Below are 72,089 nucleotides of genomic sequence, written 5' to 3' on the forward strand. Positions count from 1 at the left end.
TAGACCCTCCTTCCCTAGACCTTTGTCTTGATTCTTGTTTCTCACTCAATGGAACCCATCATACACACTTTTTAGTCTGTTCACATGTACTAGTGAACTCTGCTGTCTTGTCAGAAATCACAACACATCCTAGGCCCTTAAGCTATAGGACCCATCTTCATGGTAGAGCTCCCTTGGACTTTGAAAGGAGCTTTGATGTAGCCTTAAGCTTTATTATGCTCATGGAACTGACATAGTTACTACCAGGAAACTTTTTTCCTCAAAATTTTACTGTACTTTAATATGTCTAAATAAACTGCCAGTTGTTAAACTCCAGAAGTTTGAACCAACTTGGCTAATTAAGTCTTTGCTGAATTCAAGTTTCATTCTTGCCCCTTGCTGGACGTTTCGTTTCTCTGCTAGCAATAGAACTTGTAGGGAACCCCATAAACATTCTTTAACCTAAGGTAATCTATTTAAGAACTTGATATAGTAAGAAGCCCCTCAGGGGATATTATAGGTCATTTATTTGGGTTTCTTTTTTTTTTTTTTCATGAATCGCATGCATAATACCAGTTTTTTATCTTAAGGTTGAGAAACTGGGCAAATAGCACTAGATAAGATGACTGTTATTAAGGACAAATACATAACACTTCATGTCTCATAGTCTTATGTAGCAGAAATAAGAAGTTATGTTTTTTTAGATTTAGGTCATATATAATCATATTACACACACATACACACACACACACACACACACACAAAAGTTTACATCAAAACTCACTGATGAGTCAAGGATTAGAAGCCTCCATGTTAGAGGATGTTCTATGTAATGTTTTGCTTGCACTTATGCAAATATCTCACATCCCATCTTGCTGGAAGAAATCTCTAGAATTATTGTAACTGTGCATGATAGCTTCAAAATAATTTTTTCTCTTGTTAAAACTAAAACTGTGCTGAAGTCTAGAGTTTTGGGTCCTTCTCTGCCACCTATCTTTGCTTTCAGGTACAGGGGACAGGGATTCTCTTACTTGTATAGAGCTTGCTTTTGTCCCATGCTACATACAGTGACTCCTCCTCTGATTATACTTGGACCCCACCCTATTGCCCCAGGTGGTAAAAGCTTCAACCCCTACTTGCTGGAGCACAGTAAGACATTTAGAGGTGAGGCCTTTAGTTAATTTCTGAGGTTCTCATTGAGAATTATGGAACATTGGTCTCTATTTTTGCATCCCATTTGATTTCTAGATATGAGATGAGCTGGCTTGTTCCATAATGCATGTCCACCTTAATGTTCTGTAACACATTTTAAGCAACAAATCCAACTGAACACAGGCTGAAATTACTAAAGGTGTGAATCCACTCAAAACTTTTTTGCATACAGGTTGATTATCTTAGTCATTTGTTATAGTAACAGAAAACTGAATAACACAAGCTCAATTTTTCTTTCATTTAATTTCCTGTGAGTTCTTTTTCGCCCACAACTCAATATCCCATTCTTTCTCAGTTTCATATTTCTACATACCACAGTAGCAACAGAAGCATAGAGATAAATATCATTGTACAATTTTTATTGCAAACATGTTTATTCCCCTGAAGTTTTTGTGTTTCCTGTAATGACCACAGATGCTTTTTCTGTTTTAACAAAAGATATCCTCCGAATTATTTTTCTAAAATCTACAAAGCCTTCCAAGTTTTAGAACTCTTAGCAAAGAACATATAACTCTAACTTTCCCCCCAGACCAAAACTTCTCAGTGAAATCTTGCTCTGTTAGATAAATTGTAGATTAGTCCAGGCCAATAAGCTGAGTGTAGCCAGAGCTACGTGAACATTCAGATAAATAAATAGGCAATAATGAAAAGTTTAGGAACATACCTAACAGCAGGGAAAGCCACATAACTCTACGAATAGTAATAGAAACATTTTTAATTAAAAAATTAATGAATACACATACACACACACACATAGACACACATGACCCATCCAGTAGGTCCAGTTATTCGAGGGTCTCGAGGGGATCTTCTCCTAAAAACCAAATGGAGGGATAGAGAGAGAAGAGAACCTTGTGCGAATAACGACAAGGAAACATTCTGAGTGGCATCAAGGTTCCAATGTATAAGCCAGGCCCAAGGTTTAAATGCACAAGCAAAAGGGGAAGTGCCTTTCAGCAGGAAGGATGGGGCAGTAGAATTGCAAAAGCAAAAGGGAGGGGTAGGGCAATAGAATTGCACATTCTTTAGGCAGTTACATGGGGAAGAAGGAACTTGGTGGTATCAGGGTGTGGTCAGGACATCTGGCGCTGACTTAGGGCTGGAACATCCTGTGGTTGTTCTCAGTACAGTATGTTGATGGCCCGCTTTTGACCCCCTTTTCTTCTTGGGGGGAGAGGCCCAATTCAGAGATCAGGACAATTGTATTGTCTTAATGGCTCCCAACACACACACACACACACACACACACATATAAAGATAGATGTGGGTGTACTGACAAGGAAAAGGAACACAACTAGCATCATTGTATACATTTCTTAGAAATATGCTCAAGCTTTGTTACCTACTTTGCATATGACCATCATAATTAGTATTTGGTAGCCCACAGAATGACAGTTCTACTTCTACACTGCTATAAACTTATTCCTCTTATTACCAATATTTAAATCTAAGGTGAACAGTCATTGGATAGAAATTGGATGGTACTGAAATATCTAGGTTTTTTTTTTTTATTTCTTAAATCTATTGAGTGATTATACAGAATTTAGGAAGATACAATTCTTCATCATTTTCATATTCCATATTGGAACATAAAAGGAACAGGCTTTGAGAGTACTTATATTGGAGTGGTATTTAGTGTGATATACTTAAGGATTTTTGTGTTTTAAATCAAGCTGATAGACACCTGCTTAGCCATTGCTACATGCATCATGTACTCAATACTGAAAATAAAGGCATTCAAGAAAAACACCACCTGTAATGTATCATTATATTCCCCGCATTCAGTAGCTTATTTATTATTAGTATTTTGAGACAAGCTTTTTCTGTGTAGCCCTGGCTGTCCTGGAACTTACTCTGTAGACCAGGCTGGCATCAAAACCAGAGAGATGCCTAGCTCTGCCTCCAAAGTGCTGGGATTAAAGGCATTAACCATCACTGCCTGGCTCCAGTATCTAATCTTTACAATTTTGCAGAACTTTCACTTGAGACTGTGATTGCAAACTAAACTTTTGAGGTCCTGGAGAGATGATTTGTTAACAACTAAGAGCTTTTGCTATTCCTGCAGAGGACTTGGGTTCCAATCCCAGAATCCTCATACTGGTGCACAATTTACTGTAATTTCATCTCCATTAGGTCTTAGATCCTCTTCTGGCTTCCTCTAACACAAGATATACATGTCATGTCCTTAAACACATTCAGGTACAGTACTCACCTCATACAAGTAAATGGGGGGGGGGGAGCTTAAAACAAACTCTCAAAGCACTTTCATTTTTTAAAGAAAAATTTCCCACCTTTTTTTGTTTAAACAATTTTTTAAATATTTTTATTATGTATTTTCCTCAATTACATTTCCAATGCTATCCCCAATGTCCCCCATACCCTCCTCCCCATTCCCCTACCCACCCATTCCCACTTTTTGGCCCTGGCGTTCCCCTGTACTGGGGCAAATAAAGTTTGAATGTCCAGTGGGCCTCTCTTTCCAGTGATGGCCGACTAGTCCATCTTCTGCTACATATGCAGCTAGAGACACAAGCTCTGGTGGTACTGGTTAGCTCATAATGTTGTTGCACCTACAGGGTTGCAGATCTCTTTAGCTCCTTGGATACTTTCTCTAGCTCCTCCATTGGGGGCCCTGGGATCCATCCAATAGCTGACTGTGAGCATCCACTTATGTGTTTGCTAGGCCCTAGCATAGTCTCACAAGAGACAGCTATATCAGAGTCCTTTCAGCAAACACTTGCTAAGGTATGCAATGGTGTCATCATTTGGAGGCTAATTATGGGACGGATCCCTGGATATGGCAGTCTCTAGATGGTCCATTCTTTTGTCTCAGCTCCAAACTTTGTCTCTGTAACTCCTTCCATGAGTGATTGTTTCCAATTATAAGAAGGGATAAAGTGTCCACACTTTGGTCTTTGTTATTCTTCAGTTTCATGTGTTTTGCAAATTGTATCTTATATCTCGCTATACTAAGTTTCTGGGCTAATATCCACTTATCAGTAAGTACATATCATTTGAGTTCTTTTGTGATTGTGTTACCTCACTCAGGATGATGCCCTCCAGGTCCAACCATTTGCCTAGGAATTTCATAAATTCATTCTTGAGTAGTACTCTATTGTGTAAGTGTACCACATTTTTTGTATCCATTCCTCTGTTGAGGGGCATCTGGGTTCTTTCCAGCTTCTGGCTATTATAAATGAGGCTGCTATGAACATAGTGGAGCATGTGTCCTTCTTACCGGTTGGGACATCTTTTGGATATATGCCTAAGAGAGGTATTGCGGGATCCTCCAGTAGTACTATGTCCAATTTTCTGAGGAACCGCCAGACTGATTTCCAGAGTGGTTGTACAAGCTTGCAATCCCACCAACAATGGAGGAGTGTTCCTCTTTCTCCACATCCTCACCAGCATCTGCTGTCACCTGAATTTTTGATCTTAGCCATTCTGAGTGGTGTGAGATGGAATCTCAAGGTTGTTTTGATTTGCATTTCTCTGATGATTAAGGATGCTGAACATTTTTTCAGGTGCTTCTCAGCCATTTGGTATTCCTCAGGTGAGAATTCTTTGTTTAGCTCTGAGCCCCATTTTTTAATGGGGTTATTTGATTTTTCTGGAGTCCACCTTCTTGAGTTCTTTATATATATTGGATATTAGTCCCTTATCTGATTTAGGATAGGTAAAGATCCTTTCCCAATCTGTTGGTGGCCTTTTTGTCTTATTGACGGTGTCTTTTGCCTTGCCGAAGCTTTGCAGTTTCATGAGGTCCCATTTGTCAATTCTTGATCTTACAGCACAAGCCATTGCTGTTCTAATTAAACAATTTTTTATTAGATATTTTCTTCCTTTACATTTCAAATGCTATCCCGAAAGTCCCCTATACACTCTCCCTACCCTGCTCCCCAACCCACCCACTTCTGCTTCCTGGCCCTGACATTCCCCTGTACTGGGGCATATGATCTTTGTAAGACCAAGGGCCTCCCAATGATGGCCGACTAGTCCATCTTCTGCTACATATGAAGCTAGAGACACAAGCTCTGGTGGTACTGGTTAGTTCATATTGTTGTTTCTCCTTGGGTACTTTCTCTAGCTCCTCCATTGGGGGCCTTGTGTTCAATCCAATAGTTGGATGTGAGCATGCCAGTGCCTAGCAAATACAGAAGTAGGGCAATCTCTGGATGATCCTTCCTTCCATCTCAGCTCCAAACATTTTCTCTGTAACCCCTTCCATGGGTATTTTGTCCCCCAATCTAAGGAGGAACGAAATAACCACAGTTTGGATCCGTCCCATAATCAGTCACCAAATGCAGACACTATTGCATATGCCAGCAAGATTTTGATAACAGGGCCCTGATATAGCTTTCTCTTGTGAGGCTATGCCAGTGCCTAGCAAATACAGAAGTATCAAATCCTTCCTTTTTTGCCCTACTTCTGTATTTGCTAGGCACTGGCATAGCCTCACAAGAGAAAGCTATATCAGGGCCCTGTTATCAAAATCTTGCTGGCATATGCAATAGTGTCTGCATTTGGTGACTGATTATGGGACGGATCCAAACTGTGGTTATTTCGTTCCTCCTTAGATTGGGGGACAAAATACCCATGGAAGGGGTTACAGAGAAAATGTTTGGAGCTGAGATGGAAGGAAGGATCATCCAGAGATTGCCCTACTCAGGGATCTATCTCAAAGCAATTTCTTAAAATGGATAGATTTATAACTATTCCCCAGATCCTGAAGTTAAACCACCTGTATGTATAGTGCCTCTACAGGTTTTCTGTGGCATGTCATGCTGCTTGTCCCTCCCTCCATGGGAAAATGGGAATGACATTAACACTTTTCAGAGCTGCTGTGATCACTAAATGGGATGATTGATTTTAAGTGCTTTGAAAAGGATCCAGCATTTTCTTAAAGCTGAAACTTATTATCGATTCTTCTCTAACACTTCTATTCAATCAGCACCTGTCTGTTATCTATCACATGGAATGCATTAAACCAGGCCCTTTTCAGAGCTAGCCTTGCTTAGCCAAGTGATCACTGCAGCCAGATATCAAGACTCTAACAATTAAAATTCATTTTGAGTTTTGATTGATAATTTTCTTAAAATTATCACATCAGAATAAACTCATATTGCTACACATGGCACTAATAGATTATTGCTTTCAGATATTATGTGTCAAATAAAAATACGATAGGCATAGTTAACAAATTTATCAATTGCTCATAAAGTTGTAACAGCATGCTTGCTATATCACATTGGCAGTGAGACTGATTTCATGATAATTCAACATATTAAGATCACTGTTTTGACTAACTATAAGTAAGTGATAAGACAATTTGATGTGAAACTCTAGAGAAGGGAGATGTAGCGTTCTATGACCCACTCAGAGTTTTCTTTTTGTTTTCTTTCTTTCTTTTTCTTTTATATTATTAGTGGGTTATGGCATCGGTCAGAGGTCAGATGTAGTCCATATATCTAACAAAGGAAATGACCTAATGGAGGAAGAAATTAATCCCTTGTAAAGCCAAACTGAAAGAAGTACACACATGTGGGCACAAGCTTATGATTGCTGTGTGGTTTGAAAATTAAAAGACACAAACAACAAACAATTGCCTGTAGCTTATGCTATTTATCAGCTTTTTTTTTTTTTTTTTTTGAGTATGTAATTGTCATTCCCAAGAACCGCTATGAGAAATAAATTTGTTTGGAAGGTATTTCCAACATGGTCACTGATGACTGAAATCTTTGTGATATTCAGATTGGCATTTACCACCCACACTGTGAAAAATAAGCCTTGTAATGCAATTATGTCTGAAATGGCCTTATAACAATAGAGATGTTATATGGCTTATAAAATTTTAAATATGACTATCTTAGGCTTAGTACTGGCACATGTGATATGAATTCTCTCTGACAAGTATTTCATCAGAGGGATTTTTGATGAAAATTCTATCTACCCACAAAATAAATGGTCCACCAAAATTTATGACTCATTTCAGAGTCAACACACGAGGCGAGATTATTCACATAGGCAAGATTTTGAAAGTTGCATACTTTGTGGGCACAAGTAGGCAAACTATCTGCTAAACCTACCTTTGTGTTATTTGCCCTGTTGGACTGATGCTAAACTGGAATATTCTGTACGAGATTATTAGTAAAAAATAGTCCTCTAACCTCCAAAGGGGTAAGGAAGGCTTTAATTTTAGAATAAATTCTGAGAACAATGGCCCAAGAACATGGATTATGATTTCCCCAATTTATAGGTTCCAGTGTGTTAGCAGTTGAAAGATTGTTTTATACTAAAAGAACATAGAAAGTTAAAAATCAATGCACTTATAATATCTTTTGGTGGAACTATAAGGTGAGAGGGTTGTGGCAAAGGAGAGAAATCTCAGCTGTAGTTACCATATGTCATCAGATGGCATTCTTAGCCTCTTTGCATATTTTAAACAATTTATTTAAAGGTCACAGTGATGTTAAATCATAAACAAGAGTAGGTAATATGTGGATCCGAAGGAGCTAAAGGTGGTCCAAAATATATTTTAACTAGACTCTGAAGATATTACATGCACACTTCACCACAATAAGTTAATCAGCAAAATGCTCTGTGTAGGATTTTGTTCTCTTCAGGAAATTACCTGCACAATAATTTATGTAAGATCTTCAGCAATGTAGAAACAGTAATTTGCTCATGGACTAAAATAAAAACATATTTCTGGAGCTGACTCCCAATGAATCTATCTTTATGCATCATTCAACAAAACATACGTTAACCTGAAAGAAACTCAGAGAATGTCATATGCATAGGTTTCCATGGTTTGCCACTGACCAACTTTTCAACGATGGTATGTTTCCTCCCTCAAGGAAAACTTGATGTTGTTTCCTCTAGGAATGGAATTTCTGCCTTTAGTCTTAAAGTCTTTTGAAATTATAATGGGAGGTGAAATGTGTTCTCCACACTTAATAATATTATAATTCTAATTATCCCTGAGAATTCAGAGACAGGTCCTTCAGAATCAGTCAAAGTAGTATACAGCCGTTAAGGTAGACATTAAAAACACAAGAAAGGCTTCCTTATTAAAGTGGGCAATTGAAGAAGACATACTCTTTCGTTTTCTTTTTTTATTAGATATTTTATTTATTTATATTTCAAATGTTATCCCCCTTCCTGGTTTCCCCTCTGGAAACCCTGTATTCCATCCTCCCTCCCCCTGTTTCTATGAGGGTGTTCCCCTTTCCACCCACCCACTTCTGTCCCACTGCCCTGGCATTCCCCTACAATGGGGCATCAAGCCTTCCCAGCACCAAGGAACTCTCTTCCAATTGATGTCTGGCAAGGCCATCCTCTGCTACATATGCAGCATATGGTCCCTCCATGCATACTCTTTGGTTGGTGGTTTAGTCCCTCGGAGCTCTGGGGGAGTATGGTTTGGTTGATATTGTTGTTCTTCCTATGGGGTTGCAAACCCCTTCAGCTCCTTCAGTACTTTCTCTTCTCCTCCATTGGGGATCCTGTCTGTGCTCAGTCCAATAGTTGGCTGTGAGAATCTACTTCTGAATTTGTCAGGCACTGGCAGAGCCTCTCATGAGACAGCTATATCAGGTTCCTGTCAGCAAGCCCTTCTTGGCATTTGCAATAGTGTCTGTGTTTGGTTGCTGTATATTGGATGGATATTGGATAGCTCCCCAGGTGGGGCAGTTTCTGCTTCACACTTTGTGTGGGACTGTGTACTGGTGGCTTTCCATTGAGATCTCTGGCCTGCCCGGGGACAAGGGCTCAGGCAAAGGGGAGAGAGAGCACAAGCAGGAAGGAAGAATTGCCTCTGTAGCCTCCCTGCTGCAGCTGGCTCCACGTCTGTCTCCACTGTTGCCTCCACATTGCCCTGTGCTTGAGTCAGGCCAGGGCATGAGAGGCCCATGAGAGGCCAACTAGCCAGCAAAGAGTGTAGGGGAGCTTCAAGTGGCATTTTGGGAGAACAGACCACTTCCCAAGTGGCAGTATTACAGCTCTTATGATGGAAGTTCTCAGTTGACTAAGGAGTTCTCACACACCTTTATTCCTTCTGGATAGGATTCTTATATAAAGTTTTGTGGTGGGTCAGGGTCTGACAACAGGTACTTCTCATTGGCTTGATCTGAGAGCTTGGAGATACCTTATCTGCATGTGGGAGGACTTGGTGCTGCTCCTATGAGACTAATGGCCACACAATTATGGAGAGCTGAGGCCTCGTGTCAGGAGCCTAGTGTCTGGTAGTGTGGCAAATGCCTTCAGTACCTTATAGGAACACCTGCTGGGTTTTGGGGGTTTAATCTTAGCTCAACCAGAAAATGGGCTGCCTTTAAAGGTCCCACAACTTTGTCTCTGTATTTCCTACTGTGAGTTTTTGTTCCCCTTTCTAAGAATGACTGAAGTATCCACACTTTGGTTTTCCTTCTTGAGCTTCATGTGGTCTGTGAGTTGCATCTTGGGTGTTCTGAGCTTTTGGGCTAATATCCACCTATCAGTGAATGCATACCATGTGTGTTCTTTTGTGATTGGGTTACCTCACTCAAAATGATATTTTGTACACATACTCTTAAGGATGATGTCACGTGAAGAGATAGCAGAGATGAGGGTGGCCTATCTATAAAGCATAATGCTACAAAGACTTCCAGCAAACCCATTAGAAACTAAAGGCTAGGGACAGACAATTTCTCACAGTCTTATGGAGAAGCCAAGCCTGCCACAACTTGACCTCACAGCTTGACCTCTGAGGAAAAGTGTCTGTAATGGTTTTAGCCTTTCCAACAAACCAGACACAGAGATATAACAAGGAAATAGACGTGCCCTGTTTTGTTGTTGTTATGGCTTTTACAAAACCACTTTGTTCCCACCACGGATTCTGCTTCTTACTTTTAAGTGATTCCCGTCAAAAAAAAAAAAAAAATCAATTAATGATTTGGGTCACTTCAATTGCCTTTTAAGATTACCTTCCACACTTCTTTGCAGGTGGGGGCTGGGAGCCATGCCTCTCAACCTTGTTGACAAGCTCACTAACTGGAGCTTTTGAAGATTAATCTACTCATCAGGTCGACTCCTTCCTGCACATGTATCTTAAAGGTCCCCTGCGGTTCCCAGCAGTACCACACTAATTCAGTACCCTAGCAAAATTAACAGCAGGAAACAGACCTTTGTAATTTTCTTCCTTTATAAATAGCATTGTTCATGCAGTAAAGGATAGCAGTTCCTGCTGTAATTGTTTCTTCACTAAAGAGATCCTTTCTTTCCACGGGTGTTAAAAAAAAAAAAATCAATCAAAATGAACGTACATACAATTAAGCAGCTTACTGAGAAGGGCTACATTGCCTTTACATTTGGATTTTTCTCTTTTCAGCTATGAGTGTTCTTAGGTGTAATTCGGCTCAGTGCCATGGCATTGTTTAGGAAGTACACAAATAAGTATGTTTAGTACACTCTACTCTTGGGAGATCACCAGCGACAAGGACTCACAGCATGAAAGGAACTCTGCCACCAGGCTTCCATCCTTGGTGACTATACCCAGCCTTGTTTTCTCTCCCCTTCTTGCTTCCCTGCCTTTCTTCCTGTCTTTCTCTCTGTCTGCCATCTTGCCTCCTGTCTTTCCTATTTCGATGCAAACATCTAGTTTGTCTCAGCCAAAATGTAATGTTCAATATTAACTGAAGGCAACATTTTGCAAATTAAAATTTCAAAATGAACTTAAAAATTGCAAACTAATAATAGTGGTAAGTACAGAGAAATGATGTAGATACATATTAGTTGCAATGCCTTAGTGTCCAAGAACTTCATTTTACAGATTCTCTGAAATGGCATAATACTTTTTGTTCAAGAGCAATATACAAAAAGCAACTGGTTATCAATTTAAGTACCAAAATAGATTAAATACTTTAAATTTTTTATGATATCCCAATTGTGGTAAGGGAAATAAAGCCAATAAAATGAAGTTTCTCCTTACTCTGAAGTCCAAGGAGACAATACTGGAAATTTAATATATATTTATTTTTTAAAGTAAATTATTTTATTTGTTTACATCTACAAAGTTGTCCCCTTTCCTGGTCCTCCCTCTCTAAGTTCTTCACACCATCCCTCTCTTACCCCCATGGATCTCTGAGAAGTTGTTCTACCACCTGTCCACCCATCCCCACCTCACCCCCACCAACATCTCTCTTCCTGAGGTCACCAAGTTTCACAGAATTAAGCACAACCTCTCTCACTGAGGCCAGAAAAGGCAGCCCTCTGCTGCACATGTGTCCTAGGCCCTGGGCAAGCCCTTGTATGCTCCTTGGTTGGTGGCTTCATTTCTGGGAGTTCTGATGGAATCTGAGTAGTTGACACTGTTGTTTTTCCTATGGGGAAATCCCATTCAGTTCCTTCAGTTTCTCCCCTAACTTTTCCACAGGGCTCACAGACCTCAATCTAATGGTTGGCTGTAAGTATTTGCATCTGTCTTAGTCAGCTGCTGGTAGAGCCTTTCAGAGGGCAGCCATGCCAGGCTCCTGTCTAGAAGTACAATATGGCATCAGTAATAGTGTCAGAGTTTGGTGTGCTCTCATGAGATGGATCCCAAATTTGGTCTGTCACTACCTGGTCTTTCTTTCAGTCTCTGCTCCATTTTCCTTTCTGCATTTCCTTTAGACAGGGATAATTCTGGTTCAAAAACTTTGAAGGTGGGTGGGTGTTCCCCTGCTTTGACTGGGGGCCATGTCTATCCACTTGAGGTGTCTATCTACTTCAGATTCCCTCTCCCCGTCATTGGCCATTTCAATAGATGTCTTCCTTATTGAGTCCTGGTAGCCTCTCATATCCCAGGAATATGGGACATTCTAGAGTCTCCCCTTGCCTCCCCCTCCACACTGTTGCATATTTTGTTTCATTCTCCTGCCCTTCTAAGTTTCTTTCCTGTCTCCCCCCATACATGTTCATGCCCTCCTTTCCCTTCCTCCTCCTCTCTACTATCCAGTTTCCTCTCTCTATCTGCCTCCCATGATTATTTTGTGCCCCTTTCTAAGTGGGATTGAAGTATCCACACTTGGTATTTCCTACTTGTTAAATTTTCTATATTTTGTAAGTTGTATTGTGAGTAATCTGAACTTTTTGACTAATATCCACTTATCAGTAAGTACATAAAATGCATGCCCTTTAGGGTTTGGGTTACCTCACTCAGGATGATATTTTCTAGCTCTATCCATTTGCCTATAAAGTTAGTGATGTCCTCATTTTTTTGATACGTGAATATTATTCCATTGTGTAAATGAACCACATTTTCTGTATCCATTCTTCGGTTGAGGGGCATCTGGGTTGTTTCCAACTTCTATTTATTACAAATAAGGCTGCTATGAAACTAGTGGAACATGTATGGTGGAGCATCTTTTGGGTATATTCTCAGGAGTGGTATAGTTAGGTCTTCAAGTAGATCTATTTCCAATTTTCTGAGGAACTTCCAGAAGGATTTCCTGACTGACTATACCAGTTTGCAATCCCATTAGCAGTGGCGAAGTGTTGCTCTTTCTCCATGTCCTCATTAGTATATACTGTTGCTTGAGTTTTTGATTGGTTTAGGGTGGAATTTTAGGATAATTTTGATTTGCAGTTACTTCCTGACCAGAGATATCGAAGATTCTTTAAGTACCACTCAGCCATTTGAGATTCCACTGTTGAGAATTGTTTAGCTCTGTACCCCATTTTTAAATTGGGTTATTTGGTGTTTCGGAGTCTAACTTCTTTATATATTTTGGATATTAGCCCTCCATGAGATGTAGGGTTAATGAAGATCTTCTCTAAATCTCTAGGTTGCTGATTCATCTTACTGTGTCCTTTGCCTTACAAAAGCTTTTCAGTTTCATGAAGTCCTGTTTGTCAATTGTTGACCTTAGAGCCGGAGCCATTGATGTTCTGTTCAGAAAATTTTCGTCTGTGCCAATGCATTTGAGGGTATTTCTCACTATCTCTTCTACTAGATTCAGTTTATGTATTTTTATGTGGAAGTCCTTGATCCACTTGAACTTGAGCTTTGTACAAAAAGATAAATATGGATTAATTTGCATTCTTCTACATGCAGACTGCCAGTTAGACCAGCACCATTTGTTAAATATGTTTTGTTTTGTTCTTTTCACTGTATAGTTTTGGCTTCTTTGTTAAAGATCAAGTGTCCATAGGTATGTGAGTTTATTTCTGAGTCTTCAATTTTCTTCTACTGATAGAACTGTCTGTCGCTGTACCAACATGCAGTCTTTATCATGATTGCACTGTAGTACAGCTTGAGGTCAAGGATAGTGATTTCCCAGAAGTTCTTTTATTGTTGAAAAGTCTTTTGCCTATCCTGGGTTTTTTGTTTTTCTATATGATGTAGATAATTGCTCTTTCCATGTCTGTGAAGAATTATGTTGGAATTTTGATGGGGACTGCTTTTGTGTGCAGGGTGGAAGCAGTACTGCTTCCTTAGAAATCTTGCGTTCAGTGATTATCAGTTCACTGAGGAAGAGAGCATTTTACTTCCACATTACGAGCATCTTTGACTCTGGAAATGCATGTGCATCAATGATGCTGGGTATCCAAATAATTGAGTGTTTTACAAAGCAGCTCAGTCGTAAGTTAAGTGACATTCATCTGTAACTATTGGTGAGTAGTTTCTTAGTAACTATGTATAGCTTAAATATGTATGGCCTTATGAAACAAGTCAGATTTCTATGTATATCTAATCTTAAATTACCTTACTGAATTCTATAATTATATGAAAACTTATAGTGTTAATTATTAATAAACACGATGAAATACATCAACATTTTTGAAAGAAAACAATTTTGCTTCTGGCATGCGTTTAAATATAAGCATTATTTCCACAAGACTGGACATTATTCTTCATAAAATGACATCTAAAAATTATTTAAAATCCAGGGCTACTTTCAACAACTAAATTAATAGTAAACAAAATGTGCTCACAATAAATGTCATTAAGGTTCACTGATACTACCTGACACCCTCATATTTCTGAGAGCTTCCAATACAGGCCATTTGTCTTACCTATCAGGTTATTTAGCTACCTACAAAAAAGATGATAAATACTTTCTCATTACAAAGCTGCACAATGCATATTTATAATTATTTCTCAATATGTACTCAATCACAAAAATTGATTTAATCTATCAAGTGAAGAGAAGTGATAAATCCCGAATTTCAAATAGTTAAAGAACGTAATTTTTGTTCAAACTCTACATTCATATTTTAGCTGCAGTTTCTTGTGCATATATGTGTGTGTCCATGTGTATGTATATAGGATTTTATATTTATTTACAGTATAATACTCCCTAAATAGAGACAATCTACTTCATCAAAGCAATAATTATTACTTACATACGAATGTTTCATATCCGTTCATTGTATGTGTGTGTGTGTGTGTGTGTATGTGAGATCAAAAATAAATACTGCATATACTGAGCCAAAATGCCTCGCTATTTATTAATATTGTTCTTATTCCGTCTGGTTGATCCTGTTGATTCAAACAAAATGGCATGAATGAGATCCTAGCTGAGATTATTTATTCAAGTGAAAACAGAATTAGAAAGGGCGGTGACACATACATCATTGCCACTGTAAGAAACCGCTTTGGAAATTTAGTCTCAGTCGAGTGTATTAAAGTCTATGAATGACTGGGCAGGCAAAATTATAGTCCCCTAGGATAATTACAGTTCACAGTCGTGTCTAATGGGATCTGCATAAATCAGGGTATTGTTTGCCTCAAAAGTGTATTTATACTTGTCAAATGATTGTAATTGGACATTTACAAAGGACCATTTCAATTTATAAACACGACTTTCTAAATGAATATTTATAAAGCACTTGTTAAAGAAAATAAATTTACTCAGGTAATTTTGAACTGTGTTTTACAACATGTAATATAAAACCATCTCTTACTAAGAAAAACCTCTCCTAAATGTCTGTTGGTGATAAAGCTTAAAATTAAATAGAGATAGATAGGATGATCTCAGCTGTTCCATGCAAAACTCTTTTGTAGTATCTAACTATGGTAAGAAAGAAAACGATAGCTTGACTTCTTACGTGTTGCTGTCATTTTTGTGCACTGAATTGACCTCAATCACACCCCTTTGCATGCAGATGCACACATGAGAACCGTACAATCTATATAGTTGTCCACATCATTCAATTTATACTGTAGATATTTCTACAATAGAAAAAATATTAAGTTAATATAAACACGATCAAGATTTTTTTAACTTGAACAAAACATGTAGATTCTACTTGTCATACCTGGAAAATCTCATTTTCAATTATTTTAACACCTCTACAACTCACTCTGTACCACGACTTCATTGCTAAGTTAATATTAGACCTCTGACTTAAATACACATTAACAGTTAGGGTGCATAAATGGCCTATATAAAGATGTAATCCTTCAAAATTTGACAAGGCACAGTCCATGGGAACAGAGTTTGTCTGGTGATGTTATATTATATATTGAAGAATTTTCTGAAAACTAAAATTGTACTTTATTGCTAGGCCAGGATCCATTAACACTCGTGAGTATTCCTCTTTCACTGAGTTGGGCTAGACCATTCCGGCAAAAGTCTCCCATGGGAACCTGCACGTGACGAATACTCTTTTGTGACATGTTTCTGCCTTGTGTGGTTTACTCCAGCTATCCAAAGCATTTCCTTTAAATTACTCATGACTTTGCAAACCCTTTTAGTTGGTTGAGATGTTATAGAATCACCACAAATGATGGAGTCAAAATAATACATACCACTTTAATTTCTCTGTTGCTACATTTTAGTCTAAATTACAAAATCTATCCTATCACCCAGGGCTAAAGTGATAGAGTTGTGTGTAACTTTGTTGGTTAAAAATTCACATTTTTTTTCCTAGTAAAAATGCTGTTTAACCTCCTTAGTAAAGGCAGTGTTGAGTTTTTTTTTCTGGAGAATGGAATGCACCCCACCTCATCATCACCTTTGGAGCTTATTATCAGTTACTGGCTGTTCACTGAGGGAAGCAGGTGCTCTCACAGATATAATTAACATCTACTTTCTCCTTACTCTATCTCTTCCATTGTCTTTGATTGTCTAATTTATTCTAATCAAGATTCATGCAAACCAACATGTTGTATGTAAATCTTTTTCTCTCATTGCCTACATCAGAAACTTTCCTATAAAACCTTCTATCTTATTGACTATTTTGGGGGGTATTATTAAAAAATTTCCCAGATAATGAAGAGTCTGGTTTCAATGCTCATCATGTCTCCAATCATCAGTATGAGACATAAAATATTCTTTTGTGAAGCATCAATGTCTAAGAACAGTGTTCTACTTTTCTATTGGATATTTTATTTATTTACATTTCAAATGTTATCCCATTTTCTTCTTTCCCCTTCTAAAACCCCCTATCCTATCCCACCCCCCCCACCCTGCTTCTATTAGGCTGCTCCCTTTCCCAGCTACCCACTCCTGCTCCACTGTCCTAGCATTCCCCTACAATGGGGCATCAAGCCTTCACATGAGCAAGTGCTTCTCTTCCCATTGATGCTAGAAAATGCCATCCCGCTGCTACATATACAGCTGAAATCATGGGTCCCTCCATGTGTACTGTTTGGTTGGCGGTTTAGTCCCTGGGAACTCTGGGGTGTCCGGTTGTTTGATATTGCTGTTTTTCCTACGGGGTTGCAAACCCCTTCAGCTCCTACAGTCCTTCCCCTATCTCTTCCACTGGGGTCTCCATGATCAGTGTTCTACTTTAAAAAACCTCACACAGTTCAATCATCAACCAATCAAACCAATTTATATAAATATATAGATGATGTAAGAGAAGCCCTTCACTGAGATAATGAATTTAGATTCAAAGGAATTAGGTCAGGCCATCTTTCTCAAAAAAACCTTCTAGAGCCTTCTTATATTTTATGTGTCAGTTACCTGTATATCTTCCAAGATTTCTTCAGTATTGTGATGGGTAAGAGCACTGATAGTTTATTTTTTGAATTTGTATTTATGCTTATTTATGTATACATACACATATTGATGTTTATTTGCAGTATTTTCATTATCCTTACATTGCTAACACAATAACACTTTATTATGGAGAAAGAAAATGGATAAAACCATTGGCTCTATTTACACTAGTAACACTCAAACACAAACACTGTACAACATCACTGTACAAAGGTTGACAATAACTGCTTGATTTTCCCTATGTGAATTAGGATACCATTATGACCCATGGTGTATTTAGAAAATCAAATGATACTGGCCGTCATAGGAATATTGCAAGCATTTAGATGATAAATAACCTGTGAGAATAAGTCTCTAGGTTCGTCATTACATAAAAGACTTCCTTGTTTCTTTTTTAAAATTTTTTATTGGATTTTTTTATTTACATTTCAAATGTTATCCCCTTTCCTGGTTTCCCCTACGAAAAACACCCTCCCTTTAGCCCCTCCCTTCTTCCCCTGCTCACCAACTCACCTACTCCTGCTTCCTGGCCCTGGCATTCCCCCACACTGGGGCATAGAGCCTTCATAGGACAAAGGACCTCTACCCCCATTGATGTCTGACTAGGCCATCCTCTGCTGCATATGCAGCTGGAGCCATGAGTCCCACAATATGTGCTCTTTGGTTGGTGGGTTAGGCTCTGGGAGCTCTAGGGGGTACTGGCTAGTTCATATTGTTGCTCCTCCTATGGGGCTGTAAACCCCTTCAGCTCCTTGGGTTCTTTTTCTAGCTCCTTCATTAGGGACCCTATGATCAGTCCAATGGATGGCTGTGAATATCCACTTCTGTATTTGTCAGGCACTGGAAGAGCCTCTCAGGAGACAGCTGTATCAGTCTCCTGTCAGAATGCATTTCTTGGCATCTTCAATAGTGTCTGGGTTTGGTTACTGTATATGGGATGGATCCCCAGGTGAGTCAATCTATGGATAGTCATTTCTTCAGTCTCTACACCACATTTTGTCTCAGTAACTCCTTCCATGGGTATTTTGTTCTCCCTTCTAAGATGGATTGAAGTATCTACCCTATGGTCTTCTTTCTTATTGAGATTCATGTGGATTGTGAATTGTATTTTGGGTATTCCGAGCTTCTGGGCTTCTGGGATAATATCTGCTTATCAGTGAGTGTATATCATGTGTATTCTTTTGGGACTGGGTCACCTCACACAGGATGATGCCCTCCAGGTCCATCCATTTGCCTAGGAATTTCATAAATTCATTCTTTTTAATAGCTGAGTAGTACTCCATTGTATAAATGTACCACATTTTCTGTATCCATTCCTCTGTTGATGGACATCTGGGCTCTTTCCAGCTTCTTGCTATTATAAATAAGGCTGCTATGAACATAGTGGAGCTTGTGTCCTTATTGCATGTTGGAGCATCTCCTGGGAATATGACCAGGAGTGGTATTAGTGGGTCCTCAGTACTATATCCAATTTTCTGAGGAACCATCAAACTAATTTTCAGAGTGTCTGTTCCGGCTTGCAATCGACTACTGCTTCCAAGCAGAAGCTCATCTTTAAAAGCCTTTGTAGAAGCCCCATATGTAATAGCTTAACACAGCCTAATGTGGAATTTTAGGACGGAAAAGAAATTATACATAGACTTAGGACAAATCTAGTCTCTCACATTTCCATTCAAGTTTAGTTTAGTTTTGTTTTTCTTTACTTCCTTATTTAATCTCTGTGAGTCTTTTGTCTACACGTATGTCTATCCACTATGTGTGTATTCTGGCCCACGGGGAACCAGTAAATGATATCAGAGCATATGATACTAGAGTTAGAGATGGTTGTGAGCTGCCAATTTTATAGTAATTGAATCCAGGTCACCTGAAAAGAATTACCTGTTCTCTTAACTGTTGAGACATCTCCTCAGTCCCCTCAGAGCTGCTTTTGAATGACTTAGAAAAAATGGTCAGCACAACTAATGCTCAGCACTGAGGAAAAGAGACCCATATTTGAAGCCCAAGACTCCTTAAGGAAACATTTAACTTTTAACACACCTTGACGAACTACAACTCACTGAAGATATGACCAGTAGACTTCTACCTTTCATAATTGTAAGCTAAAATCAAAGTGGCTAAATATAGCCTAAGGTCAAAGTATCCTGAAGTTTAAGTGGAAGCAGAAATAAATAACAAAGGCTCCCATTTGATTATCCATTGGGGAAAAAACTGATAAATATCTAGGCATATTTTAATCCCTTTCTTACATCATTATGTATCTCTCTTCATTTCTTGGCCACCAACATATTTCACTCCATTTTTCATGTTTACAAAGTATTAATGGCTCATATGAATTATTTGTCATTCAAAGATATTTTTAAGTACCTGGATATCTCTGAATTTAATGAAGAATGAACATGACTTAGGGTCAGATGAACAGATCTTAAACTTTGAATATAATATTTAGGTATGAAGGAGAGAAAAATCTTCATATGAGTAAAGATGTGTGTGTGTGTTTGTGTGAGTGTTTGCTTGTCATGTAAGTGTGTGTATATGTGTTCATGTATGTGTGTGTGGCATGGTATATATTCACAAATGCATGTGTATATTTACTTCTGAATGTGAGCACATGCTAAACAGAAACTTAAGAAACAGTAGTTCTTTTCTATAAATCTCTGTCAATTTATACATCTGCGACTGTGCCTTTCAGTGAACTTGAAACTAGTCAGTTATAGAGAACCTGATTCCCTTCTGTTTGTGGGCAGAGAACCAGGTTAAGATACAGCTGTATCTTAATGTAAGTTAGGTGCTGGAGACTTAAACTCAGATCTCACACTGCAATCAGAATTCTCTACCACTTTGGTTGAATTTCTACTCTCTGTATGTCATGTATTTTCAGTACTGCTTTTGTTATAAAATGTTCTGTGCTCTTCCTATCTTGTGTGCAGGAAGCCAATGTACTTTAGGATTTTTAGGACTCTAGAAGGCAGGGGTCAGTTCTGGAGTCATCCTTAGAGAAAGGATTCTTGACTTTTATTTGTATATTTAATCCATAGCAATTGATATTATTATTTATCATAAAATGCATTTTTCCTTCTTTGTTTTTAGTCTTTGAAACTAAAATAGTACTTGTAAGTGCTGTTGTCACTTCATTTTTTTTGTTTTGTTCGTTTGTTTTTTAAGACTGCCAAAGTTTTACCCACCATGCCTAGAACAGTCACTGAAACACTAGGTGTGCAATATTTTTGAATGAATAGCATGTGAATGAAAGAAGACCTAACCTAAAGGAAATATAGAAAAATAATCTGACCTTGCATGTTTCACAGAGAGATTTTTAAAATGAAACATCATCATTTCAATGCTTAGGATGCTAACTTACATTAAATATTGGTGGGGCTAAATTTTCCACTGCACAATTTTATAAGACTTCAAATTATGTCAGAAAACTATGGTACAGAAGTCCAAAAATGGGAAAAATTACATTTTATATAGATTTCTAATTTGAGCAAAATATTTAAGGAAATGTAACATATAAATATATATGTCTGTGATGAAAACATTGACCACCAAAATGGCATGCTGGTATTTTGTGCATTTCGTAAAAGAAATTTTCATTTCCCTGAAAGCCAGATTCATAAGTTAGTTATTTTTGTATCTCTCAGGAAAGAACGTAACTCCTATTACATAATAGAAAAATTATTTTATATCTTAAATTATATTTTAATATAAAATATAAAATTGAAAATAAATAAAATATAAAAATCATATTTACTAAATCAATTTGATGGAAAATAATTGATGTATCTGAATACCTGCTAGAAACCTCCTACAAACATGAAATTTAACTTTGTAAGGGTTAAAGCACATAGAATAAAACCATGGAAAAATAGAAAAAGAAAAAAATGAAACTAAGGAAAAGAGTATGTTTTCTAAATAGCATCTTGAATTACGAGTCACAGAGTGCTCCTCCTAACACTAAGCACTTAAATCTTGTTTTCTGTATTCTTTATTGTCTAATCACAGCTTTGCTTAGGGTCACAATGTCTTTCAAATGAGTTAAATAAGCCAAGTCACTCTTTGAAACATTATACTACAATGGCACTGTCTATTACTTGAAAATTCTAATAATTCAAATGGATAAATGTAGGGTGAAATATTAAAAAATCAATACATACTACCCTGGCAGTGCATGGGCTGACAGGTGGGTCAGACACTGGTGGGCAGGCCTACCTGTTCTAATCTCAGCAGACTCTCTGACCCAGAGCTCCAAAATCTCTCCACCTGGCTTGCTAAGTTCCCATGGTGAATCATTGCTATGCTTTCGAATTCCCATGGCCTTTTTGGGTGTACTTCTTGCAAACCCATGTTTTCCCTCCTTACCTTTCTCTCTGGAAAACAGTTGAGTCACCACATGAAGGAAAATACCACACAAACTTAGTTTAGAATCAGCAGGTAACACAATTGTTGGGTGAAGCAACTAGCATCCTAATTTGTAAACCATTCTAAATTAAATCCTCCAGTAGTGGATCCAAATGGATCTGCCACCTCAACCAGGGACCTCCACTACCTACATTTTGGGCTCCATGCTCACCTCCTGTCTCCAAGACAAGCTCCTCTCCTCTTATACCATCCCTTTTTCAGACTCAGAAGTCCCACCTACTTGCCCAGTGATTGGTTCCTTGAAATCTTTATTCATTAGGGCAAGGTTCACAAGAAGTCACCTGAGTATGTGTTTACTCACAGGCAACCCCTCCTTCTGGGAAAGCAGAATTAGCATCAAAATACAAACAGCACCAAGTGCGATCCAGGACACTTCCCCCTTGTCTTAGTCAGGGTTTCTATTCCTGCACAAACATCATGACCAAGAAGCAAGTTGGGGAGGAAAGGATTTATTCGGCTTACACTTCCATACTGCTGTTCATCACTAAAGGAAGTCAGGACTGGAACTCAAGCAGATCAGAAAGCAGGAGCTGATGCAGAGGCCATGGAGGGATGTTCTTTACTGGCTTGCCTCCCCTGGCTTGCTCAGCCTGCTCTCTTATAGAACCAAGACTATCAGCCCAGAGATGGCACCACCCACAAAGGGCCTTTCCCCCTTGATCACTAATTGAGAAAATGCCTTACAGTTGGATCTCATGAAGGCATCTCCTCAACTGAAGCTCCTTTCTCTGTGATAACCCCAGCTGTGTCAAGTTGACACAAAACTAGCCAGTACTCCCCTTTTTGTCCAATTAAAAGGCTCTTTTCTCAGATATAAATTGAGCACAACTACTACCGTTTTGTAATTTATAAAGTATAAAATCGACGTAACACTCAGTCCATCATTTTTGTCAATTAAATAAAATACTGTTATCTATCCTAACTTAAAAGGCTTATAATATATGTTATGTCCTTGTTTTCGCTTGTATATTATCTGAACACTATCTACTTATATATATTGTCTCAATGCTAAATAGCCAGGGTTGTCTTTCAACACCATCAAAAATCCATCTGAGAATAACCAACATTTTCTGAAAATAAGAAGCCTAACACAGCTTCCAGAACTGAGACAACTTGTAGAGACAGCTGCCTACATATATTGACCCTGTATGTCAGGAAGTTAGAGCACCAATCTTCTACCTTCTGGCTCAGGAATCATCTGACAGACATTAGTAAAACAGGAATTATTAAGGACTAGCTTATTTTGTCTCAGCAGAACTAAGCTGTCCTAACCTGTAACTTGTGTCCTCTGAAGAATGGTACAGGTCTGCAGGAGAAATAGGCAATTTCTACCCAGTGGTCACCTAGCCACAATACCTCACCTGGATGGAGGTAGAGATGCTCAGTTGTCTCTTTGAATCCACAAATGGGGAGCTGTTAGGAGCAGATAAGTCTCAACTACAAGTGAATAAATAACACTACATGTCACATTCTGTGGATTTCTGATGTTTTTAAAAACTATCTATGTAAAGTAATATGGACTGTTATCCATTAGCTACCCTCAGCTGTTTCTAAATAAAATATCTTGTAAGCACCCTAGCAATTAACTCAGAGCCATGAATTTGCTATCTAACTCTTAACTCATAGGCTTAATTCTCTCAGATCAGTTTGTAATGGCATTTATAGAAGGACCCTGTAGCTCTAAACCTTGTGTTGTATAGGCACAATGCCTATGTGAGAGTAAGATATTAATTTCAATTTTATATCAATAAGAAATGTATGCCAATGAAGACCTTAAATTTATATCAAAACAATTCTGTACCAAAGTAAGAAATTACGACTTCAACTTAGTAACTATTAAAAAGATTTCTATCAAATGAGATTATGGCTATACAGTCAATGCTAGGTATTTCTTCCCTGTTCAAACATGTGGGTTTGCAAGAAGTGAACCCCAAGAAGCCATCGGAATTTGAAAGTGTGGGGCTGGCATGGCAACGACTTGCCACGGGAACTTAGTGAGCCAGTTTGGACCAATTTTGGAGTTCCGAATAAGTGTCTCCTAAGATGAGAGCAGGCTGGCTTGCCTGCCAGTGCAGTGCCAGTGTAGTGTGGGTTGCTATTTTAATATTTCACACTACAAATATGTCCCAGTTTAATGAAACTAAGCCATAACACTTTTGGTAAAACTTAATATTCTCCATCTGAAAATTGAAAAGCTAAAAACTTTATTCCATTCATGTATTATTATTTGGCTATTGATATGGTTAGAAATATTTTTAAATTTTTATCAGTCATTTTACTTTTTTAGTATTTGGTTTTTTATTTATTTACATTTCAAATGTTATCCCTATTTCCAGTTTCCCCTCAGCAAGCACTTTATCCCCTCCCCTATATCCCTGCTTCTATTAGAGTGTTCTTCCATCCACCATATATTTAATGTTTGTTGTTATGAACATCTTAACACAGATGATTTTCTTTCTATTTGTAGCATCTCATTGAACTGATAAATTTGATAATTTAAGAAGCATAAAATATCACCAGAAAGTTTAATTTACAAGTGCCTTCACTAAAATACAATTGGTTCTTTTCAAGTCTGCTTAGCTATATAACTTGTTGAAAGTAGTCTCATTTCATATGTAAAATTTCTGTTCATGAAATGGAGCCTATAAGAGACTCAATATTCAAAGTGTTACTTTGAAAATTAAAAATTAACAGTTTCTTTTTCTTTTAAAAATGTTTTAATTAGTGTTTGAGATTTTCCTACACTGTATTTTGTTCTCATTTTCTTCCTTTTTAATACACGATGTCTTTTTTCTTTTAAAAACCTTTCAAGTAGAATTTGTTCTGCCCCTATATTCTTGGGTGAATGGACACCCACTGGCACATGACTTATCAGAGGCCACATTATTAAAGGACACTGAATTCTCTTTTTCCATTAGCTATCAGTCGCTAATAGTTCCTTATAAAATGGAATGACTTTGTGGTTACATATGTGTTACATAAAGGGATTCTTTTTAACAGTTCCCTTATGGCATTTCAACTGCCATGAATTCACATGTGCAACTGCCCTGTCAGTTAAATGGTCTTCCTTTTTGTAGTCATCTGAATCTCATAGACTTTTAGTTCTCTCTTCTATTTTTTTCCCTGTGTGTTGGGAGTGTCTTGGGAGATTTTTTTGTGTGTGTGTGTGTGTGTTATAGATATTCAGTGTAGGACTAAAGACATGGCAGTATCTTGTTCTCTCTTTCTGGCCCATTCTCCATGCTAATTGCTAGCGAATGAAAACAGAAGCCATTCTGATGAGAATTGAGTGCTACTCTAATCTATGGGCACAACTCTAAGCCATGGGAATTCAGTTTAATACTATGTTCACTTAGTAGAAAATTAATAATAGAAGGTTCTCACCTAGGACTTATGACATTTATAGCCACAAATCCTTGGCCCAGAAACAGAGTTGCATATGGCTTTCATCTTGTTGATCAGACTGCAAACCCAATCACAAAGTGTGGATTCCTCTTATTTCTCTTGATGCCCCTCTTATACCAGAGGATGGCCTGCAATGCTTACTCTAGATGTCAATACATTATTGATTATTTTGTCCATAAAATCATTGTTTATTTTATCTATAAATTATAAAATATAACACTTAACTACATGATAGCAATGCTAAACATATAGTATGTATTTATTTATTGTGTGTATGTGTGTATGTGGATGCCTGTTTCTGACATGTAAGCAATGTATTTGTTGGTGCAAATTTCTACAGCTTTTTAGAACATAGATTATTTAGTATTGCCTTCAGCTTGATGAACTGGTGTGTTTATGTATATTTATATATGTAGTTTCTGAAGTCTTGTGAGATTCGACCGTTATTAAATAAGAAATCAAGAAACATTTTGCAATTACATTTAGCTAGATTTGGTGATGGGAGAGTAATTTTTTTTTTTTTTTTTTTTTTTTTTTTTTTGGTTTTTTCGAGACAGGGTTTCTCTGTATAGCTCTGGCTGTCCTGGAACTCACTTTGTAGACCAGGCTGGCCTCGAACTCAGAAATCCACCTGCCTCTGCCTCCCGAGTGCTGGGATTAAAGGCGTGCGCCACCACCGCCCGGCGGGAGAGTAATTTTATTTACTGTACAAAGGTTGTCTTTTTATGATTAAAATGCTGTTTTGTGTACCAGCAGAGAGATAAGTACTATCTGGACTTATGTATTGTTATTCCAATTGCTCAGCATCTCTCCTCCATCACCTTGTGACTGGTTTTATAAAGATCTGGAAGCCAGGCCAGGAGATGAGAGGCAGGATTTCCTGGCAGATATCAGCAGTCTGGTAAGAGTCAGACGCACATGAAATTTGCCTGCTAGTCATGCAGGAAGTTGGATGAACCTGAACATATTGACAGGTAAGGGGCCATGTGGCAAATGTGGACTACTATAGACAGGCTTAGTTAAGTTATTCGAAATAGTTGGGAAAGTACCTAAGCTAAGGTCTGAGCTATATTAATTAATAATTTTCTCTATGTCATTATTGAGAGCTGATAGGTTGAGACAGTTTAATAATAATTTGGTACATGACATTTAATTTAGAAGGTAACTATAGCATAGATATACTAATAGATATTTGCAAGCAAATTCCAAAAGACCATTACATAAATGAAAAAAAAATGATTATTTTAGTACAACTTTATTTTCACAGGATTAGAACAAATACATGCATAATTAACATTGTGATGAATTTCAATTAAGTATTTCTATCTCAAAGGTATTAGCCTAAACTTAGCGGGAAATATCCTCTCTATTGTAAATGTTTGATTCTTCGGGAACATTACATAGAAAGGTTGTTAGTGCCACAGGGTGCATCTTCTGCAGCTGACTGAAGAGTGTGTGGATTTAATCCTATAAGCATTCAAGTGTGCTGTAGGCTATGATGAGAAGGACCAATTCAGATGCCTGTAAAAATAACTGCTTTATGGATTAATAATCATAGGTCATATTAATGTCTATTTTTCTCTTATAATTTAAGAAAATATTGTGATGTATTTACTACATATTTTAATTACAGGTTTTGGTAACTTGGCTTCTGAGATCAGCAATAGGCATCCCCGTGCTCTCTGTAAATCCCTCTCCTGTGCTGCCAAGTCCAAGCACTCTAATTAGAGGGCGATTCCTTTCTTGTTCTACACGATTTTACCTCTGGAGTGTGGCTCTTTCTGCTTTGTAGTTTTTTTTTGTTCCCTGTTTAATCTGTATCCACTTGCTTCTCAATTTTGCTGTATATACCCTTCAAAGTCACGCCTCTCCAAGGGACCTTTCTTCCTCTGCTACTTTGTTATTAGAACCTCAATCTTTTTTTGTCATTCTTTTTCACAAAATCTCTTAAGTTTTTCTTTCAATCTTAACTTGAAAAATATGCAAACATTTGTTCTCACATGCATGATTTTATGCCTGTGTGTGCATAATTTTTTACCAATGATTCCCTGGCTTTGTACACACACACACACAGAGAGAGAGTCAGACTGTGAAATAAAAGAGAAAGACAAAAATATGCAGAGAGAGAATGGAAAGAAACACACCAAGATAGATAAAAAGATGGAGAGAAGGAAAAAAGACAGAAGAGAGAGAAACTGAACTAGAGACCCTGAGAGACAAGACAGAGAAAGGGAAAGTGATACAAAGAGAGTGAAGAGAAAGGCAGAGACAGAGAGATACAGGGTATCCAGGCTTAAGCCACATCATCTAAACTGATATCCCCTCTCCTCATTAAATATATAATACTGGGGACTTCCTAAAGAAACAGGACTCTCATCGTTACTATACTTTTGCTGCTGGGACCGTAATAAAGAAATACGTTTCTTTTTTCTCCTTTTTCCCCTTTGCCTATCCCTGTGTGTTCCATACCTAGAAAGAGTGAGTAAAGTATGTGTGGGTGGGGGGCGGGGGAGGGCGCGGTGCATGGGGTCATCACAGAATCTCTCCTGTGTCTTTAGCAGGTATTAACTGGAACCGCCTCTTTGTTTGCTGTTGGCCCTCACAGTATTCCTTTCAATTTGAATCAGTTCCCCCATTGAGCACGGTTTCCTGCACTTGCACATGCACCTTTGTCACTAGCAAGCCCATCATCTACATTTTCCTCCTCCTCTTCCTCCTCAAGCTTTTCCTGGAATATAATATCAGTAAGTATCTTGGAAGGAAATAATGGAAAGGAGAACAATGTCTCTTGATTTTCTACTGTGTTGTATTTCCTTCTTGACTTCATAACTCACTCTGTAATTCTAATGATTTATAAAATTCTCTCTGTATATACATGTTTTTCAGTAATATAGTTATGAAAAAACATATTCTTATCCTATACATATTCTTTGCTCCTTTGAAGTTTACCGTTGTATGGAATTGGCCCAGCCAAACTGATTCTGCTTGCCATAAGTATATCCGAAGTTCTTAATTGCGCTCTGTCCTCTCATCCCTTTCATGCTAAGCTTAAATAAATATGTCATCTTTATCTGCCTAGCCATTTAATCCAAAGGTAAGTTTTACCTGAAAGAAAAGAGAAAAATTGCTTTGATTTTCCACATGATTTCTTTTTTGTTTGTTTGTTTGTTTGTTGTTTTTTTGTTTTTTGAGACAGGGTTTCTCTGTGTAGCCCTGGCTGTCCTGGAACTCACTATGTAGACCAGGCTGGCCTCGAACTCAAAAATCCAACTGCCTCTGCCTCCCAAGTGCTGGGATTAAAGGCATATGCCACTACTGCCCGGCATGAATATTTATTATATAGTGTGGACCCAAGCAAACATTTACCTAGAATTTTTTATTGTTATTCATATATAATCTTTATAAATTGGTGCTATATGGTGCCTACCGGTAGCTCTTGAATTATTTTCTTAAATACTTATGATTTTGAAGTATAGGATATGTTAAAAATTTTGATATTCAGCAAAATATACAACAATTAGAACAAATGGGTAAATAATTTCATAAAGGCTTATTGCTGTATAAAATTTAGCTAACCACTGAAATTTTATGCAAGAGATATAAATGTTTTAAATAATTCACTTATGGTCTTAACTCATTTGGTGGCATTATCATAGAACCAATTAATTTTTTAAAGTCTCTTTGTTAAAAATTATGTCTTATGAAATATGATAGCTATTTCCTTTCTTATCCAATCTTAAGAATCCCATTTAATGTGGCAAAAGTCAATAGTGACCTCAATTACTGAGATCCCAACAATAATTTCATTAATTGGGGAACTGCTGGCAGGAACTGCTTATAGGCCTCATAATCTCTGGAAATAGTTCTTTTTCTTATATTGCCAAAACTAATTATATGTTCAGTAGGTTCTTATCAAATTTTTTCAGTTAAAAAGTAGTCTTGCCACGTGATATTACTGAGCAGAAATTTCTATCAGAGTATTAAATAACCACTCTACGAATGTGACAAATAGCAAACAAGAGGCAGCTGGGGTTGAGCAAAATAAGAGTGGTGTTTCAGAGTTATGCAGGGCAGTTATTGGTAAACATGAGTAATGGCTGGCCAAGTAGTCTTTAGCCTTTGTGATCCAGCAATCGGGAAGTGTAAACTAGAAATCTATGCTTCTGGTAATTGTTGCATTGCTCAAAGACTTAGATATTGTGGTGAATATCAGAATCACTGTTGAGTGCTTTCTACTTTTAGAAATTTTGTGTATGAGTTCAATTATTTCCAGAGATTTTTTTTCATGACTTAACTATTGCTATGGTTTTTAATTTCTTCCTTTTGTGTGTGGGGGTATGATTTACAACAGTTTTTTCCATTCTATGAAGTCTTCTAAATTTATGAATATAAGCTTATAAATATGGTTTATATAGATGCATACTGTGTTTGTGTATATGCATGTATGCAAATATAATCACTTTAGTGAGAGTCCACCATTTCTTTGCCATCTTATACCTTCATATACAGCTCATCTGATCCAAGCCCATTTTTTCCCTTTGAGGCACATTTCCCTTTGCATTGTAAATAATATTCATAACCTCAGAAGACTGAACATAAAGGATTTGACGAATGTGAACACAATTCAGAGCAAACACATCTATGTAAACAACAGTGGGACATTATCACTGGCATTGAATGTGGACCAGCCTAACTTCAGTTTGATCATGGGACACAGATAATGTACATGTCAATAAATTATTGTGTGAATTTTTATCTTTCTCTTTGAATTTTGAGCTAAAAGTAATGGCAAGTTTTCTTTCTTTCTTTTTTTCAGGGATATGATTCTCCATTTTTTGTTTTCTTTCTTTTTTAATTTATTTTTTTATTAGATATTTTCTTTATTGGTGTGTTTCTTATCATGTATTGTAACATTTAAAATGAAAATCCTGTGTACTCTATGATAGACATACACAAGAAAAAACTCTTTATGAGTTTAGATATTTCCTTCTAATAATGAAGTCAGAATTGTTGAGGAATTTAGTTTTCCTTTTCTTTCAGTTCATCAGGCTCTTGCAGCTTTGTCCTGCTTCCAAATAATGGAAATTACTGAAAAGGGGGGACGACGTTGGTAAATACAAGTTCAGAAGTAGAACTTAAGTAAGTTTTTTTACTTAAGTTACTTGGTTTTCTTGTTCCTCTGTGCTCAGTCCTGTGGATATACTTAGGATAGGCCCCCATCCTGCATCCTTAACGATGTGAAGACCTAGGCTATGTGATACTTTAGAATCTTTCTATGTACCATGTGATTTTCCCACAGAGCATCTAAGAATGATCATGCAAATCAGCTTTTTGCTCAGGAGACTCTTTTTGCTGGTTTATTTTTAATTTGAATATGTTTGTTGCATGACAATTTTCTACCTGTTTCTAATGAAGTCTAATCAGTCTTGCCCATAAACTCCTTCCTTTCTCACAAGCAAGTCTTTTTGTTTTGTTCTGTTATTCACTGATTTTTAGCCAGGTTTGCTTTGTGGTCACCAGTTGACAACTATCTGCTGAAACCTGCTGGGCTAATCTTTACATGTACAATTTAACACACCAACTGTCTCCCCCTAAGAATACATTATAAGGAGATTCTGGGTCCCATGAGCTGCTCTCTGAATGACTGATTAGCTATAGACCACTGTTCTGTGCATGCTGATTACTGGTACTCTCTTACTGTGTTGTCTTCAAGACAGCTCTTCATATACTTTCTTCCCCACTTCTGGTACTTACATCCTATGTTCTCCTGAACCTCAATGGTAGGTGTATGAATGTCCCCTTCATAGATGAATATTCGATCATCACTATTGACCTTTTCACTAGAAAGATAATGATTTGTGATTTAAATTCTGGGTATCATTTTTCTATGAGTACAAATGCCATTATTTAGAAGGGAGTTTGGCACTATATCAATTTATCTAATCAACAGGATTAAGTTCCCCCACTAGGACCTATACTGTCCCCAGCTGTGGGGTTTTGCCTGGATTCACTGAGACAGCATGCCATCCCTCTTGTTGAACAGGTCTCAAATCCAATCCAGAAACAGTTGCTTATCCCATGGCAACCATTCCAATATTGCACGAGTGAATATGTCAGTCAGGAAAAAAAAAAAAAGAACAAATGCCAGGAGATGAAATTCTTATTCATTGTTAGTGAAGGTGTAGAATAATGTAGCCACTGTGGAAATCAATATGTACATTACCTAAAAATCTAGAAAGAGAACCACGATATGGTCTGGCCAAAGCACTTATTGAAAAACACCAAAGTCTACATATTCTACTTCAGAGAAATAAGTCCATCCATGTTCAGTGCTCCTCCATTTACAGTAGTTAGGAAATGGATGTAGCCAAATAGTCATCAACAGATGAATTGATGATGTAAATGTGACAAATACACATGAATGAATTTTATTCTGTTATAAAAAAAATGTAATTTGCATGTAAATGGATGGAACTGAAACTTAGTACAGATAGGCAAACACCACATGTTGTATTTCATATATAGAGCCTTACTTTGGCTCTTTAAATTTGCATATCTAGCTTGGAGGACATGTGGAAGCCTTGGGACTAGAACGTAGCCATGCAGAGGACATAGGGGGTTGCATCACATAGACAAAAGTACCAAAGTACTGAGGGGAAAAACACTATGGGGAAAGGTTTAAACAAAAGTTAGGAATGAGAATGGGAGACAAAAAAGGAGGGACAGAGAGATAACCAAAATAATGAGAGTATAAAAAGACATTATGGGAACTTACTACCTTTTAACCCAATTAGAAAATATAGGTACGTAAATTAGAATGCTAGAGAGATGGTTCTAAGTTGAGAGGCTAGAAGTACATATTATTCTTACAGAAGACCCTATTTCAGATTCGGACACCTACCTGGAGCAGCTAGTAAAAGCCTATAAATATAGATGCAAGGGATCCAATACTCTCTTCTGGTTTTCTCAGCCACCAGTGTACATAAGCACATACCCAGAGACAGAAACATATGCGTGTACATACTTAATACAGAATTTATGAATGAGTAAGTAGGGGGATATGCTTGCATGACTGGAAAATGCTGTTCCTAGAAGCCATTATATAATGATCAGATTCCAATAAGATGTGAAGTTCTTGTTTATGAGTTGTTGATTGACCTGGAAGTACTACAAACTCCCATAACAATGCAGTCTTTTGTTATGCTCTTTGGATACCCAGAAAAACCAAATTGTAAGACCCTATTTCACAGGCTTGGGATATGTAAGGATTTGAAGGAGCAGCCTTATGTAAGGACCATTAATACTTCTATTTACATCCAAATTCCTACTTCCTGCTGTGGTCTTTCTTGACTCTGATTCATCATTTCTCTGAATGTTTGAAAAAAATTGCCTACATTATTTTATAGAGCTGTACCAGCACAAATCTGTTGGCTTTAGAAAGGTTTTCATGAAGTGGTGATAATAATAGAGTCATGATTACACATACCATACAGTATAAAGTTTGGTATTGAAAACTAGATATTGCTCTTTCTATACCCTTTCTCTCACAGTCTAACTCATATTAGAAATCCATTCTGGTTTTTATTTGTTGCTATTGTTTCTTGTTCCTCTGTGTTTAACCCTCATCTTTAGCAACTCTGCTATCATCTGTAATATTCTATTTCCTTCTTCTCTATTTCCCACTTTCTTTTTAACATTTTCTCCACAGTACCAAATGAAATACAAATTGGTGAATTTCCTTAACATCTAAAAGTAATGTTTCCATAACTAATACCTTTATCTTCCCCTGATATGTTACCTTTCTCTTCAGTATGGAAGTGTTGTGACCATTTGTTTTTCTTCATTTTTCTTCCTGTGAAGTTGATATATTATTACCACAGAGGATTCTTAAGACAGTACACTGTAATAACAACAGCAACATGCTTGGAATGGGTTTGTACATTTTCAAGTGTATTTTGAAGATGAACTAGAAATATAGATTAAACAGGAGACAGTATTTACTCTGTGTCTCTAAAACCTATCTTCTGTCTGTCTTCATCAGTGAAAAATTGAATATGAGCAAACTATCCTTGCACCAGATAAAATTAGAGGGAGGGAGTGGAAGGGTGGAGGAGGAAGAGGATGGGAGAAGGAGGGGGGAAGGGGGATAGGGAGAGGGAGATGGGGAGAGGGAGGAGAAGAGGGAGAGTGGGAGGGGGAGGGGCGGGGAAGTGGGAAGGGGGTGAACTCAATAGTGGTTGAATCTACAGTCACTTTCTTGAAACTTGTTCCTGTCTCAAATCATTTCCTCCAGCCTTTCAACCTTAGAATTCTGTTTTGTACATTTGGACTCTTGTCAATGATTCCATGAAGTAATATTTTAGCATGGAATTATTCTGAGTTTTAGTCATTTCAGTTGCAAGATTACAATAAAAATTATAAAATGGGAGCAATTGTCATTAACATATTATAGACTAAATGAACTTCTTGCTCAAATATCCACTCTTTACTACTTACTCTAGCACATATATGAACTGTTAATGTACACTAAAACAGATTCATGATCACAAATTCTTTAGTTTTAGATGCCATAAACATCTCGTATTAAACATACACACCAAGAGAAAATCATTGCAAGGTGAACTGGTATACATTTTAGGAAGGTATTGTAGACTTCAATGAAGTCAGCAATTGAAACAGGAAACTTTGAAAACTGTGTATTTGGAAGAGAAAACCAGATTAAAATTAAAAGTATCACTACCAAAGACAATGACAAAGAGCTTGAGAAGTTGAATGATTTAAATATCGTTAGGAAGAGAAGCCTAGAAAATAACTGATAAAGTATTCAATTACCTTTACTTAAACAACATGTATTTATGATGCCATTTTTACAGCTAGACATGAATCAAAGACAATCATATGAATGCACATTAAAACATTGAAATGACAGTTATGCAAGTAAAATATTAGCATTTGAATAATTTTTAATCAATCTTACATTTAGTATACTGTAGAAAACAAGCAAACAAAAGTGTTGGAAAATAGTATTTAGCTGCCAAAAAATGCTTACCATTTTAATAAAGAAAAGAGCTGGTATCTCAGGCACAAGCCAAGCCAATATCCTGAATTGCAAACAGGTAAGATTTCCCCCCTTGTCCCCCTTACACCTGCATCATCCCAACACAATCACAACCACCTCTCTTTTCATTACTATATCTCAGTCCATATTTCCCAAGGAAGCCTTCTCGTCTACCAGAGGCCAGAACACCAGAAACCAGGGTAGATTTTTGAAAACAAGGCAGAAGCTGACTACCCCACCAGAAGCCATGCCAGTATCCTAAACCCTAGAAGATCCAGGCCAGATTAGAGGCTACACAGCTTGAAACTAGGCGGGAATCATACTGCTGGGCCATAGGCCATGTAGGTTAGTAGAAGTTCAGCACCCAACATGAGTGTAGACCTTCTACTTAATCAGAGGTCACTCCAGTCTAAAGAACTGAGAGGAAACAGAAACCAAGGAAGAAAACAACCCAACAAAGATGAATTCAGTTATCACTCCAAATTCTGATGCCTAAACTTCAGTGTAAGAACACAGTCAACAACAGCTAAGACAGTGTTAATTCTTGTTATTTTCTTATACCTAGGGGTGGTGTTCCTATATATGTGTAGTGGGGCAGACATCTACTTCTCCAAAACCTGAATATTCTAACACAGCTGAAGCACATAAAGATGACCTTAAAACAAACTTTATGAATTTTATAGAGTGCCTTAAAGAAGAAATGAACACATCCCTTAATGCAACAAAGGATATGGAACACAGAATCAATTGATCAGAGCTCATATGGGCTCACAGAGATCGGAGAGCTGAAATGGGTCTTACCTAATTCCTCTGCTTATATAGTATAGTTGTGTAGCTTGGTGTTCTTGTTAGAATCTAACAGAGAGAGCTGGGATTGTCTCTGACTCTTTTGCATGCCTTGGAACCATTTTGTTACTACTGGTTTGCTTTGTCTAACCTTGATGTGAGACTATGTGCCTTGTCTTACTGCAGCTTGTCTATCATAGTTGGTTGATGTCTTTGGGAGGCTTGGTTTATTCTGAGGGGAGGTGAATGGGGGATGGATTTGAGGGAAAGATGAGGTGGGAGACAAGAGTTTCCCTTGGGGAAGGGAAACTGCAGTAAGGAATGTGATGTATGAGAGAAGACTTAATAAAAAAGGAAAAAAAAGTTATAAAAGAAAGGTAAAATGCATAATGAGGAATGAAGAATGTGTAATGGAAAGAAGGTTAGGTGGGAATTATACTCACCTGACTTTGAATTAAGGATTTAAAAACCCTACATGCCATTTACAGATTCTGAATCATCTCCTTCTTTGGGGTACCATTTTTTTTATAAAGAGATAATTCTACTTCTCTATATATTTATGAGAATCACAAGTATATTAACAATGATGGCCCATATTTTGTTTCCATTTGCATAAGATATGTATAATTTTAGCAAGACTGCCACCTCTATAACCCAAACCTGTAATGATATCAAGTTTGTTAAGAGATATGTTATATGGAAATTTCTAGACCCAATGCCCAAATCATAGTAAGAAGTTAAAAATTGAGTTAATTGTTCTTAAATTACACAATACTTGGTATCAGTTGATTTATTCTAAGAAATAGATTGAGAGCATGGCAAACTAATGTTCTTAGACATTTAAGGAGAGGAAGGGCAGGTAGTGCTCTCTTTTCCTCATTTCCCTCATTCTCTCTTTCAATCTACAATAAGAGAAATCTTAATGTGTAAATTGAGTATTATACCATCTTGATCTTTGATCATTACTGTTTAACATTGGCATTAAATTTCTTTTATATGTGTGCTTTTATGAATCACAACCAGTGATAATAATTTCTATGTACCCTCTTGTTTTGTGTTCATTTTATATAGCAGTTTCATTAAATACAATGTTTATTTTAAACCATCACTTTGGCAAAAAATATCTAATTGTGAACTGAAGCATTTACAGAAAAGTAATACGATAAGGTTTTCTTGAGAAACATATTCACATGCCAAAGAATAGAATTGAAAGAAGAGAATTAAGAAACACAGAAAAGCTATTCACAGCACCAACAAGCATCGTGGCATCATATATCAATCTCTCTACAAAAACAGGAACATACTTGCCCAGTTCAAGTTAGCTGCTGTTACATACCAGCATGACTGGAAGAGTGCTGAATTTGTTAAAAAAAAATCTCAAAGTGTTTCTTTAAGGCATATCCTAATACACAATATTACACAAGTAATACACTTAGCAAAACTGACTGCCTGGTCAGAAATGACCTTCTGCAGGAAGTTGCTGTATTTGATATGACCTCCTAGCTGTTAACATGTTTGGGCTGCATTGAGCTAAATTGTAAATACCTGACATCATTTTGGATGGAATTGATTGTGTTCAAGAAAGGCATTTCTATAGAATTCATACTTCCCAAAACTGCTGACAAAATCAACATCTCACATCATTGAAAAACTTATGAGATTGCTCTGTGACAAGCTGTGATTGTTGAACCCATTTATTTAATATATGTTACCCGGTCAATGGGTTCCTTTTGAAATTATGGAGCTAAATCTGCTCCTAGTTATTCTTAATGCTGTTATGTTGGAGTCGTTTTTTCACTTAGATGAGGAAAAAGTAGTTTTATGAAACCGTTCACTCAAATTATTTCAGTGAGATATATAAACTCCCATGTCTTTTTAAGGCCTAAGATGATTAAACCCCCCACTTCTGTTTATTCTGATCAAACTGGAAGTGCTGATGCCTTTCTTCTGCCTGTGCAGTATGTACGCACAACTGAACTGTTTCATCTTCCCTTGATGTGCACTCATCTTGAACTTTTGGATAAACAATATTCTAAAAACCGAACTAATCCTTGAAACGTCATTCCTAGAAGGGTGTCGTAGTCTCCTTACTGAGCCCTAATGCTGCTAAAGACAGAACTCACATCTGGGGCCTCATGGTCTTTGTCTTTGGGTCTCCTTCCTACGCCCCAGGCATAGGAACCGTATCTGCTGAGCTCATGCAGTGAACAGATAAAACAAAGTCTTCCTCTTTCCTTTTTACTTCAAGCCCTTTTCCTTAAAGTCTGATGGAGTGGGAATATGAGGGGTGAGTTTTAGAGCATTCAGCAACTGTTAGACCTTCCAGAATTCCATCAGTAGATGCACTTTGCATGAGGTTGGTTGTGACCCACCAACCCTCCTGCGTGTCACTGAATCTCTACAGGATTTCCAACACTGGGTCCTAATGGTAGATGCTGATTTACTAAGTCATTCCTTTTCCTGGTGGTTTGGTTGCAGTTATAATGTGTCAATGTTTTATGATAGCAGTGGAGACAGTATTACCTTTATTGTTTAACACAGCACATATGAGTAGGTATATTAAAATAATTCATATTTTTATATTATTTAAAATATTTTCATTTTCTTTATAATTTTTATACAGTTTTTGAAAAAATGCCTCACTCTAACTTGTAAAATTGCTAGAATATGTCACATGGATAAAGCTGTATTTACAAATGTTAGTGTATCAACACTTATTAAAGTTTTATTATTGTTCTTTATTATACTCTGACACATAGAAAATAATTTGATTTAAATTATTAGATGTAGTCCTATGAAGTATTATAATAAATATCACCCCTCTTCTGCAAACTTTTAAAATAATTGACAAAATATTTTTAAAAGATAATGATTTTATGGAAGTCAATATCGTAAAGAACAGGCATAAATTGGATAAACTGTGCCCAGTTCCAGTAATTATCAACACAATTTGCTTGAAGGCATGCCTCAAACTTCTAAAAGTAGCTTAGCAAATAACCAGTGTTAGCTGTGTGAGCTGCTAAATAGATCAGAAAGAACAGAAAAATTAAGATAATCAAAACCAGCCACTTAGAATTTCTTTTTTCTTTTTGACTTTTGGTTGCTTTGTTTTATTTTCTCCTGTTTTTATTTATTTATTTTTTTATTCACTATACATTCCTATCACAGCTCCCTCCCACCTCTCTTCCTAGTCCCACAGTTAAAAATCCATCCCTAATTGTCCCTTCTCTTTCATCTTGAAGAAGGGGAGCCCAAGTTGAGCACCACCTTAGGACATCTAGTCCCAGGAGGACTAGATACACCCTCTCCCAATGAAGATCAGCCAGGCAGTACAGGGAGGGATGGAGAGCCAATGGTAGGGAACAGATACAAAGAAAGACCCTGATCCACTTGTTAGGGAACCCACATGAACACCAAGTTGGGCATTTGCTACAAATGCGTAGGGGTTTAGGTCCTGCTCCAGTATGTTCCCTCATTGATGGATCAGTGACTGTGAACCTCAATGGCCCCAGGTTAGTTAATTCTGCAGTCTTTTTGTGGTGTCCTTGACCACTCCAACTCTCTCACTTCTATCCCTGCTTACTTCAACAAGACTATCTGGGCTCTGCCTAATGTTTGGCTTTGGGTCTCTGCATCTACCTCCATCCAATGCTGGATGAAACCTTTCAGGAGACAGTTATGCTAAGTTCTTCTCTGCAAGCCATAGCAGAGTATCATTAATAGTGTCAGGGGTTGGCTTTCTCACATTGGATGGGTCTCAAATCGGGGCAGTTAATGGTTGGCTGTTCCTCTAATACTCCATATTTTTCCCCTGTCCCTCTTGGAGGTAAGACAAATTTTGGTTTGAAGGTTTTGTGGGTGGATTGATTCTCCCTTCCCTCCTCTGGAAGACCTTCCTGTTTACATGGCCACTTCAGTCTCTATATTACCTTCTCGTAGGAATTTCTTTCCCTCCCTCCCTCCCTCCCTCCCTCCCTCCCTCCCTCCCTCCCTCCCTCCCTCCCTCCCTCCCTCCCTCCCTCCCTCCCTCCCTTCCTTCATTCCTCTCTTTCTTTCTCTCTTTCTTTCTCTCTTTCTTCTTCTTCTTCTTCTTCTTCTTCTTCTTCTTCTTCTTCTTCTTCTTCTTCTTCTTCTTCTTCTTCTTCTTCTTCTTCTTCTTCTTCTCCTTCTCCTTCTCCTTCTCCTCCTCCTCCTCCTCCTCCTCCTCCTCCTCCTCCTCCTCCTCCTCCTCCTCCTCCTCCTCCTTCTTCTTCTTCTTCTTCTTCTTCTTCTTCTTCTAGAAAACCTTTTTTAGATATTTAAATTTTATTTTATTTTATTTTTATTAGATATTTTCTTTATTTACATTTCAAATGTTATCACCTTGCCTGGTTTTCCCTCCAAAAACTCCCTATGCCATCCCGCCTCCCCCTGTTCAACCACCCATCCACTCCCACTTCCTGGCCCAGGCATTCCCCTATACTGGGGCATAGAGCCTTTACAGGACCAAGGGCCTTTTCTCCCATTGATGACAGACTAGGCCATCCTCTGCTACATATGTGACTGGAGCCATGAGTCTCACCATGTGTACTCTTTTGTTGGTGGTTTAGTCCCTGGGAGCTCTGGGGATACTGGATAGTTCATATTGTTGTTCCTCCTATGAGACTGCAAACCCCTTCAGTTCCTTGGGTCCTTTCTCTAGCTCCTTCATTGGGAACCCTTTGCTCAGTCCAATGGATGGATGTGAGCATTCACTTTTGTATTTGTCAGGCACTTGTAGAGCCTCTCAGGAGACAGCTATATCAGGCTCACGTCAAAAAGCTCTTGTTGGCATCTACAATAGTGTCTGGGTTTGGTGATTGTTTATGAGATGGATCCCCAGGTGAGGCAGTCTCTGGATGGCCGGGTTACCTCCATATACTCCCTGTATCCTCCTCTCCCAGGCTTCCAGCTAGTCACCAGTAATGATTCTGACAATTTCCATTCTCACTTCCAACCCTCTCAACCCCCCTCTTCTCCTCACAACAGATGACCATCCCTAGTCCCCTCTTTATCCTGTCTCTTACCTAGTTCCCTCTCCATCCACCTTGGATGACTAATTAATTTCTCCTTCTGAATGAGATTCCCATATCCTCCCTTGGGAAATTCTTATTAGTCAGTTTCTTTGGGTCTGTAGATTGTAGCATGGTTGTCTTGCATTTTATGGCTAATATCTTCATTATAAATGAGTACAGATCATATGTATCTTTCTGGTTCTAGGCCACCTCATTCACAATGATCATCTCAAGTTCCATTCATTTGTCTGCAAAATTCACGATGTCTTTTTTTAAATAGCTGAATTTAATCCATTGTGTAGATATATCACATTTTCTGTATCCATTCTTCAGATGTGGCATATCTAGGTTGTTTCCAGTATTTGACTATCACGAATAAAGCTGCTATGGATATGTGAGCATGTTTCCCTGTAGTATAGTGGGGCATCTTTTGGGTATATGCCCACTAGTGATATAGGTGGGTCTTGTGGCAGAACTATTCCCAGTTTTCTGAGAAACCACCAAATTGATTTTTTAAGGAAATTTCATCATTAGGTTTTATTTTTATTGGTTATTTCATTTATTTACATTTCAAAAGTTTTCTCCCTTATCAGTTTCCCTTCCACAAACACCTATCCCATCCCCACTGCCCTTTGCCTCTATGAGGATGCTCCCCACCTCAACTGGCTGGTTTTGTGTGTCAACTTGACACAAGCTGGAGTTATCACAGAGAAAGGAATTTCAGTTGGGGAAGTGCTTCCATGAGATCCAGCTGTAAGGCATTTTTTCAATTAGTGATCAAGGGGGAAAGGCCCCTCCCTTGTGGTTGGGACCAGCTCTGGGCTGGTAGTCTTGGGTTCTGTAAGAGAGCAGGCTGAGCAAGCCAGGGGAAACAAGCCAGTAAGGAACATCCCTCCATGGCCTCTGCATCAGCTCCTGCATTTTACCTGCTTGAGTTCCAGTCCTGACTTCCTTTAGTGATGAACAGCAATATGGAAATGTAAGCTGAATAAATCCTTTCCTCCCCAACTTGCTTATTGGTCATGATGTTTGTGCAGGAATAGAAGCCTTGACTAAGACACCACCCATCTACTAATCCCACCTCATCACTCTAGCATCCCCTTTTGTTAGGGTATCAAGCCTCCACTGAATCTGTATTGGCCAGGTGCTGGCAGAACCTCTCAGAGGACAGATATACCAGGTTGCTGTCCGCAAGAGTTCCTCAACATCAGCAATAGTGTTGGGGTTAGGTGGGATGGTCTGGTCTATGGATGGACTTTCCTTCAGCCTCTGTTCCATTTTTGTACCTGCATTTCCTTTAAATAGGAAAAATTCTGGGTTAAAATTTTTGAGATGGGTGAGTGGCCCCATCCCTCAACTGGGACAGTGCCTCTCTACTGGAGGTGGTCTATATAGGCTCTATGTCCCCTTTGTTGGGTATTTTAGCTATTGTCATCTGCTTTGGGTCCTGGAAGCTTCTTTCTTCCCTGGCATCTGGGACTTTCTAGTGGCTACCCCTAGTTTCCCATCCCTTCACTGGTATATATTTCTGTTCATTCTCTGATCCTCTGTACTTCTCTCCTGTCTCTTTCCATACCAAACCCTACTCCCTTTTCCCTCCTCCTTCTTTCTCCCTCCCAGGTCCTTCCCTCCCTCTACCTCCTATAATTATTTTGTTCTCCCTTATAAGTAGGATTGAAGCATCCACACTTTGGTCTTTAGGTTGTCACAATTATGTTTCTTGTCACTAAAACCATGTCTTTGAGTATAGTATATAGAGCTCTTCACTCTGCTCACAGTATCCAGTTCACTATTATTTTTTTTGTATATTTTCTTTTTTTTAATTAGATACTTTCTTCATTTACATTTCAAATGCTATCCCCTTTCCTAGTTTCCTCTCCAAAAGTCTCCTATATCCTCCCCTTGTCCTGCTTCCCCAACCCACCCACTCTGGGTTCCTGGCGCTGGCATTCCCCTGTAGTGGGGCATATAATCTTCATAAGATCAAGAGCCTCTCCTCCCATTAATGGCCAACTAGACCATCTTCTGCTGCATATGCAGCTAGAGACCCAAGCTCTGGGGGTACTGGTCAGTTCATATTGTTGTTCCTCCTATAGGGTTGCAGACCCCTTCAGCTTCTTGAGTACTTTCTCTAGATTCTTCATTGGGGGCCCTGTGTTCCATCTAATACCTGACTGTGAGCATCAACTTCTGTATTTGCAAGGCACTGGCGGTTGTTTATGGGATGGATCCCTGGGTGGGGCAGTCTCTGGATGGTCCTTCCTTCTGTCTCAGCTCCAAACTTTGTCTCTGTAACTCCTTCCATGGGTATTTTGTTCCCCAACCTAAGAAGAAATGAAGTATAGACACTTTTGTCTTTCTTTTTCCTGAATTTCATATGTTTTACAAATTGTATTTTGGGTATTCCAAGTTTCTGGGCTAATATCCACTTATCAGTGAATGCATATTCTTACAATGATCATGTTAGAAGAAAATATCATTTGATTGATAGATATTTCTGACCCAGACTATGACAAAGCTCATGAGTGCAGGGCAATAGCTCTTCCTGCTTCTTTGTAGAAAGCATTTGGTTTATGCTGCTTTTTCTTTTTCTTTGTCTCTTTCTTTCTCTTATGGGAAATGTGGCTGTTAGTCTTGATTTTTGTTTAGATGTCACAGAGAAGTAGCTTCTAATTTGCCTTTCTATGCAAAAATAGCTGCTATTGGCTATTTTTTGAAAAACAGTGTAACAATTTTGGAGCAAATTAGTAACTCATATTGGTTAATTTCAAAATAGACCCATAATAGGGCTGAAGAGATGGCCCAGCAGTTAAGAACACTGACTGCTCGTCCAGAGGTCCTGGGTTCAAGTCCAATAAACCACATGGGAGGTCACAACCATCTCTAATGGTGTCTGATGCCCTGTTTTGGAGTGTGTGAAGACAGCCACAGTGTACTCACATACAATAAAATAAATAAATAAATAAATAAATAAATAAATAAATAAATAAATAAATAAAATAGACCCATAACATTTTCTATAAATATTGGAAAGTTTCCTTTGTGGAAATGAACTTCAGATCTGATCATGGTTGCTTTTCATACCACTTGAGTATTTTAAGATTTATGAAAGATTTTCTGGAAAGAGTAGATGCTGAGAAAACACAAACCTTGTATTACATGACAGCATTAAGATAAAGAATTGATAATTCTTCTGATGAAGATGCTAATTGTCAGCTTCCTATCTAGGAATGGTTTCTCTTTGTGCAAATGATTTTTATTAGCAAGCATCATGAAGCATCATTTATTTATAATAAAACTCTTGATATTAGCTAAAACGTTAATCCACTAATATAGTATACTCTATGCTAATTTCAGAATCCATTGCAAATTCTAAAACACAAAGCTCAACTATCTTCAAAATTAAGAAATTTTATTAAAATTTCTAGACATGGCTGACTGTGGTGGCCCATGTCTTTAATCATAAGGAGGGATTATATAGGCTGATCTCTATGGTTTTGAGGCAAGTGTGGTCTATACAGGAAGTTCTAAACAAGCCAGAGCTACTTTTATAGCAAAAAGAAAATGTCTAGAAATGAAATTGTGTAAATCATTATCAATATGGCTTTTAAGAAAATCACTAGGTTTTAAAATCACCAGGTTTTCATGTTGTGTCACTTTTTTTCTCAGTGTGTTGGTTCTTTTTCATTCCGCTGCATCATCTCAGCTAAAATGTCAGGTATCCCATCCTTAAGTAACTATGTAAAAGGAACTGAAGCCATTTTGAACAATAAAAAAATTCTTTAAGTTATAGAATATATCCATGAAAATCAACATAAAAGGAATTCTTTATATGTTTGATAATTATAAATTATAATATTATAATATCACACTTTTACAGACCTTAGTGTATAATTACTAAAACAAAATCTACTGTTAGCATTTTCATGTAGTTGATTCTTTCAGGAATGTAAGATCTGCTAAGCATTTTATAATAGTTTCCTCTTTCAAGACAGCCATTATTTTTCTCTATTTTTCTCCTTTGAAATGTAAATATTTTTCTTATAATTCTCTGAACATATATTAATATATTACATTTAATTTTTTGATATGTAAATGTATGTATCTTAGAAAATTCATGAACATTAATTACAATTTTGGCTAAGGAAAGAGCAAATGCCATCTGCTACATTTCATTGACAATACATCTATTAATAATTCATCAACCTGAAAGTGAAACATAGATGATCAAGAGAGGATCACGGCCCAATTTAATACTACATAACTTTTGGGCATGCCCTTCACTTTGGTTGATCCAACTAAAATTGATTTTGTGCCTTGGATATAACAGGTTAGGTAACACATATGCAACTGTATTTAACATGTTCTTTATGATAATAAAACATAATTGTTTATGAGGGCATATGGTCTTTGTATCCTGCCTAGTTGTAATATATATGTGTATATGTATATACTAATCAGAATAAATCATCTATTTAAGAAAACACCAGTTTCATAATCCTTCTTCATATCTATGATAGGATGTTCAGTGATTACTCTTGAATGTGGTTGTTACTCTCATAGGACGTGGTGATAATTTTAGAGATACTTACGAATATCACCTACGTACCCATGCCCTTGATACTGATAAATGCAGTCTCACAGCGGGTTTAGTTGAAGAGCATAAGCTATCACTGTTTCTATGGCATCACTTTCCTAAGGGAGGTGCGTTTGGCAATGTGAAGTGTTAATGATCATGACTCCTCTTAAAAGGGAATGAGAAAGTTCTCTTCCCTGAAAGCACTTACAAGACATTATCTCATTATCTCTATAGCATCTTCTCGTAGAGTTAGCTAATGGTACAAAATTCCCATCTTATTGGTAGATAGAGTCATGTACATTATTGTTTTACACTTTAGCAAAGTCGTGGGACTGCCTGACTGAAGAGGGTTCAACTTTACTTCCATCATCTTGGTAATGAGTGTCATTTATGTCTCCACATTTTCAGGGCAGACCCAATCACAGTATTCCCAGAAACCAAGTATTTAAGTGGCCAATTGATCAAAAGTCACTATTATTATTATTATTATTATTATTATTATTACATTTTTTACTGAGAAAGTATTGCCAGATTATACATTATTTCATTTTTATGTGAAGGAGAGTAATATCTTAGATAACAGAAACTGATTTGGGTAATTGTCCAGAATCAAAGGAATTATAGAAGTTTTAAGAATTGTTTTCTGTTCTAAATAGATTTGAACACTTTTACATAGTTACTTGCAAAATGTCTAATACACAATCATGAAAAAATCAATTTCATGTAGTTTTCTATCAGACATGTATGAATTAAGTTAGGTGCACTTCTTGTGTGGGATTTCCCTAAGAGACAATGGAAACTAGATACCCATGATCTAAACCAGATAATTTTGATAACTGAAGAGTTTTAGGTGGTGGAAATGTGTTTTATTAGTTGTTTGATTTTTGAGTCAGGACTTTGCTATATAGCACTGATGAGTATCGAATTTACAATATTTTTATCCATCAGAAAAAAATATGATCACAAATATGGACCACCACATAGAGTATGCTATTTTAATGGATGACATTTATTAAGCAAAAACAGACTGTTTTAAAATGTTTTCTCTGGCTACAGAGATAGTTCAATAGTTAAGAGCTCTTACTGCTCTTCTAGACAGTAAGAGCTCTTCTTCTTAACAACCACCCACATGCTGACTACAACTATTTACAAATTCAGTTCTAGTGGTATCTGGTCTCCTTTAATGGCCTCTGCAAGGAATGCATGCACGCTATACACAGACAAACAATCAGGGAAAACAAATATGACTTTAAAATCAAAATGAAAAATTTTCAAGTGTCCGAACATGGTCCAAGAATAAAACTGTGTGAATTAAATTTTGATTGTTTCAGAGAAAACTCCAAGAGAGCAGGACCAGAGCCTTGGGACCTCAGACCTCCAAATCACAGGAAGGATCTTGGAATGCGCTTCAGTGCTCCTAGCAGATGAGGAAATTGGAGTAGAGTTGCTTCAGATAACCTACCCATTGTCGATGACTATAGTTATTCATTTACTCCTGGCTTGTCCATTGGATCATATATAGAGTGGTAACATCTGAACTTTGTTCATACGAGCTTGTTTGATGATCTAAAAAATTGGCCTTTTTATGATACTTTAGTGGGCCTCATTCATAGGTTCCATTCTACCAGGTTCCTCTGCCTCTGGATCACTTACACATAACTTATCAGGGTTTGTTTGTTGTTGTTTGTTTGTGTTTGTTTTGTTTTGTTTTGTTTTTTTACAATAAAAATTTAGAGTTATTCAATTGAAAAAAGTTCTTCACAAAACCAAGGGTCTCTCCTCCCATTGATGGCAGACTAGGCCATCCTCTGCTACGTATGCAACTAGAGACACATCTCTGGGGGCCAGGAAGTGGGAGTGGGTGGGTTGGGGAGCAGGACAGGGGGAGGGTATAGGGGGCTTTGGGGATAGCATTTGAAATGTAAATGAAGAAAATATCCAATTAAAAATAAGAAAAAAGTTCTGTAATCATAAGGGTTTCACAGATTTAAAACATAAGACATCCTAGAGAGAAATCTTGAATAATCTAGAAGAGTTCCAAGAAACTTGACCGATTATATTGAATTGGGAATATTAACAGATACAAGTTGTGAGGACTTTATAAGAGTCATTAGGAATAGAGAATCAATTGAGCTAAACCTGCATTCCACACATATATAGTTAGTTTGGCTCCTGTAAATCAAGCTGGTTTCCCATAGATATTAGAAAATTTCAAGCTCACTCCTTCTAAAACCTAAAATTCTTACTGAAAAGCACAGGAATATACTATGAACAATGTAATTTCTCAACAGCAGCATCTGTATCTTTCTTCTCTTCCTTTCAAGTGCATGCAATACAATATGAGACATACATCACCAGCCAGGTTTACACAAGCTTACATCATATTTGAGGTGATGGGACTGGGTAGATAGTTCAATGGGTAAAATACATTTTGCACAAGCATAATGCCCACAATTCAGATTCCAGCACCCACAAAAAGCTGGCAGGCATGGGGGTCCTTCTGTATTCCCAGTGCTAAGGACTTGGAAATGGGCCAGCTAGACTAACAAATGAGGGAACTGTGGGTTCAAGTGCAAGACTCTGTTTTAATATATTGCAAGTGAGTAGCTGAGCAAAATGCACAGTATCAAACTTTGCCATTCTCATACCTGTATACTTACAAATGTATGCAGCATGTACATATACATGTGAAACATGCACTAACACACAAAACTCAATGTGAATCTATTCTTACACACACACACACATGTATATGTATATATATGTATATAAATAAATTACTAATCTTGAATCACAAACTGTGTAAAAAGATAATACAAATATGCATATAATTTTTTTCTTCACTTTCCTTTCTGGCTCATTAGAGATCCTACAACCTCTTTGGAATCAATAGGAGCTATTGCATGTTTATGTATAATAGAAAAATGTAGAGTGGAAACATGTAGAAAATGGTGCCCTCCCTAAAAGTAACTTTGGAGTCCCTTCTTCACAATGAAATCATTTTATGCTTTTAACGATAGCTCTGGGCTTCACTAATGTATTATCAAATGCTGAATGTATTTTAAAAGATATTTAATTTTGATAGATAAATTGTGATTGAGTTCTAAAAACTTTGGAACTTTGATCTATTATTAGAAAAATGTATTCATATTTTTATTTCATGATGCTCAAATTATAATGGATTCTTTTTCTACTTTAGAGAGCCATCCAATTACTGTTTAAATATCAAAGACAGTATGTAATATTTTGATTTAGGTTCAAAGCCGGTGCATGCAATCGAGTTATTTTAAAAGTCATTTAGCAATAACCATTTAGTATATTTCCCCATTCTCTTACTGAAAAGATAAGTATGAATTGTGGATTTCTTGGAAGTATACCAAAATAAAGTTTTAATGCTATAATTCAATCTCAATTAACAGAAAAACATGTAATCTCTTTTACAATATTTTAAATGGCAACCAACATTATTCATAGAGACAAATCATGTTATTGTTTATGGAATAATTTTCTTTGAATAAAAGAAACAGCAAATACATTCTATATATTACTACACCTTTTCTATTTAAACATTGTCTTCCTTACATTATGCATAGAATAATATATATTCATGAAAATGTTGAAATAATAATAGTTACTATCTTCACTTGAAGAAAATATTCAAAGCTCCTCAATGTTCAGTGTGTTTTAAGCTAAGCTAGCTTAAAAGTAACATTTGTTTAGTGCCTGGAAAGTCAAGACTGTTCAAATCCCTTTTTATACAAGGACAGACAAGGGATTCCAAAGATGTCTCAAGCTTCCAAAGTGTAAATCTGGGAGCATTTTGACAGAAGAACTGCAGCTTTGACCTTAGCCCCTGCTGGATGCCTTTTTTCCTGTGAGAGAATACCTCTTTTCTGTTGAACTGTTCAAAATTCATTTCCAGGGTACATTTGCTATGCTCTACTCTCTCTGAAAATATATGAAGACAAAGTTGGTTGACAGTCTTCTGGTTATCATACTATGAAAGCGGAAACCATAAAGGTGACAACTCTAATTCACTGACAGCCAAAATCTACAAAACTTAATTTCATAATATTCATTCTTAAAATCTCAACTCATAGTCCCAAGAAGAATACACGAAATGTAGGTGTGGTGGTTTAGATGTAATTGCTCTTCATAGGTTCCTGTATTTGAATGTTTGGTCTCTAGTAGGTGGAAAAGTTTGGGAAAGATTAGGAGGTGTGCCTTGGAGGTAAATTATTGGGAGCAAGCTTGAAGGTTTCAATAGCCATTCCCATTCTCTCTCTCTCTCTCTCTCTCTCTCTCTCTCTCTCTCTCTCTCTCTCTCTCTCTCTCTCTCTCTCTCCCATGCTTGTGGATCAGATATAAGTTCACGACTACCATTCCAACACCATACATTCCTGCTTCCTGTAATGCTCCCCACTACTATATTCATGGATTCGCTCTCTGGAACTGTACACCACTTAATAAATTCATTCTTCTGCACATGACCTTGGTCATGCTGTCCCTTCATCGTAATAGAAAAATAAGCAAGACAGGGAGACTATATAAGAATAATGGACACAATGGAGTACTACTCAGCTATTAAAAACAATGAATTTATGAAACTCTTAGGCAAATGGATGGATCTGGAGGATATCATCCTGAGTGAGGGAATGCAATCACAAAAGAACACACATGATATGTACTCACTGATAAATGGATATTAGCCCAGAAACTTAGAACACCCAAAATATAATTTGCAAAACATGTGAAACTCAAGAAGGAAGACCAAAGTGTGGATACTTCATTTCTTCTTAGATTGGGGAACAAAATACCCATGTAAGGAGTTACAGAGACAAAGTTCAGAGCTGAGACAGAAGGTAGGACCATCCAGAGACTGCCCCACCCAGGGATCCATACTATAAGCAACCACCAAACACAGACACTATTGCATATGCCAGTAAGATTTTGCTGATAGGACCCTAATATAGCTATCTCTTGTGAGGGTATGCCAGTGCCTGGAAAATACAGAAATGGATGCTCACAGTCATCTATTGGATAGAACACAGGACCCCCAATGATGGAGCTAGAGAAAATACCCAAGGAGCAAAAGGGATCTGCAACCCTATAGGAAGAACAGCAATATGAACTAATCAGTATCCCCCAGAGCTGGTGTTTTTAGTTGCATATGTAGAAGAGGATGGCCTAGTCGGCCATCAATGGGAGGAGAGGCCCTTGGTCTTGTGAAGATTATATGCCCCAGTACAGGGGAATGGCAGGGCCAGGAAGCAGGAGTGGGTTGATTGGGGAGCAGGGTAGGGAGAGGGTATAGGGGACTTTTGAAGAGGAAACTAGGAAAGGGGATAGCATTTGAAATGTAATTGAAGAAAATAATAAGAAATGAAAAACGAAAGCACTAGATATTCCTTATCAAAAGAATGAATAAATCAAATATATAATATATAATAATAATTTATATATAATATGTAATATAATATAATATATTAATATAGTATACAATATATAATAATTTTAGGTTATATTTTCATACAAGTCCAAAAATTTTAAGTCTAATGTCACTTTTTTTTTCAGTCTAAAATTCTGACTAGGAGAAGTATATATATATATATATATATATATATATATATATATACACACACATACATATATATAGTCATAGTAAATTAGTTCCAAAAGGATGACTGGTGAACTAGTTTCATTTGTCAAAATATTACTTGTTCTGGTAGAAAAGCTTACTAGAAATAGTTTCCTATGAATTAGAAATTAGTATGGTAATCTTTCTCTAAGGTTAGGGCATCCCCCAGACCTCAAAAAAAAAAAAAAAAAAGAAAAAGAAAAAGAGATGTGGGTTTTGTACAGCTTAGAGGGGTTAACATGGAAAGTCACAGTGTGTCAAATCATAGAGATGTATCAATGGCATGCTTGGCCAAAGATGCTATTTATGCCATTCCACTGTCAAAGCTCAGGGAATATTTTGAAATAGGAAAGAAAAGGATTATAAAGGGTAGAAGTCAGGAAAGACAAGAGATAAATGGTGTCTTCTGTACGTGATAGAACCGCTGTACTCATAAACTCACAGCTGAAACACAAGCTCAAGCACAAGCCAGTCAACATCCTAGCATGGAGAGGCAGAGAGAATCACAAGGATGCACATCTATCTAGTCGAGGAGATAGTGACAGTTGATGGCTTTTTGTGGAGGTCAATTTTCTTTGGGACTTTAAGCTGACCCTACTATAAAGAATGACATCCATACTTAGTATTATACTGGCAGGAGTACTGTGAGTTGCAGGAAGAAGAAATAAATTTGGGGGTGTAGGCAGGGAACGGGGATGAATACAATCATGGTACACTTTATGTATGTTTGAAATCCTCAAATAATTTATAACTATATTCCCTCTAAGATATTGAAATTTTAGGTTATATTTTCATACAAGTCCAAAAATTTTAAGTCTAATGTCACTTTTATTTTTTTCAGTCTAAAATTCTGACTAAGAGAGGTAAATATTTCATTTTTCTATCCTTGTATCTAGAGAGAAGTTATATAGAAAAATATTTTTCAAAAATATGTTTGGGCTTAAAAAAAAAGTATTGTGTGTACTCACTGTGTATCTATGCCTGTATGTTGAGAGAAACGGGGAATATGGAAATAAGAAAACAATGGTGAGGTGTTCTCCCAACCATGTGGGTCTACTGGATCAAATTCAAGTTACCTGAATTAGCATTCGTGTCTTTGTTTACTGAGATGTGATACCAGCCATGTTGTTATTTTTCATAATGCTTTTATTTCCACCTTTTTCCCTCCTCAGCAAAGACATTCTGTGTTTGTGAGATATATACAAATTAGAGACAGAGAGATGGAGATACTTAAAGCATTATTGATTTCTTAACTATGTACTGATTTCCTCTTTCCAGAAAAGAATGTGTTTCCAGGTAAGCTACTGTGTTAGGTTCAATAATGTCTCCCTAGAAGGCTGCACTTCAAAATCTTCAGAACCTCTCATAATGATATCTTAAATAGTAGAGTTTTCAGACTTGACTAAATTAAGCATTTAGGAATGGGAGCCATGGAGGAACACATTGCCATAGAGTACATACTACTCTTTCAGAGGATGTGAGTTTTAGTGCCAAAACCCAAGTCAGCTGAGAGATGAGTCTAGCGTCCAGCTTAGGGAGATTTGACATCCTCTCTTGGACTTAGTGGGTATCTCCAAGCATATGTGCACATATTCCTACAGAGAGAGAGGAGAGAGAGAGAGAGAGAGAGAGAGAGAGAGAGAGAGAGAGAGAGAGAGAGAGAGAGAGAGAGAGAGAGACAGAGACAGAGACAGAGAGACAGAGAGAGACAGAGACAGAGACAGACAGAGAGAGACAGAGAGAAACACAGAGAGATACAGAAAGAGACAGAGAGGAGACAGAGACAGAGAAACAGAGGAGAGAGAGAAATTTAAAATAAATAAATCACATCTTCAGTCTTTTCAAGAATATTGCTCACCCTGTGTCCAGTGTCTTTCCTTTTAATTTATCAGAAACAAATGAAAAGCTGGATAAGCCATGATAAGTTGAGTTTCTTGTCCTATGCATTTCTATAGCACTCTCCAGCTGTCTACAGATAGGATCCCTCTGCTCCACTGCTCCATGGCAATTTGAAGAATATCAGACATCTTTATCTCTATGTGTTTCAGAAAACTCTGACTAGCACCTGTGAGCTACGGTTTCACAAACATATTATCTATATGAATTATTTACTCTACAAATTAAAATGAGCTTAATATACAGTTTTCTATAAAACATGAAAGAATTAATATTTTATGTTTTCCTGTTTATCTGTAAAATTTAGATGATTTTAATTTCAGAAAAAACTATTTAAATAAATAATTTATGATTCACAGGTAAGAAAACCTTGGGAAATATTGACCATAAATTATATAAAGAACTAACATAAATTTATAATTTTACAACTAATAAAAAGAAATAAGTAATCTACACATAATGATTTTTTCTCAGTGAAGCAGATGGTAAGTTTGAATATTGATATGATAGTTAATGTTGCATAATCCTAGTAACTTAATTATTGAATTAAATAACATACTTGGACATGTAAAATATTTAAGTATTTCTAAAGATCTTGATTAACTTGAGTTTTATGATATTTTTAAGTAATTTATTGATGTCAAGTGTTTCAAAATATTTACACATTTAGGCAAATACATTCATAATTGTTCTAAAAGGTCAATATATGTACTATACTGATACATAATGTCTATTAAAGCTTAATTTGATTGTATGAAAATTCAAAGAGAAGCCAATGATGAGAGCATCCATAGGTTTTCCTATATTATCTTATTTTAATAAATCATGGGTTATAGATGTAGTTATATATTCTAGTTGTGGTAAACATTCACGCATATGTATTTTGTTTAAATGAAAATCAAAGTTGGCAGCATGGTAAGCCCTGAATGAACATAGGTGATGTGCCTATCATAGTAGAAATCACAATGAGCAGTGTCTCAAGCCCTTTAGGGTTGCATATCAGATATCCTGCATATTAGATATTAACAATTCATAACAGTATTAAAATTATACTTATGAAGCATCACAACAACACGAGGAAGTGTATTAAAGACTCACAGCACGAGGAAGGTTAAGAAACCACTGACATTGAAGCTTAAAAGGAAATTCTAATTTAAATGGGAAATATTATTATAATACGGTAGTTTTCAATATGTTGATCCAACCATATCCAATTTTTGTTCAATTTTTAAAATAAACATGTTCATTTTATAGCTATCCTTTAAAAGTCACAATATTGTTATTAAATTTTACTTCTAAAAATTCATTAAAAATATTCATTGATCAAATATTCACTTGTAACTTGAAACCAGTGGCCAATGCTTTTGTATAGTAAACCTGTTTCACATCTTGTCACGGAGTGCAAATGTTTACAATACATGTATAGCACCTCATGAAATGCAGCTTGATTTAATCTGATGGCCTATGGCAGGCTTTCCTTTTGTGAGTCTAGGTCTGAGCTGAATCATAAGATAATGGTACACCTCTAATACCAACTCCCACATGTATGTATCTGGCTCTGTGTGATGACTTACCAGATGTTAGCACTGAACATTGGGATTCAGCCATAAACACACGGAAGAATCTAGTGAACTCATTGGTAAAGGCACAACCTACAGGGGAAGGATTTCAAGACAGGGCAATGCTCTACGTTTTCAAAAGCCTACGTGCAATGTATGGTTCTAGACAGCTGTGACCTAGAAGAAGGAAACATTGCTTATAAACCTGAGAGAGTTGTAGCTTTTAATTTCACATTATTTGAACCTCCTGCAATATTAACTAATGGTCTTTTGTCTACACTGATATAGGCACATCATTAAATGTGTTTGGTTTGGTTTTTCATTGACTGCCTTTGTACATGCTACACAAGTAATATTTACCTTTCAGCAATATTTCCATCTTCAAATAAGTTTTATTTGTAGAAAACACATCAAAAGCAAGGTTATATTAATTTTGCAAAAACAAGTCTATTATTGGGTAAGTCTCACTTACCAGAGGCATATATGAGAGTCTGCTAGGAGCCAACACCTTTATGGCGGTTCACTGAGTTATAGATCTCCGTACCTGAGTCAAGTAAGTCCTACCTGAAGGTATTCAGACTCTTTTATGAGGGTGACATGCTCACACATTGACTTGTTCTCAGGCATTTTTAACGTTGTCCTCCCCTTCTTCCCCTCTATGTGAGAAAATGATGATAAGAGGCATTTTTCTCTATCAACAAAGAAATCCCAGGAAATCCGCATTGCCTTTAAATTATGCTTGAAAACTGAACAATTACATTTCCATATTTCCATATTTCATGCTGCTTATGAAATACTCATGAACATGTTCCACACACAGGGAAATACCTCATACTCTTATTAACCCAGATTTGGGGGACATCCTTTCACCCTGTAAGAGAAGTGATTTTTAGAAACAAGCTCCCCCCCCCCCCCCATTTCCCAAAACACCAAGAGCTCCTCGCCACTTCTTTAGCTTCTCTATAAAATTCCAAATCAAATATAAAGCTGTGGGCTTTAGTTCACAGCGCTGGCTGACACCACTTAGCTTCCGGTGCCTTATTTCTGTTACTGGATGATGTGAACGAACTTATGGATTCAGTCAGGTTAAAACCTGATGTTTTAGTGCACTTTCATCTTTCTCCGTGTGTATTCCTAGCTGATTAAGTGAATATCATCCCGAGGAATCACCAAAGTAGCTGAAGAGAGGTGATGTTTACCAGGAGGGAAGTTTTACCATGCTCATCTGGAGCCCTCAAGAACAGATCCCTCTCAGTGTGTCCTGTCATCTTAATCTTTGAAATCTGTTCCTGCTACCACTGTTTGAAGGGGAAAACATCAATGTATGTGTCTATTAATTTTGAAGTACAAAGATATTTAACACTAAAAAAATCAATGATTGTAACTTTGAACCATTATTTGATCTCATGTCCTCATTTAAGTGAGAATAGGAAACCTCATACTTTCCTTTAATAAAGAATCAAGGATATAATTTTTCTTTCTTTGGGAAACAAGAACAAGGCAGAGATCTAGTACAGCTAAAATTACACTAGGAAGAAATATACAGTCACAAAAACAATTTAAATGGAGTAAATCTGAAAAAAGAAGTGTTCCAGATTAACTTGTGACACCAAGAAAGAACAGTAGATTGGAAAGTGAAAAGAGATTTGGATGGCTTTGAATTATAGCTACTTCCTCCTTCCTCAGTCTCTGCCGGCTTAACTTCATGGTGGAAAATAATCCTCCCAAACATGTGCATTATGTTTCATGTTTTGTCTTGTTTGTGAGTCTCCTGTTCATCTCTTTTACTGCATTCTAGCAGGGCCATACCTATGCTCTACTCTCTGTCTAGATTCTACCAACTGGAAGCTTATAGGCTTGCTAAACAACTCTTTTTTTTTTAATTAGATATTTTCTTCATTTACATTTCAAATGCTATCCTGAAAGTCCCCTATACCCTTCCCCCGCCCTGCTCCCCAACCCACCTACTCCTGCTCCCTGGCTCTGGCATTCCCATGTACTGGGACATATGATCTTGGCAGGAATCCCAGTCCCTGTAAGCTTCATGTAAGCTTGCAAAGCCTACGCCATCAGGCCACCTTGCAGAAGTTTCTGCCAGCCCTGGTTCTACAACCCAAGACCTCAACATGAAGTCTAAAGGTAAAGAATTGAAGACTGCTAATTTTCTTTGTAAAGGACTTCAGCGTAAACTAACTAGTCCTCCCTTAATTATTGGGAATGCAAAGGGGCTACAGCAATAGCTGGGTGCAATCAAGAAACACATTGAAAATTAAGTATCTAGGGAATGAAATAGAAAATACCTTTACCCTTAAAATGGTTAGTATTCTGTGGAATCCATTAGGAAGAGAATAATTCGGGACAGTTCTGGAATCAATTGATTTTTACTGAAAATATAGATTACTGGGAGATTTTTAAGTGTTAAAGCAGACAAAAACAAGAATAGCAATTATTTATTGAATATCTATGAACTAACATAGACTGAGATGAGATATTTCTATGGATTATCCCATTGAACCCCTTCAAATCCATATTATTTGTGTATGATCAGCCTCTCAACTAGCAAAACTTCTTACAGCTAGCAAGTAGCAGAGAAAACACAGGAACCCGAGGAATTGGATTTTAGAAATTTAGATCTTAACAATCATTTACTAATATCTTCAAAATACCTGAGAAAATACTGAGTTACATGGTTTTATTTTTTAAAATTAAGCAAGAAAGAGTATGTGTTATCCAGTCAGATGACACAGTGCTTATTACCTTCAAAGTCTCACAAAACTGTGCTACATATCTCAGAAATATGCTTTTAAATCCCTATGCCTGGTGAACAGAGAATTATAGAAATCTACTTTGGTTTAAAAAATAGCTAGACAATATTAAATTGTATTATATTTAAATAATTTCAATATTGTTACTAATATGGACATGTTAATCTTTGAGAGATTGTAAGGATGTGTGAAGTCAAACTTTATAATCATAATTGGATATATATGTTGTTTTAGGTTATTTATTGTCATTTTCCTGCCAATTTAAGAAGCAGTCAGTAATTAAATTTTATTGGGAGTTGATTTAACCTAAATCATTTCTACATCAATACCATAAAATATTTCTTTTCAATATAAGGTTAAAGAATATAACAATTTATTCACATTATATTTCCATTGCCCTGGTTAAAAACTAGTACTGAGCCTGGGAAATATCTCAATGTGTAAAGCTCGTGCTGTGTGACACAGAAAACCCAAGTTTCAATTCCCGTTGTCCACATTGATAGTCATGTCTGTAATCTCAGAATGGTAGTCAGGGGCAGAGATAGGCAAATCCTCCTTGTAACTTCTTGTTCAGCCCAACCAAAGCACTGAACTTCCCATTCAATGCAAGGACCCATCTTGAGGTTATAAGCTGAGTACTGTAGAGGAAGACTTCTGATATCGTTGGGTCTCTAAGTGTATGCACATGGGTGGGTATGTATATCTATACCACTATACCTACGTGTCACAAAGCAATCAGGGTCACATAAACAAACAATTAACATTTTGTGAATGGACTAAATATGTCATGCAGTTGTTATATATTTTTAAAAACTAAGTTATGACAATATTTTAAGGGGAAGAGAACTTGGGGAGTGGAAAGAAATATGATAAAAATTAATCCATTTTTGATACCTAAACAAGTGCCACTAAACTTTACTTTATATATATACATATATGTCTTTTAATCCTTTCCATAGTTCTTCCATTTACATAATATACAAACATAAAAAGGAAAGTAAATACTGTACAGCAATATATTAATTTATTACCAGGTAGCAAATATACATTACTTATATAATTACTATATAATGTACATGAGTAGTTACAAAGATATCTTTTAGACAGTAAAGCACCTGAACAATAAAGTGTTTTTCTGCAAGTAGAAAACTCATTTCTTTTTCTTATTGGCAGGAGTTTGGATTGCATAAGTTAGTATTTCCTGCTGAGTGAAACATTAATTCAAAACGGAAGACTGACAGCCACTTAGGTATTCCAAAGTCAAGTTGCACAGATTGGTCTAGATTGACTTCTTCACAGCCCAATATTCAAATAGAATATTTGCCTGATACCCTCCAGAGGTTTCTAAAGACTGCAGAGCATTGCTGCAACTACTAAGTTCTCATAATATTTCTCAACTTGTTAAAAAAAATATTTTTTCAGAATTTCTCTACAGCAATTTTTTTTTTTAGAAATCAATCAAAGCAGTATAGCTTTGAAATTTGATATGTACCCCAAATTCACTTCCAGGGGCTCTTCTAAAATCTTATTTAGGATATCATAGGGCAGGAGCATATTAGGTAGTTTTGAGCTTTCTTCATTTTATTATTGGTTATTTTATTTATTTATGTTTCAAATGTTATTCCTCTTCCAAGTTTCCCATCCACAAGTTCCCTCCCCCTCCCCCTCCCCCTCTCTCCCTGCATTTATGAGGGTGCCCCCCTCCTTATCTGCCCACTCACACCTTCTTCAACACCCTAGCATTCCCCTACCATGGATCATGGAGATTCCACAGGACCAAGTGCCTCCCCTCCCACTGATGCCTGATAATGCCACCCTTTGCTATATATCCAACTAGAGCCATGGGTCTCCTGCCCCCCTCCCAAAGTGTACTCTTTGGTTGGTAGTTTTGTCCCTGGAAGCTTTGGTGATTCTGGTTGGTTGATATTGTTCTTACTCTAAACTCGTTCTTAATTTATACTTCTGGATAGCATCCATTTATTTGCCCAAGTAAAAACTGTAGTCAAGAGTTAACCCACTGCCTTTCCATGAGTATATAAAGCCTGCACGTGCCAAGAAAGGTTTAGACTTAACAATATTCTTGGATATAATATCTAGGCTCTTAAAATATTATGTATAATTATAACATTTCTTTTTTTTTTTCTAGTGCCTTGCTCCACATTAGAGAGCCCATGCTAAAAGAATATTTTGTTCTGGAGACCTTGACTTACCTGCATCAGTTTGACCTCTGAAGAGGCTGAAGGCTGAGTGTGAGGCTCCTTGGGTTACTACATGGCCTTAAGACACTTTCCAATAATGTCCTGCCTGTGACTGTGAGTTTGTTGAGCTTCTATAGTTGTTGATAATCTGTATGATTTTTCATGTACTCGTTCCATAAGGATTAAGACTCCATAGGAAGTGCACATTTAGATCTTTGTGCTTTTGTACATTGGGCCTTTATGATTTAAATTTGGTTCTTTTCATGGTAATTAAAAATCCTGTAAGAACAACAGCTTTTCTTAGTTCTGAGTCACTAGAAAACACTAAAGTAGAAATGGTGTAGGTGACCAGCTGAGCACTGTACAGTGAGGTGCATGTGTTTTAAAGCACTTTCGATCCCTCCGCATTCATCCACAGGACCACAGAATCATTGAGTTGTCTGAAATCAAGATGCACACTGCTGACTAGTTCACCTAGATGAAGAACAAAGTCCCACAGGATGAGTCTATTTCTTTGAACACTTTGAGTTGATTATTTAGACAAACCACAGGAGTCTCCAGATAAGAATGAGCTGTTAGTAATGTTTTTGTGTGTAAAAAATTCTGTACATTGGAAAATAGCAAATCAGCCACAGGTCTCTTTACCTAAGAGTCCCTTCCTTGTCTGCTGAGTACTTTTTCCTATGGAAAAAGAGATTTGGAGGGTAGCACCTTATACACAAAGCTATCATGGATCTTTCTGATGACTGTTGCCAAAATTTACCAGATAGTAAGAAAGTTTTAACTTAGGTACAGGTTCTCTCTATAACTTGCATAACCATGTGACTCCTAAAGCCCCCATACCATATTTTTAGCATTTTTTAGAAGGTGGCTCAAATTTCTAATTTGTGTGGGGGTTTTGTTGTTTGTTTGTTTGTGTTTTATGTGCTAAGTCCATCTGCCATGTCTACACATTTGAATACTATAGCAGGGTTTTCCCTATTAATTCAGATATTATCAGATTATTTCATAGAGAAAAATTATCAAAATTTCAAGAGGAAATCAGACAATTTTAGCATGCCTGCTAAAATGTATCAAATAACTTTAGTACAATTTCATTGATGCCTATTTTACCTTGATCTTATTTTCTTGATCAAGAATCGCCTTTATTTCAGGCTGGTCTAAGCCCATTGCATAGTCAGTGTTCTCAAACTTCTGCTAGCCCTTCTTCCACCTGCCCTGTGCAGGGACTGCAGATGTGCAACACTGTTCTCATCCTATGTAGTTTTAGGAATGGAATCAAGGGCTGTGTGCATGCTAGGAAAATATTCTACTAAATAATTATATCCATGTAGACTGCTAATAGTCAACATGAACAAAGTCTATTCTAAGTTAGGTGAATGTTTCTTACTCAGAGTTGGAACTTAGATGCATGTTAGATATATTGGTGTGCTTTGCTAATTATGGGTTTAACAAGAAGATGCATTGCATGTATCATTTGTCTAACAAACTATCTTTTATTCTGGCTTCATAGATGCTAACTTTCGATGATCTATACTCCAATCATTGTTAGATTATTTTATCTAATAATATTGGAATGTAATACAAATCACACTGTATTACAATTGTTTTCTCTTTTTCTTCCATATTCAGGTGGGAGTCTATTGAATAACAAAGACCAGAATTCAATCTGTGTGAAAGGCATGAGCTGGGAATGAGAAATGAAATTGATTTGGTCCAGTCCTCGCTATATTTCAAATGCTGTCCATCAAACATGCCTGAGAGGAGCTGTAAGGTAGGAGCCTTCATTATTTTCTTTTTCGACACTTCAGAAGAATCAGCTATGAGACATCCAGTGGCTTTCCTAACTAAAGTAAGAGTGCAAGTAATGACCAAGCCCAGATGAGAACTCAAGTCACTGGTGGTGGAAAAACTTCTGCACAACTTGCTTTGTGCCAGGACCACTCTGCTTTGTGGAGGGTCGAAGTCTCTTGAACACCGTGTTTTCTATTTTTAGTCAAGTTTTATAACTTAGAAGTAGGTGCTTCCTACAATGAGCAACACAGAGGAGTTTTAAAAACTCACATACTTTTTGAATTTGGTTCTGTTCATGTTTTCAATCTTCCTTGCTAGTGGGAAGGCCATAAAAAGGTAGGTCCTAGGTCTTACTTTCTATTGAATCTCAATCTTTTGGGCTCAGAATTGGGTTTCATTCAAAACTGGTACTTTATAAAGACTTTTCTTGATAAGATACAATTGAATAGGTAAGAAAAAGATTACATAATTTTTTTTTATATCAGAACTAGTACATGATATACCTTAACCCATTAAAATAAAGTATATGTCTTAAGAGTAGATGATAATTTCATAAAAATGTCACTTGTTCCAGTATTTGACCAATCATCCTTGGACAAGTAATGTAGGTTGGTGGAAAAGCATTGTCTAGCATACAGAAGACCCCCTGATTCTTGGGAGCTTTAAAATAATATAAATAAAATATAAAATAAAACTATTGAAAAATGAGGTCAATATATTATCAGAAGGTTATTTTTTCATTTGTGCTGTGTATGTTTGTGTTTCTTAATATAAGATGAGTTTTATCGGTCCTCTATGTAATTGCATCTCTTCACAGAATATCATATTAGGAGAACTTAGGCAAAATTTCCACCTGAATTTAAATGTGGATATCTCCTTTAGGTATTGTAAGTGAGGTTAATGAAACGTTAACTTCCAATCCTATTTGGGACTATTTGTATGCTAATTATTAAACAGAGATGGTCTAAGAAACAATGTGCATCTATACTCAAGACACTTTTAGAATACACTGTCCTATGGTCGCTGTTATTACTTGAGAATCCTAGGATGACTTTGTTTATCTAGTAGTTTCCACTTAGACAACACAATGTTGGTTGTCTAACCATAGCCCCTAGTTTCACACTTTTCATTTTAAAACACTTTACATTATGGATGACAGGGAAGAACAGAGAAAAACATCTGCTACATAGTGTGTCCAGTGTCCAAAGTGTTTCTAGTACCTAAATGATACTGATACTGAATAAACAAATAATGTGATTTGGTCCAATCTTGTTCATAATCATGATTATCTGATCTTCTATCAATGATCCTGATTTTATTTAGTAATTTTATATTTCCATTAATAACATAATAGTAAAGATAAAGCAATATTTCTTAGAAAAGATCTGATATTGAGTTTATGTGGTAGTATACACTCTATAAACTGAGCACTAATTTGAGGCAGGAGAATTTGAGTTCAAGACTAATCCAGATTCTAGGGTCCATACCCTGTCTTCAAACAGTAAGCTAATAAAAAGATAAACTTTTGAATTATTGTTATTGTATTTTTATCAACAAAACTATTGCCACCAATACGGAATATCTACTCATACTTCAAAGGAATCCCCTGTAATAGCAGAAAGAAAACATAAACCGGAAAGAAAAGTTGCCATTAAATGCCAATTAAAGAAATTGAGCGTGAAAGAAATCATTGATTACAGGAACAAACTCAAGTGGCTCCTGCATTTTCTCATCTTTACTTAGATAACAGAACAGTAAGGGAACTAGGCTCCTATTCTCTGTCACAAAATTAAAAGGACGGAGTTCAGGGCAAAGAAAAAGGTTAGCATATTTGAAAGAAGTACATTCTCCTTCAACAGAGGAGGGACTCAAGAGCTGGGAGAGGAAATAAGTAGGTTTGTGTGTGTCTGTGTGTGTGTGTGTGTGTGTGTGTCTTAATTAGATATTTTATTTATTTACATTTCAAATGATATCCCCTTTCCTAGTTTCCTCTAAGAAAACCTCCTCTCCCCACTCTCCTCCTCCTGCTCACCAACCCATCCATTCCTGTTACTGGCCCTGGCATTCCCCTATACAGGGGCATAGAACCTTCCAAAACTAAGAGCCTCTCCTCCCATTGATGACCAACTAGGCCATCCTCTGCTACATATGCTGCTAGAGCCATGAGTCCCACAATGTGTTTACTTTGATTGGTGGTTTAGTTCCAGGGAGCTCTGGGAGGTACTGCTTAGTTACTTATGGATCATAAGCACATCTGCTCAGTTTACTAGATCCCTGAGCCTGTGTCTATGAGCACAGCAATTGGTTTCTATTGGATCCCGTACCCATGTTTATAAGCAAAAAGCTAACTGGATTCTGTTCTTATTCTACAAATCCTTCTATAATTGAGCCTCCCCTGAGATGATATGTTCTGAGGAAGAAAGAAACTTAATCTGTAAGAAAATAGAAGTTAGTGATCCATTTGTCATCTTAGGTCTTAGATACCATAAGACAGCCTTCCATAGAGAAACATTGGCATTTCTTGTCTACCTTGCTTAGTACGGACTTTTTCTATTAAGATAATAAAGTCCTTGATAAAGGTATGCATTTCCCTTATCCCTTCCCCTTGTTCAGCCATCTTTTTAAAGCCCAGCCAAGGGGGCTTCTTCTACAGCAGATGCCTTACTTCTTTACGGAAAATAGTCCCGCCACATAAAAGGAATCATTTTATGAAAGTAGTCACAGTAGTAGTTTTCTTACTAAAGTATAATTGTTTTTCAACCTGTAGATAAATTCCCACTTGTGAATCTGTATACATATTGTACAGTGATATATTCGGCACACTAGACTCTTTGTCACTCTAATAAAAATCAGTGACATATTTACTGAAAAAATATATGTGTATTATTAAGTGAATATCAGTTCTAAATCTAAATGGATTAATATCTTATGACTTTTTATTAAAAATTGGGTCAATATTTAAAGTTATTTTATTCATCTTGAGAGCTATTATTACAGTGTTAACTGTGCATGTATTGTGGGGTGTTTATTTCCAATATAATATTTTTATTGATTCTTTGGCACTTTCACATTCTATATCTCTATCACATTTGCTTCCTTTCCTGGTCCTATCCTGTCCTTCCCACCACCCTTGTTACTTTTCCACTACAGCCAAAAACCAAACCAAACCAAACCAAACCAAACCAAACCAAACCAAACCAAACCAAACCAAACCAAACCAACAAACTAAACAAACAAACAAAAAAAAAACCCAAAGTCTTATTTTATTTATTTTGTTATCCATGTATTCACTGGGGTGTTATCAAACTCTCGGTGGCTTGTCCCCATATGGAGCTAAGTCATTCCCCTCCAACATCCCTTTTAGGTGTCATCTACAGTAGAGCATGACACCCTAGCATCCAATCACAGTTTTTAAGAGTTCTTTCCATCCAATAGATGACTGTGAGCATCTACTTCTTGTATTTGCCAGGCACTGGCATAGCCTCACAAGAAACAGCTATATCAAGGTCATGTCAGCAAAATCTTGCTGGCATATGCAATAGTGTCTGCATTTGGTGGTTGATTATGGTATGGATCCCCAGATAAGGCAGTCTCTGCATAGTCCTTCCAGGGCTCCCAATGGAGGAGCTAGAGAAAGTACCCAAGGAGCTGAAGTGGTCTGTAATTGTATAGGAGGAACAACAATGTGAACTAACCAGTACCCCCTGAGCTCATGTCTCTAGCTGCATATGTAGCAGAAGATGGCCTAATCGGCCATCATTGGTAGGAGAGGCCCTTGGTCTTGAGGATTATATGCCCCAATATAGGGGAATTCCAGGGCTATGAGGTAGGAGTGGGTGGGTTGGGGAGCAAGGCGGGGGCAGGGTATAGGGGACTTTCAGGATAGCATTTGAATTGTAAATGAAGAAAATATCTAATAAAAATTGTTAAAAAAGAGTTCTTTCCAATGGCTTTCTGTCTAGGCTGCTACTATATTTTCTGTGGGTGCAGAGAAAGTTGGGGTTGAGGTAGGGATTGTCACAGAAGTCTTCCATATCCCTCTTCTCAACTGTCTGTCTGTAATCATCAATAGCCTATTTGCTCTTTATGAACTAGAGAAGCATGGATTATGGGCTTTCAAATGGGTTATGGTGTCACAGAGAGCTAAACGGGGCTTCAGGTTGCAGTAGGGCCACTGACCTGAATAAGATCCTCAAATGCACCTGGGATCAAGGACATCAACATGGATTCTTGGTTTATTTTAGCTTATGTCTCACTTTGCACTTTAGTTCATATTCTTCCATTGTTTACCCTTCAGTTCCCAAACTGCATTAATAACCAGGGAGTTTCAATTCATCCTTCTATGGTGAATTGGGTTGATAATTTCTCCAAATGACTTGTAAGATTGTAATTTCAAGTTTCAATATAGGGCTAGTTGGCTGCAAAAACACACACTCTTAAATATTTCATTTTGTCTTGCAGATCTTGTTAATTTTTTTTTTTTTATGTAGAGAGATAGCATAGCTAAGTAAAGCAAAGTGGCAGCTAGGTACTCCACCTTTCAAGATATTTAATAAATTGAAGTTAAATAATCGACTTAGGATAATGTAATATATGCATGAGAAAATAAAACACAGTGTTAGAAACATTAAAGTACATCCCATGAAAACTTTAAAGAAAATACGAGGTTAATTTTGTTATATATTACTGAAAGTCCTAAAAAATTAAAGCATGATATATTGTATTTTCTTAGTTTTGCTTATCATTTGACATTTGGTTTGGAGTATGCTAGCTTGATAATTTTTTTGATCACTGAAACTTTATATCCTTTAGGCTTTGCTTCTTATCTTGTGAAATTTGTTGTAATTATTAAGACTGCTATTCATTTCTTTTGAGAGCAGCAATAGTGTTGGAGTGTTTTGGTGACTTCACTTAACATTAGTTACCTCGCACTAATTGAAAAATATATTTAAAGGAATTAAAAAGAGGATTTTAAAATGTTAGATTGAGTTTTGCCTAATTTTTATCATACAGATAAATCAACATAATGACACAATAAGTTGATTGCTAATAATAATCATTTAATATTCTACACTTCTGCATATTTATCAGCTCTAAGTGCAGCCTAGCAATCAGCTATCCCCATGATAACTCTCCTGTGGTGCCTGGCAAGATAGCAAAAGCCTGATGAGCAGGATGGTACTCTAGACCAAGAGGCAGTTGGTTTGCAATTCCCTAAAATGGAGATGAACTCTTTCTGTTGCCTCTAGTAATAGATAAAGTCAGCAAAGAGCTGAGTAGGTACCCCTGCAGCAAAGCAAACCTAAGAAAATCTGATCATTTAAAAGTCTGCAAGTCTCTCCCCCACAAAAAGAAAGAATTTAATGATTTAGCATGTTATGGGTCATTAATAATTGTATTTAGTATTAAAAATACTTTCTCAGTGAAATAAGGTTGAAATTTATAAATTAGTACACCTCATATGAGTTTCTTGCACAATAAAGCACTATAATGACTAGACAGTCCCAAACAAGTGTGGTGTACAATGCCTTCTGGATATATGTTGATGTTCCAAAGAGGATAGATCTTGTTTGCACCCATCATCAGAAATGGAGCTGCACTTGTGTACATATTTTAGTATTTGTAAGACCATGTTATATTTGAATTTTTATTACTTAGCTAAGAACTTAAAATCAAAGTGAGCACTTTGAAGAATGTTGAGAGGACAGAGTGATTTTGTCATAGCCCTACTTGTGTGTTGTCATACTTACCTGTGTAATCACACTGCCTGGGGATATAGAACAAGCTCAATTTGCTAACCTATCCTGAGCCTAGGTGTGTAGAAATATATGGTACTTGCATAAATAGTGGTATATTCTAAATGGTGGTTTAATTTAGAATTACAGATAAATTAGCCATCCATTTACCATATAGATTTCACTGACAAATGAACCCTAAACTAAACAAATAAGAATTAAAGTAAAGTAACATCTCTCGTGAATATTTCCTTTGCATTTACTTACTCTATTCATAGTACCAAATGATGCTTGTTTCCTGGTATTTGAACTATTGCAGAAACAAAAATCCAACAAACATCTTTGTTTTAAGACTCCTATATTCTAGTGAGGAAGGACAGATGGCTTATAAATCATTAGATACATGAGGAAGAAAATATCTGAAGAGGCTCTGATTTTGTTGATGAAGAAACAGAACAGGTTAAGAGGAATCTGGGATGTTCTTTTAGAAATAAAAACATATTCTTATTTTAAACAATACCTAAAACCCTTTTTGAAGAAGTGGCATACAAACAAAACCTAGTAGCATAAGGATAGAAGACAAGCAGACACCTTGTATAGGAGAGCACACAGCATGAAGAAAACTCAGGAGGCCAAAGGACACTAAGGAGCAATATGTATACATATGAAATTATGATTGAAGATATTTTTGGAAAATGGAAAAGTAGGTCATAGAGGCAATAAAAGGGCAAATTAAGAAAATTCTTTTAAAACATTCTTAAGGTTTTTGTATTTTAACTATAATTATAAGGATATGGGAGAGTTTTAAGCAATGATTTGATTGTATTTTCTAAAGGTTCACCTGGCGTCTTATTTCTTAGGAACAAGAGCTGAAGTCAGTAGATTACACAGTATTAGATAATTTATTTAAGGTAGCGTGTAAGGCATACCAACTATTTGATAATAGGTACAAAAACTTTAGATACTATCTCACTTGTATATCTGTGCACAGGTACTGAATTGATGGATGAAATATCTGAGAATCTTTGTCATTCTGACAAAATAATGGTGGTATATTAAATGATGACAAAAGACATATTTTTTATGAGTGAATCCTTGTTTCTTGATCAAAATAAGTGATATGCTCATGATTGGTTTTGATTTTACTTTAAGTCAATAATTAAAGTTGATTCATCCATATTTTCACATGATATGACTTTTTAACTGATGGTAATGTGTAAGTTGCTATACTAGTTAGCAGCATACTTACAAAACATCTTTGTAAAAGAGATAATTTCTTACAGCTTACCGCCAAAAATATTGGGAACATAGTAAATAAGTAAAGAAATATATATACTAGATATTGATAAATGTCTAACAGGAAATAGGAACAATCAGAAATAACTGGAATAAAAGGAATTATGAAAAGAGTGTTTAGACAAAACCATATTAGGAGGCATGTGTCAATTAATAAATTCTTGAAGTGGTGAGACTAAGTATAAGAATACATGGGAAGATCATTCAAGAGAACTAAAAGTAGCTTGTAAATTCTTTCTCCTCTGACCTTCAGCATAACTCTAACATGCTGTTCAAGATGAAGAGACTCCTGCAGCTGCTTCGATCAATCCACAATGATCCTCTCTAGTTGACACAGATTGATCAACACAGCAGAAAGCTCTGAGGTGGTGACCGACATCTTCAATCCATTCTGAAGTTAGTCTTTAGGACTGCTATAATGATGTCTACTATAGGCAGGTAAATGAGATTCAATAGACTGACAGATATGGCCACAAATTTTTTTTTTAAAGTTGATGTTATGGAAATAGGGAAATGGTGTTGAATTAAATATGGAATAACTGTTTCTACGTAATATTTGTCTGTGATGCAAAATTTGTGAAGTTTGGTTGATGGTGGATAAAATCTTTATTATCTCTCAAAATGTACACACACATTCTCACTCTCTCTCTCTCTCTCTCTCTCTCTCTCTCTCTCTCTCTCTCTCTCTCACACACACACACACACACATACATCTTTTTGGTTTATATCTCACAGAGGGTTTATAATTTTCTTAATTGACTTGGCAAAGTTCACTTCATTTTGGTAATATAAGGATCTATAAATGCTCCCCTTATAAGGATTTACAAACTGATAATTATTCAAAAATGTAGGTGTTCTTACATGTATCATGAGAGTTCATGTCAAATAAGTACATCCAGGAAACCTGCATGGGAAGGTCTAGGAAGTCTCTGCTACACAATGCCTGTTGGACAGCAATGTGTTGTCACCCTTCTCTTTTCCCCTTGAGCATACCCCTGACCGTTAAATTCATTATATAGATATTGTCAGAAGAATTTGTTGAGTGATTCCTTATATCCAAATTGGGAAAACAACACAGGTGACCATGTAAAGACAGATACTACAAATGAGGTTTGCAAAATGTGGCCATAGATACATGTGATAGGGTTTTTAATGTTCATAACATTTTCTCCTGGGGAATACAGTAACATTAGTAATTTTAAAGTATCCAGTACTGATACTATCCTGTGTATGTACTGATCATCTTCATTGTCAGGTAACACAAACTGTCTTTAATTATTGTAGTTTACAAGAAAAAGAATAGACTTCTGCCTGGTGCTTGCTGCTGGGGCAGACTCCTAGTTGGTCTGATCCCTTGAAGACACCATATCCCAAACCATCCTAGAGAACCCGCTGTACTCAGAGCAGTTGGAACCTCTGCACTCAGAGTAGTTGAAGAACTGCTGCACTCTGAGCAGTTGAGGATCAAATGCACTGAAAGCTTTTGGACAATATCTGACTGCTCCACTGGAAGATCTGAAAGGAGATCTACTGTAGCCAGGGCATCAGATCAGCAGATTCTCTGCCCCTGTGAAGCGACCCCTGTTGAAAGGACCCACAGGTAGTCTGAGATAGCCAGGATCCAGACCTACTGGGAGACTTGAAGAAACCCAGGTACAAAAGAGGAAGATTCCATACAATCCCTCAGACCAACAAACACCAGGAATATCCAGAGGGCAAAAGGTAATTGCAAGACCATAAGCAACAGAAGCCAAAATACGTGGACATCATCAGAACCCAGTTCTTCTACCACAGGAAGCCCAACGCATCTGAATATCAGGAATCTGTCCTAAAATCCTATCTTGTGAATATAATATAGTCCTTTAAGGAGGATATCAATAATTTACTGAAAGAAATATAGGAAATCAAAGATAAAAAGGTGTGAAGGAATTGAATAAAGCCATCCAAGACCTAAAGGTGGAAGTAGAAACAAAAAAGAAAACACATATGGAGGCAATCCTGGAAATGGAAAACCTAGGAAAGGGGTAAGGAATTACAGATGCAAATATTACTAACAGAATGCAAGAGAAACTCAGGTGTAGAAGATATGATAGAAGAGATTGACACAACTATCAAAAAATATTAAAAACACAAAAATCACTTAACCCACAGCATCCAGGTTATTCGGGACACAATGAAAAGACCAAGTCTAAGAATAATCAGAATAGAGGAGAATGAAGATTCCCAGCTCAAACAACCTGAAAATTTCTTCAGCAAAATCATAGAAGAAAACATCCTCATCCTAAAGAAAGAGATGGTCATAAAGGTACAAGAAGCTTATAGAACACCAAATAAATGGTATCAGAAAAGAAAATCTCATCACCTTATTATCAAAACACTAAATAAATGCACAGAGTAGAGAGAGAATATTAAAAGCTACAAGGGGAAAAAGGCAAGTAACATACAAACATAGACCTATCAAAGTTACACCAGACTTCTCAAGAGAGACTATGAAAGCCAGAAGAGCCTGGTCAGAAGTTATGCAGTCTCTAAAAGAATACAAATGCCAGCCCAGGCTACTATACCCAGGAAACACTCAATCAACATAGATGGAAAAATAAAAATATTCCAGAACAAGACCAAGTTCAAACAGTATCTATCCCAGTCCTACAGAGGATTCTGGAAAGAAAACTGCAACACAAGGAAGATACTTGCACCAAAGAAAGGTCAAGATATCAAGCATCTCACAACAAAGTCAAAATCAGAGACCTACAAAACATATAGCTACCTACAAAACCAAACATATCAGAAAACAACAGTCATCTCTCTTTAATATCTCTTAAGATTAATGGACTCGGACTCCACCGAACTTAGTCTGTACAGGTGAGACTGAGGACCACAGAGGCAGACAGCTTCTGGGACAGGCGGGAGCCACAGAGCCGCTGAGGCAGCACCCTTTTGGGGCCACAGACATCCGGCACCCTCCCAGCCGGAGGACAGTGATCTGCCCTGCAGGGAGAGCCATCTTGGCTCCGGGACTCTGCTCAACTTAGTCTGTACAGGTGAGAGTGAGGACCACAGAGGCAGACAGCTTCTGGGACAGGTGGGAGCCACAGAGCCACTGAGGCAGCACCCTTTTGGGGCCGCAGACATTCGGAACCCTCCCAGCTGGAAGACAGTGATCTGCCCTGCACAGGAGCCCTGTGCCTCAGGAGCAGGGAGCACACCTTGGATCCAGGACTCCACTGAACTTAGGAAGTTAGTCTGCACAGCTGAGAGTGTGCACCACAGAAGCCTACAGCTTCTGTGACCTGCCAAAGCAACACAGCATCTGGGAAAGGTCCTGTTTTCCGCCTTGCCTTCTTCTTCGGCCAGGAGGAGGTCCAAACGCCAGATATCTGTACACCTTCCCTTTTGACAAGAGGAAAGCTTGTCAGCAGGGAGTACTCTAACCACTGAAACTCAGAGGAGAGAGCCTGTCTCCCAGGTCTGCTGACAGACGATACTCAGAATCACCAGAAGAACAACCTCTGAACAGAGACAACTATAACAACTCCAGAGATTACCAGATGGCGAGAGGTAAACGTAAGAATCCTACTAACAGAAACCAAGACCACTCACCATCATCAGCACCCAGCACTCCCACTTCCCCCAGTCCAGGGCACCACAACACACCTGAAAAGCTAGACCTGGATTTAAAAGCATATCTCATGATGATGGTAGAGGACATCAAGAAGGACTTTAAAGAACTACAGAAGAACATGGCTAAAGAGTTACAAGTCCTTAAAGAAAAACAGGAAAACACAACCAAACTGGTAGAAGTCCTTAAAGAGAAACAGGAAAACACATCCAATCAGATGATGGAAATGAACAAAACCATACTAGACTTAAAAAGGGAAGTAGACACAATAAAGAAAACCCAAAATTAGGCAACACTGGAGACAGAAACCCTAGGAAAGAAATCTGGAACCATAGATGCAAGCATCAGCAACAGAATACAAGAGATGGAAGAGAGAATCTCAGGTGCAGAAGATTCCATAGAGAACATCTGCACAACAATCAAGGAAAATGGAAAAAGCAAAAAGATCCTAACTCAAAACATCCAGGAAATACAGGACACAATGAGAAGACCAAACCTACGGATAATAGGAGTGGATGAGAATGAAGATTTTCAACTCAAAGGACCAGCAAACATCTTCAACAAAATTACAGAAGAAAACTTCCCAAATCTAAAGAAAGAGATGCCCATGAACATACAAGAAGCCTACAGAACTCCAAATAGGCTGGACCAGAAAAGAAATACCTCCCGACACATAATAATCAGAACAACAAATGCACTAAATAAAGATAGAATACTAAAAGCAGTAAGAGAAAAAGGCCAAGTAACATATAAAGGCAAGCCTATCAGAATTACACCAGATTTTTCACCAGAGACTATGAAAGCCAGAAGATCCTGGACAGATGTTATACAGACACTAAAAGAACACAAATTCCAGCCCAGGCTACTATACCCAGCCAAACTCTCAATTAACATAGATGGAGAAACCAAAGTATTCCACGACAAAACCAAATTCACACATTATCTCTCCAGGAATCCAGCCCTTCAAAGGATAATAACAGAAAAAAACCATTACAAGGACGGGAACCACGCCCTAGAAACAACAAGAAGGTAATGCCTCAACAAACCTAAAAGAAGACAGCCACAAGAACAGAATGCCAACTTTAACAACAAAAATAACAGGAAACAACAATTACTTTTCCTTAATATCTCTTAATATCAATGGACTCAA

This window comes from Mus caroli, unplaced genomic scaffold (assembly GCF_978045245.1).
Source record: "Mus caroli unplaced genomic scaffold, Mus_caroli_1 scaffold_3, whole genome shotgun sequence".
Taxonomy (NCBI): domain Eukaryota; kingdom Metazoa; phylum Chordata; class Mammalia; order Rodentia; family Muridae; genus Mus; species Mus caroli.